Source organism: Zychaea mexicana (assembly GCF_025766255.1).
Source record: "Zychaea mexicana strain RSA 1403 chromosome Unknown BDB00scaffold_33, whole genome shotgun sequence".
Taxonomy (NCBI): domain Eukaryota; kingdom Fungi; phylum Mucoromycota; class Mucoromycetes; order Mucorales; family Lichtheimiaceae; genus Zychaea; species Zychaea mexicana.
In genome coordinates this window covers 1-60,073 of record NW_026516696.1, presented here as the reverse complement: position 1 = coordinate 60,073, position 60,073 = coordinate 1, and the positions used below count along the sequence as shown (strand labels likewise).

General features: G+C 42.3%; 18 protein-coding genes across 18 annotated transcripts; 11 read left to right on the top strand and 7 right to left on the bottom strand.

The window, feature by feature from the left end:
* Positions 1–2,544: 2,544 nt before the first annotated feature.
* On the top strand, positions 2,545–4,638 carry BDB00DRAFT_871993 (uncharacterized protein; the record flags this gene model as incomplete). The annotated part of the gene is made up of 6 exons (XM_053126898.1): positions 2,545–2,766; positions 2,849–2,888; positions 2,967–3,297; positions 3,415–3,807; positions 3,910–4,025; positions 4,097–4,638. The coding sequence occupies 6 exons, from the start codon at positions 2,545–2,547 to the stop codon at positions 4,636–4,638; spliced, it is 1,644 nt and encodes a 547-aa protein (XP_052980011.1).
* A 1,287-nt stretch (positions 4,639–5,925) lies between these two features.
* BDB00DRAFT_905965 (4-coumarate-CoA ligase 2) lies at positions 5,926–8,164 on the top strand (the record flags this gene model as incomplete). The annotated part of the gene is made up of 7 exons (XM_053128594.1): positions 5,926–6,147; positions 6,248–6,287; positions 6,389–6,719; positions 6,809–6,904; positions 7,000–7,295; positions 7,365–7,481; positions 7,588–8,164. The coding sequence occupies 7 exons, from the start codon at positions 5,926–5,928 to the stop codon at positions 8,142–8,144; spliced, it is 1,659 nt and encodes a 552-aa protein (XP_052980010.1). The 3' UTR covers positions 8,145–8,164.
* A 120-nt stretch (positions 8,165–8,284) lies between these two features.
* BDB00DRAFT_821506 (uncharacterized protein) lies at positions 8,285–12,990 on the bottom strand. The gene is made up of 11 exons (XM_053123394.1): positions 12,890–12,990; positions 12,735–12,821; positions 12,570–12,589; positions 12,208–12,384; positions 11,972–12,110; positions 11,683–11,787; positions 10,764–11,536; positions 10,627–10,669; positions 10,082–10,491; positions 9,859–9,940; positions 8,285–9,756 (listed from the first exon to the last, which is right to left on the bottom strand). The coding sequence occupies exons 1-11, from the start codon at positions 12,910–12,912 to the stop codon at positions 8,589–8,591; spliced, it is 3,027 nt and encodes a 1,008-aa protein (XP_052980009.1). The 5' UTR covers positions 12,913–12,990; the 3' UTR covers positions 8,285–8,588.
* A 4,500-nt stretch (positions 12,991–17,490) lies between these two features.
* BDB00DRAFT_353444 (WD40-repeat-containing domain protein) lies at positions 17,491–19,224 on the top strand. The gene is made up of 3 exons (XM_053117051.1): positions 17,491–17,815; positions 17,925–18,240; positions 18,309–19,224. Exons 1-3 carry the CDS (start codon positions 17,640–17,642, stop codon positions 19,005–19,007), a joined length of 1,191 nt encoding a protein of 396 aa, XP_052980008.1. The 5' UTR covers positions 17,491–17,639; the 3' UTR covers positions 19,008–19,224.
* Positions 19,225–20,694: 1,470 nt separating this feature from the next.
* On the top strand, positions 20,695–22,660 carry BDB00DRAFT_821487 (uncharacterized protein; the record flags this gene model as incomplete). The annotated part of the gene is made up of 2 exons (XM_053123393.1): positions 20,695–21,743; positions 21,834–22,660. 2 exons carry the CDS (start codon positions 20,695–20,697, stop codon positions 22,498–22,500), a joined length of 1,716 nt encoding a protein of 571 aa, XP_052980007.1. The 3' UTR covers positions 22,501–22,660.
* Positions 22,661–24,559: 1,899 nt separating this feature from the next.
* BDB00DRAFT_353376 (mono-functional DNA-alkylating methyl methanesulfonate N-term-domain-containing protein) lies at positions 24,560–29,621 on the top strand. Its single transcript, XM_053117050.1, has 14 exons — positions 24,560–24,720; positions 24,797–24,905; positions 25,012–25,295; positions 25,403–25,729; positions 25,813–25,942; positions 26,018–26,209; positions 26,308–26,438; positions 26,520–26,867; positions 26,962–27,191; positions 27,294–27,490; positions 27,617–27,890; positions 28,008–28,270; positions 28,343–28,736; positions 28,827–29,621. Exons 1-14 carry the CDS (start codon positions 24,617–24,619, stop codon positions 29,213–29,215), a joined length of 3,372 nt encoding a protein of 1,123 aa, XP_052980006.1. The 5' UTR covers positions 24,560–24,616; the 3' UTR covers positions 29,216–29,621.
* Positions 29,622–30,339: 718 nt separating this feature from the next.
* On the top strand, positions 30,340–34,274 carry BDB00DRAFT_928688 (uncharacterized protein). Its single transcript, XM_053128934.1, has 12 exons — positions 30,340–30,648; positions 30,754–30,837; positions 31,098–31,271; positions 31,372–31,470; positions 31,572–31,610; positions 31,806–31,841; positions 31,918–32,418; positions 32,526–32,591; positions 32,703–32,790; positions 32,882–33,000; positions 33,091–33,297; positions 33,419–34,274. Exons 1-12 carry the CDS (start codon positions 30,553–30,555, stop codon positions 34,097–34,099), a joined length of 2,190 nt encoding a protein of 729 aa, XP_052980005.1. The 5' UTR covers positions 30,340–30,552; the 3' UTR covers positions 34,100–34,274.
* A 136-nt stretch (positions 34,275–34,410) lies between these two features.
* On the top strand, positions 34,411–36,795 carry BDB00DRAFT_871985 (Sec1-like protein; the record flags this gene model as incomplete). The annotated part of the gene is made up of 9 exons (XM_053126897.1): positions 34,411–34,500; positions 34,602–34,797; positions 34,856–34,935; positions 35,036–35,458; positions 35,544–35,864; positions 35,949–36,107; positions 36,189–36,424; positions 36,509–36,640; positions 36,717–36,795. 9 exons carry the CDS (start codon positions 34,411–34,413, stop codon positions 36,793–36,795), a joined length of 1,716 nt encoding a protein of 571 aa, XP_052980004.1.
* Positions 36,796–37,073: 278 nt separating this feature from the next.
* On the bottom strand, positions 37,074–37,988 carry BDB00DRAFT_871984 (eukaryotic translation initiation factor 6; the record flags this gene model as incomplete). Its single annotated transcript, XM_053126896.1, has 3 exons — positions 37,074–37,704; positions 37,798–37,894; positions 37,979–37,988. 3 exons carry the CDS (start codon positions 37,986–37,988, stop codon positions 37,074–37,076), a joined length of 738 nt encoding a protein of 245 aa, XP_052980003.1.
* Positions 37,989–38,272: 284 nt separating this feature from the next.
* BDB00DRAFT_821471 (ras guanine nucleotide exchange factor domain-containing protein) lies at positions 38,273–43,880 on the bottom strand. Its single transcript, XM_053123392.1, has 10 exons — positions 43,350–43,880; positions 43,072–43,192; positions 42,303–42,938; positions 42,055–42,171; positions 40,445–41,963; positions 40,198–40,363; positions 39,583–40,093; positions 39,379–39,471; positions 38,929–39,299; positions 38,273–38,821 (listed from the first exon to the last, which is right to left on the bottom strand). The coding sequence occupies exons 1-10, from the start codon at positions 43,484–43,486 to the stop codon at positions 38,770–38,772; spliced, it is 3,723 nt and encodes a 1,240-aa protein (XP_052980002.1). The 5' UTR covers positions 43,487–43,880; the 3' UTR covers positions 38,273–38,769.
* Positions 43,881–44,361: 481 nt separating this feature from the next.
* On the bottom strand, positions 44,362–46,274 carry BDB00DRAFT_882967 (phosphatidate cytidylyltransferase; the record flags this gene model as incomplete). The annotated part of the gene is made up of 8 exons (XM_053128193.1): positions 44,362–44,535; positions 44,619–44,849; positions 44,949–45,059; positions 45,157–45,204; positions 45,276–45,432; positions 45,529–45,567; positions 45,785–45,928; positions 46,051–46,274. The coding sequence occupies 8 exons, from the start codon at positions 46,272–46,274 to the stop codon at positions 44,362–44,364; spliced, it is 1,128 nt and encodes a 375-aa protein (XP_052980001.1).
* A 2,019-nt stretch (positions 46,275–48,293) lies between these two features.
* Positions 48,294–50,125, bottom strand: BDB00DRAFT_821465 (uncharacterized protein). The gene is made up of 3 exons (XM_053123391.1): positions 49,539–50,125; positions 49,229–49,438; positions 48,294–49,139 (listed from the first exon to the last, which is right to left on the bottom strand). The coding sequence occupies exons 1-3, from the start codon at positions 50,080–50,082 to the stop codon at positions 48,499–48,501; spliced, it is 1,395 nt and encodes a 464-aa protein (XP_052980000.1). The 5' UTR covers positions 50,083–50,125; the 3' UTR covers positions 48,294–48,498.
* Positions 50,126–50,645: 520 nt separating this feature from the next.
* Positions 50,646–51,392, top strand: BDB00DRAFT_871979 (uncharacterized protein; the record flags this gene model as incomplete). The annotated part of the gene is made up of 5 exons (XM_053126895.1): positions 50,646–50,880; positions 50,953–51,009; positions 51,099–51,110; positions 51,180–51,248; positions 51,316–51,392. The coding sequence occupies 5 exons, from the start codon at positions 50,646–50,648 to the stop codon at positions 51,390–51,392; spliced, it is 450 nt and encodes a 149-aa protein (XP_052979999.1).
* A 781-nt stretch (positions 51,393–52,173) lies between these two features.
* On the top strand, positions 52,174–52,764 carry BDB00DRAFT_938729 (uncharacterized protein; the record flags this gene model as incomplete). Its single annotated transcript, XM_053129298.1, has 2 exons — positions 52,174–52,351; positions 52,418–52,764. The coding sequence occupies 2 exons, from the start codon at positions 52,174–52,176 to the stop codon at positions 52,762–52,764; spliced, it is 525 nt and encodes a 174-aa protein (XP_052979998.1).
* Positions 52,765–53,447: 683 nt separating this feature from the next.
* BDB00DRAFT_787639 (uncharacterized protein) lies at positions 53,448–54,069 on the top strand (the record flags this gene model as incomplete). Its single annotated transcript, XM_053120719.1, has 3 exons — positions 53,448–53,635; positions 53,716–53,815; positions 54,016–54,069. 3 exons carry the CDS (start codon positions 53,448–53,450, stop codon positions 54,067–54,069), a joined length of 342 nt encoding a protein of 113 aa, XP_052979997.1.
* A 410-nt stretch (positions 54,070–54,479) lies between these two features.
* On the top strand, positions 54,480–55,603 carry BDB00DRAFT_353065 (uncharacterized protein). The gene is made up of 3 exons (XM_053117049.1): positions 54,480–54,642; positions 54,706–54,948; positions 55,026–55,603. Exons 1-3 carry the CDS (start codon positions 54,624–54,626, stop codon positions 55,292–55,294), a joined length of 531 nt encoding a protein of 176 aa, XP_052979996.1. The 5' UTR covers positions 54,480–54,623; the 3' UTR covers positions 55,295–55,603.
* A 2,952-nt stretch (positions 55,604–58,555) lies between these two features.
* BDB00DRAFT_737962 (uncharacterized protein) lies at positions 58,556–58,961 on the bottom strand (the record flags this gene model as incomplete). Its single annotated transcript, XM_053118413.1, has 2 exons — positions 58,556–58,680; positions 58,781–58,961. Coding segments are annotated over 2 exons (306 nt in total), but the record flags the coding sequence as incomplete, so codon positions are not given.
* A 4-nt stretch (positions 58,962–58,965) lies between these two features.
* On the bottom strand, positions 58,966–59,976 carry BDB00DRAFT_871976 (uncharacterized protein; the record flags this gene model as incomplete). Its single annotated transcript, XM_053126894.1, has 5 exons — positions 58,966–59,197; positions 59,273–59,379; positions 59,500–59,593; positions 59,655–59,747; positions 59,945–59,976. The coding sequence occupies 5 exons, from the start codon at positions 59,974–59,976 to the stop codon at positions 58,966–58,968; spliced, it is 558 nt and encodes a 185-aa protein (XP_052979994.1).
* Positions 59,977–60,073: the final 97 nt, after the last annotated feature.

The following is a 60,073-nucleotide window of genomic DNA, read 5'->3' as shown; positions in this document are numbered from 1 at the left end:
TGTTGCTCTCTACTCGAAATCGGTCTTTTGCATGATTGCTTAATCAGACCTCAAAATATTAGTGCGCTTGTCACAATGCTAGTTGCTTGCATATTATTTTTCTTCTACGAGAAACAGTGGACAGGTTATACGCTTCGTTCAGAAGCACTATCAAGCGATATTCATGACTTTACCACATCGTGCACCATCTCCCTGCCAGGCTGCAGATGTGTAACTGGTGTGAGCTCATTTTCACTACAATTTTTTAAGGTAATCTACTGTATGATTGAGAAATGACAAGCTTAGATGTGCTGTATAACCTGAAAATCGTATGACTGACGTGCGCTTCTATTCTATTGATAGGGGCATCTGAGACTCATGTTTGTAACTTAATGCTTTTTGAATCTTCAGATGCTCTGGAAAAGCCTTAAGGCTTTTGAAGGCTTCAATTCAGCACATCGAAAGCTGGTTTATGGCTCATGATCGAAGCGCTCCCAGTTGCTTTTGAATACTTCGTAGTAGGTCGCTATAATCATTATACTAGCCAATCTCGACGATTCTTACTCATCGCCATTGCCCTGTATAGCAAATCAAAGTATAAATGTTATCCTTTTGGCAGAAGGTTATGTATCATTTGTTATTGGAATTACATATAAACCCTGTCCTATTGCGCACCAACTATGGAAGTTATCCAAAAGTTTATAGTAGCTTAAAGCTCGAAAGAATGACAATGGCCTTCACATTATAGGGACTGCCACGGCGTAATCAATGCATGTTTTACCCCGTTTCGTGAAATATCTAACCAGCGCGGCAGCTTGCTCCGCAATAGTTATATAAACGCTGAAGATAACGCTGAAGATAACGCTGAAAAAATGTTTTGAAGGTGGACGAATGCTGCCAAGATAAATTCTATCCTTCCTGATAACGTTAAGTTGAGTGACTTCTTGTACTTTTTTACCATCTTCATTGACTATGTCTTTTGCTTATGTAGTTGACCCGATGCATCATCACAGCTATACACAAAATCAATACATTGTCTCCGGACATGCAGCAAATCGTAGCCAAAATTTGAAGCTCGGCTGTACAAAGAGTTGCTTGCGGCTTCATTGATTATGGCTGTTGTAGTGCTGAGCTGCAGAAATGTCAGAATGAAAAGGGTATGTCGAGTTAGGATGACGAGTCAGCGTTGATTAAAGAAGGATATCTACATTCTTTGCCTTCTATTATATCTCGTACCCTGTTGCTGTCATGTATTGCCATTATATGCGTAAGAGATGACCAATATTTGTTCCGCGAGTTCTGCCGATTTCAAAACAAACTCAGTGTCAAACCAAGTATCACTGAATTCATACCACATGAGTGGCTATCTTGTTGCAATAATTCTCACGATCTCCACAATTAGATAAAGTGTGTATATAGCATTGATGCTTATTGATAACGACCTTTTGTTATGTAGCAAAGCATTTGATATAGCATACTAATCACGTCGGCTTAATTCAATAATGACACATATGTTCAAATTAATGTCCTTACGTATAGAACGATGAAGCTTCTTGCGTGAAAATGGAAAGGGAACATGGACGAGTACTGAACGTGAATCACTCGGTATATGAGCTAAACACTATAACTGTAAGAGCCAAGAGACATCTTTTTTCGGCATTTTAAGAACAGTATTGCATGTACGGAAGTCAAGGGCCAAGATAAAAGCATTTTTTCCTGTCTATGTTATTGCCGCTCCCGAAGATGACGATTGTGCCTACCTGTCAATATGACCTCCGCTATTTCCCACCTTATCCAACCAAAGATTTCCCAGGAACTCCCGAGAAATTCTTAGACGCCAGTTTTATGGATTTGCAATGCGCCAAAAGGATGAAATGTATCACTGTTACTGATTGCTAATGGCTGTTGATCACATAAATCTGATTTGATATGCGTTTATTTGATTGGCACACAAACAGTGGTGGGAAATAATGACTGGTGCTATGGGAAGAAGGGACTCTTTTTGCTATATATCTAGACACGATTCCCACTGATACATGTTCAGGAGATGAATTGCTGTATGGTGGGAATAATCTTAATAAGGGTATTTTATATAATAATTTTATGATGGTTAGAGCAGTATACATAAAATATGCAGTCATGGTAGCCTTTCTAGTGTTGCAGGTACTGTAAAATAAGTCTACTGAACGATCAATACAGAGGGTAGGTTTTTCAAGAGTTGTAAAGCTCATCCTGTCTCTCATTTCATCAGTCCGATTACTTCGCAGCTAAGACGCATAGGCACTGTATTTTTCCCCGCATTTTTTTATACAGCTTCAGCGTGTGACAAAGATTACGCAGGGTAATGCCTTTGAGAATCTATCCCCATTTTGGGAAAGAGCGGTTGTACGAGTTTTGACCGCATAGATTATATAAAGCTTGTTGTTCACATCATCCCCACACAAATCGCAAATTTGTTTTTCAAGAAAGCTCCGGAAAAACAGCACTCCGTAGCCAACTTTAACAGCTTAAAAGAACATACAACAGTGTATACAACTCTATAGCAACAACAAAAGCTCTTTTAAAATGGCCCTGCATGATAGACGTTACAAATTCACGAATGTGGTGGATATGATGCTCAGCAACCCCATGGGTCGTCCGGAATCAAAGCCGTTGCAAATCGACGCCCGAACGGGAGAAACCATAACCCTGAACCATCTGCGGCATTTGGTGGGCGCCATCCATGCAGGTCTGCGTCGCTTCGGTTTGAATAAGGGCGACACTGTTTGTCTTTACTCTCCAAACAATGTAAGCATATTATCTAGGGGGCGAAGAGGCAATACTGCAGGAATGTGGTGATAAATAATACTAATTGCAAACCGCGTAATAGATTAACATGGCTCCAATTTATATGGGAACTATGGCTGCTGGTAACTTAAATTTTGTTTTCATGAAGAATGATAGATAGCCGAGTCATGATATTAACAGTATATCTTACTCTATTATAGGCATGACGATCAGCCCAGCAAATACATCGTACGTGTCGGCCGAGCTACAAAGACAACTGACCGTGGGTGAAGCAAAGATTCTTATTGCTCATCCTGTTAACTTGGAAACCGCGCTGGACGCTGCAGCTGCCGTTGGCATGCCTCGATCACATGTTTTCTCCATCGTCCCTGATCCTAAACAACGTGTCCGATACTACCGAGATGTACTTGTGGATCATTTACAACCTGAGCTCCCGCCCATTAAGATGACGCACGAGGAGAGTATAAACACTGTTGCGTACCTGTGTTTCTCCAGTGGTACCACTGGAAGAAGCAAGGGCGTTATGACAAGGTACGAGAAACTTATCTTTTAAAATACAAAAGCGCTGTGAAATAGCAGCTATGGCAGAGCCAGTAGAAAGAATTAGTGGCTCTAAACACCGTCAAATTATATATAACAAATGTATAGCCATTACAATGTCATTGCCATGGTGTTGGAAACCAACAATTATGCGGGTATTTTTGCGGATCCGACAGTCAGCTCTACATCGCTTGCAGTTATTCCGTTGTATCACTTCAGTGGCATTAGCTCCTTCTTCAATATGGGCATCCCAGCTGGCAGCACCACTGTAATTCTCGAGAAATACAGCGTCAGAGCCATGTGTGAAGCAATCCAGACGTTCAAGGTTACTAGTTTGCCCGTCGCTCCACCCATTGTGATTCATCTTGTCAACCGTCCCGAAGTGAAGGAGTATGATTTGTCCAGTTTGGAGCGTGTTGGTACCGGATCAGCACCTATTGCAGCAAGCGTAGTTACGCGATGCCAGGAAAAGTTCAAGGTCTACGTCGGACAGGGTTATGGGTATGTCGAAAGAAAGGCAGCTACTGGCCTTGTAATAGATGTCGCTGGCAAACATCTAATGAGTATCTTAACAATATCTGTTTCACTACATTGCTGCTTTAGTATGACCGAGGTCTCACCTGTCATCACATACCAAATGCCAGAGTGGGCCAAACCCGATTCGATTGGTCGTGTTATTCCCATCATGAACAGTAAGATTATAGATTCCGAAGGCCGAGGTATGATCTAATCATAGTCAATTATATATGAAAAATACTGGCGCTAACGATACTATCACAATTTATAACAGAGGTGGGTCTCGGTGAGCCAGGTGAGCTGTGCGTCCAAGGGCCAAACGTTATGCTTGGATACAAGGGCGATCCTGAAGCCACAGCCAATGCTATTGATAAAGACAACTGGCTGCACACCGGTGATATTGTGAAGAAGGATGCCGATGGCAACCTGTATATCGTGGATCGTATCAAGGAATTAATCAAGTACAAGGGTTTCCAAGTGGCTCCCGTCGAGTTAGAATCCGTTTTGCTACAATGCCCCTATGTCTCAGACGCAGGCGTTATTGGTATCGACGATGAGTCCCAAGGCACTGAAGTTCCAATGGCATTCGTGACGCTTCCAGAGAAACTAAAGGGACAGGGCAACAGTGGTGTGTTGGCAAAGAAGATCGAAGAGTGGGTGGATGAGCGCGTAGCAAACCACAAGCGACTTCGAGGAGGTGTCCGTATTATTGACGAAATTCCCAAGAGCGAAGCTGGAAAGATCTTGAGAAAGGATATGAAGGATATTTATAAAAAGCAGCAGCAACAGCTCGGAGAGCGCGCATCCAGATTGTAATTTAAGAAAACACTCCGTGTAAATCCCCCTCTACACTTGGTAGTATATGTACTGTAATAGTGTGTAAACACTGTATTATATTAAAATATAAGATGGTATTCAATACCAATAAAATATAATAAGTTTGTTATGTATTAGATGCTATGAGCTGAAATCCTTTTATGAAACACCATCAGCATTCAGTAGTAACCTAAGAAAGATTTGTTTAAAAGATGATTTTCGATGAATTGTGTCACATACACATAGAATCGATGGTTTCATTCACTGTGATAACACAAAAACTCCCTGCAATATGTATTTAGAAATGAGATAAGAAAACCGTCTTTCACACACGAGACATAACCAAAAACCTCAGTTTCTCCACGTTATGTAAAAAGTTGATGAATCTTTCCCATGCCTGCGTTGTCCACCTGGAGTCTAAATATTTACGCCTTAAACGGTAAAAGCTTGAACCGCCATTGAAGGATTTATTAATCTTTACAGCAGTTGTGAAAAAGAAATATTGCGTACAGAGCACAGTCGCTGTGGGGGGAATTTATGAGTACACATATCACTTACTATTGACCAAGTTTGTTGCGCTGGTCATTCGATCCTATGTGGAAGACGATGATGCTCGGATTAAAAGAAACCTCCCCCAGGGAGGAAATAAATGATCGTATTGACATGTTATGAAAACCTTGTTCTTTTTTCATTACAGCCAACAGACACAAGAAAAGGCTGCTCTACAAGTGCGCCTCCACCTTTCATAGCAAATAAATGTTGGTGGGAATTTATTAATAATACGAGCGATAGTACGAAGGCGTAAAAGTTATCAGGATGGTAACGATTTTTTTTACATGCTACTTTATTACAGCACATTTAATTTAACTATGAATAAAAGCTAGATCGTATTTGATTAGGAGAGTGTTGAATGTACGGGTGGTGACATGATGGCTTCAGAATATTAATTAACATAGACTTGTGCAGTATGGGGAAGCAGAGCCACGCTATGGAATTTCTTTTTCCAGGAAGGGTAGAAATTGACAAGCACCCGCTTGTTACGCACTACTAAGAAGGTCCTTGCCTGGGAAATTTGCTACCTAGTTTGGTAAGTGTGACCAAACCAAAATTCTCCAGGAATACATAGCAAGTGTGTACACATAATGTGTGGGAGAGAAAAAAAGCAAATCAATCAAGAAAAGTGTCATCGCGTTCATCTCTTTTCTCTTCTTCTCTTTTTATTCTGCACACACGTTCATCTATTCTGATCGATTTTTCTCTCAATATCCACACACGTATACGAACAAAATGAGCATGTATTCAAAGCAATATCCATTTACCAACATCGCTGATATGATGCTTAGTAACCCAATGGGTCGATCTGAGTATCATCCACTGTTCATTGACGCACGTTCGGGCGAATCGATCACGTTATATCATCTCCGTCGGTTGGTGGGCTGTCTTCATGCAGGTCTGAAGCGATTTGGCTTGAAGAAGGGTGATACCGTCTGCTTTTACTCTCCCAATAATGTAATGAATCATCATACTATATTTTATGGTCTGTGGTTTGTATTCTTTCCTAGAGCATATGCTAACAAGTAAATGCTCTTTTTTTTGGGTACCAAAATAGATCAACATGGCACCTATCTATACCGGAGTGATGTCTGCAGGTAAAAGAAGAATTAATTGTCCTCACTATATATTTGTTTAATGAAGGGAGATATCATATTCTTTTAAAGAGTTATTTTGGTTATTAAACTTTCAAATCTAGGCATGACAATCAGCCCTGCCAACACATCATATGTTGCAGGCGAATTGCAGCGGCAGTTGGAGATTGGCGAAGCCAAGATGCTCATTGCCCATCCAAGTAACTTGGATATTGCCCTTGAAGCTGCCGCTGCGGCAGGATTGCCACAATCCAATATCTTTTCTGTCATGCCTGATCCGCAAGGAAGAGTTCCCCTGTGGTCTGACGTTCTCATTGACTTGAATCAGCCTCCGCTTCCTCCGGTCAAAATATCACATGAAGAAAGTGTTAACACGGTCGCATACTTGTGCTTTTCAAGCGGTACTACAGGCAAGAGCAAAGGTGTCATGACAAGGTATGCGTGCTTCTATTGACTGTATACATGTGTGAGAAATCAAAAAGTACTAAAATCCTGATATAACACGACGCTGTAAAATTATACAGCCACTACAACTGCATTGCTATGGTGCAGGAATCCAATAGCTATGCGGGTATTTTTGCCGACCCATCGGTTCAAAAGGTCATTCTCGGTCTTATCCCGTAAGTTCTTCGCTTTCCCTTCTTCTCTCTTTACTCCAAAATAAGAAAATGCCAACGCCACGTCGCTAAATATCAACACAAATGCGAATTTATAGCTTGTACCACTTTAGTGGCATCCATCGCGTGTTCAATGTCGGTATTCCCCAAGGAGCAACTGTCGTTATTGTTGAAAAATATTCGATCCCAGTCATGTGTGAGGCCATTCAACGATTCAAGGTCACTGATTTCCCGACTGCACCTCCCATCATTATCCACTTGGTGAACAATCCTCAAGTTGACAAGTACGATTTGTCCAGTCTCAAGTCATTGACGGTAGGCTCGGCACCCATTGCTCCAAGCGTCGTGGCTCGGTTCCAGGAAAAATTTGGGGCACCATTAATGCAGGGATACGGTATGGAATAAAAGTGTAACATCAGACAAGGAACCGTATTCTCACTATTCTACTTGCTGTATATTTTAGGTATGACCGAGGTATCTCCTGTCATCACGTATCAATTGCCCTCCTTTGCTAAACCTGAATCTATTGGTCGCCTAGCACCCATGATGAAGGCCAAAATTGTCGATCTGGACGGCAACGGTAACTATAGAAATGCTATTATTATATAGAAGTGAAAAGGGAACTCGAATTGTATGGGAGAAGTGTATCGATATAATACTTAATGATATGTCGTTTTCTGTAATAGCTCTTGGCATCAATGAACCTGGTGAATTATGCGTCAAGGGTCCCAATGTCATGCTTGGATACAAGGGAAATGCTGAAGCAACAGCCAACGCTATCGATGAAGACGGATGGCTACACACCGGCGACGTGGTTCGCGTGGATGAACAAGGCGATTATTATATTGTGGACCGCATCAAGGAATTGATCAAATACAAAGGTTTTCAGGTGGCCCCCGTTGAATTGGAATCTGTTCTTATGCAATGCCCATACGTTGTAGATGCAGGTGTGGTGGGTATCTACGACGAAACACAAGGTACTGAAATCCCTTTGGCCTATGTGAAATTACCCGACAATCTCAAGAGTCAAGCCAATGTTTTGGCATCAAAGATACGAGATTGGGTCAATGAACGCGTAGCAAATCATAAACGACTTCGTGGCGGTGTTCGCGTCATTGATGAAATCCCAAAAAACCCATCCGGAAAAATCCTACGCCGGGAGATGAAGGCAATCTACAACAAGCAACAAGCAGCTGCTGCTGCTGCTTCTGCTGCTAATGTGGAACGCTCTGCCAAGCTGTAAGAGATCATAGGGTATTAAATGTAGTAGACTGTTTTTGTTTCGATATGCATTATCATCTTTAAAGAAAAAGAATTTTACACCTATAAACATGAACAAATAAAGCATTGTTATGTGTACCTTAACTGTACATAGTATACGTATTTTTGTATGATATTTTAGACGGGTATACTTGTAGTTTATTGATATAGAAAAATCAAAAAGAAAGAAACTGCAATATAATGTACATTGGTTTTGTCAAAAATAAAAGAGGGAGATTATATGGATTCTGAGCTAGATAAAACTTGTCTGTGTAAGATAGAAGAAATATGAGAAAGAGAAAGAGAGAGAGAGAGAGTGTGTGTGTGTGTGTGTGTGTTTTTTGGGAAGATATTAATGCTAATACAGCTACTATTCAGTAGTAATGCGTAGGATGATGATTAACGAGGGAAAAGAAGAGTAAAAATTTTAAAATTGCGGAGAGCTCCATGCTTTCGGCCAATCGACCGAAATTTCAGGAACGCCTGTGGGACTTGTTTGAGCAGATGTCTTCTTCAATATCGAAGCTGAGCTCAAGGACATCCTACGAGTTGCTGCGGAGGATGCTGCTGCAGTTGCTGATGAGGATGGTAAACTGCTGTTCATAATCAAATCCATTTCTGCAACTGCCTTGGCTGCATACGTGTGTGCAGTAGGAGCATATCGCCAGCCATTTGCTGCTGATACGTTCTCAGGTATAGAGGCCATCATAGCTGCCGCTGACATCATCATCCACGACGACGAAGAGGACGACTTTCTACCACTGTAAAAGATGGATGGCAATCCAGTGGGTGTTGTTCGGCCACTTGCGTATGCAGAATCCTCGCATGTGCTACTGTCGGTGCTGCTACTGCTACCGCTAGTGCTACCACCACTTTCTTGATGATCCAAAGTATTGAAATAACCTTGATTATTGCTACTAGCAGTGTTGACGTTCTCGTCTCCAATCGTAGTTTGCGGCTGGTGGTGATTAATTGAAGAGGCTGTCTTGCTTTGACGCCGACACATGTAAGTAGAAGGAACAGTATAGTATTGTTTTGGGGAGGATGACTTATTGGTGTTCACCCTCACTTCGGATAAGGTAGGTGCGCTAGCAAATGCAGTTGTGGTACTATGACGACGTGGTGGCGTGGAAGAGCAGGATTCGCTGCTGTCGTCGTCGTCATCATCATATATGTTGATATCTGTTTTAAGGAATGTACGAGACAATCGACGTGTTGCTACCTTTAAGTTGTTACTAAAAACTCGTGAGCGGCGTCTATGTTCTTGTTGCTGTTGTGAGGATGGTGATTGCAAATATGGTGTACCGTGTGGTGGAGGTGTTGGTGGTAATGTTGTGTAAGGACTAGTGGTGGCGGTGCTGGTAGTGGTGATGGAAGCGATGCTTCTCTTTTTCGGTGGAGGCGGCGGTGACGGCAAAGTGAGCTGTGATGTGAATGAAGGAAGGAAAAGGATCGGAGTTACTGTATTGGTCTGTAGTCTAGATATGGCGGCATGGCGATCTCGACGGTCGCCTATATCTTTTAACAGCAAGTCAAGTCGGGTATATTGCTGCAAGAATGATGCTAACAGTGTTTCAAGTGTTATATGTATCTCACTAAATAAAAAAGGATAAAAATAACACAATTAGCTATTTTGCAACTAAAAATAAAACAGCAACAACATAATGGAATAAACACAAACAAAAAATATTGCTTACAGAGTACACTTTCTATGTTCAGTGATTGAATCACTGCCAGTTGTTGTTGTTTGACGGTATTGGTAACCTGACATGGATGAGTCTAATGATGCATACCATAATAAGGTTATTGAGGGATTTATATTTTAGATGAGATCTCTGAGTTAGCGTGTAGTATCATACACTTGCCAGTACATGATTTTCATGCAGCAGAACAAGAGAAGAAAGAAAAAAAGCTACTTACCATCTTCATCAATAGAATTCATATTGTGTTCCTCGTGCCATGCGCTCCAACACCGCGATCCATCACAAGCACTGGTCTTGAGCGCAGTGTCCCTAAAGCCCCATTGAACTGTGGAGGATGACCAAAGCGGGCGGATCCTCCAAAACAGGCATTGCAAGAAGAATATGCGCACACCACTATTCCAGTGCACGATAAACCGTTCAAAAAGATAGGGGTGAAGCAAAATTCGGTTACACAACATATCGAGTAACTCTGCGCGTTGTGTCAAGAATCCAAAGTTTGTAAAAACAAAGGCCAGTGTGCGCATATGGACGATCGTATTGTCGGCTTGTGCTAATAGGAGGTGGATTGTATGAAGAATAAAGGGGATATCGACGAGTAGGGATCCGCTATCATGAGTGTGATGTTTCCTATACTCGTGGTAAGACAAGAATCGGAAAATAAAATTGTTAGTTCGGCTGTATCAGTCTTTTTTTCGTCAAAGGAGATGGTATTCGGAAAACGCAGAACAAGTAGCAAGTCCTGGCTTCTTTTTTTAAACATACTTTTTCAGTTCGGTGATCACACTTTCCAGGAAATCGATGAGACCTTGTAGGAGGTAGATAAAGGTTTTTAAATAGCATGAGTATCGTATACACACATAAGAATGTTATGCTGATTCGATAAGTTCACTACTACTTACAAAAAACACTTTCGGGTGAAGTCCAACTAATGCTTTTAGTGATTGCTCTAAGCCAAACATTGATCATATCATGATAAACAGTGATATCAGATCTACTGCTGTTTTGGTGTTGATGATGACTTGCACTACGGCTATCGTTCGAAGGGCTGGTTCCCGCAGGGTCAATTGCACAAGATGTTAAACAGTATGCATATCGGCGCGTCGCCGATTCAAGCGTTCTGGGTTTTCCTGCATATCCTGGATCTGTAGCCATGGTGCTAACAGCGACAACATTGATCGCAGGCACAGCTGTTGAGACGGATGAAGTGGGGCGTGATTCAGTAAGCGATGATGATGGAGGCGATTTGTTACTGGAAACATCGGAAGGTGCCACTACTTTTGCTGCTGTCGGGGCTGGTGTTACCATCGGAGCAACAGCTGGAGAATCCGGTCGAGGAAGCGCAGCAATGGTCTTGGCAGATGAAGGCGTTTGTTGTTGCGTTGATGTTGCACTGGTGGCTGCAGTTGCAGTATACTCGTTACACCATGACATTTCTTCCATTACAGACGATCGTAAAAGAGAACTGACTTTCTCCGTCATATAAGCTGCAAAATGCACATAACCTGGCGATACGGCCAAGTACGCGTTTCTTGTCTGCACAGATGGCAAGTGGTGGTGGCTTTTTGCCTGCGTACCACTATCTCCTTGCATTGCAGCATGGATATATGCGCTCAAATGTATATGATATCGTTGATAAAACATAATGAACAGGGACCGGTCGCTTGTCTTCCATCTGTATTAGTGCATTACCCAATTTATTTTTAGCGTATATCCACAACATTGTTATTAGGCAGTGTGTATAATGTAATATGTATATATTAAGAGAAAGAGAGGAAAATAAATAAAGAGCTAAAATGAATTGTATAAATCAAAACGCACCTTGAGATCCAATGCCCTTTGGATTTGAGTGGAACACGTAGTAAATGGCGATCGTCGCTGCGGCTTGTCAGGTGGGCAGGCATGGTTTTGCATAACTGAGCTCGACTGATATAAAGGAAAGATACGATTGTGTAACAATCAACGCCGCCACCATTACATTGCCAAACAACAACATACAAAAAAGTTTAGTACATGCGTATCTTCTTTTAAGTTCTTGTTTCACAATAAAAAGAGAATATCTTAATATGTGATATATAAATATAGAAAACAGAAATGTCTCAATACGAACTAGGAAGTTTCTTTGGGGAAAACGTCATCGTCTTCGTGGCCTACAAGTTCTCTCCTTATGCTCGAAATAGTATCTTGTTGCACAGGTAATGTTTGCAGCAAAGCAGATGCGAGGCCTGGTACTTTAAAGAAACATTGTGCTATATATTATATGCATGTATAGAAATAGTGTAAAATAAACGTTAATGCTGTTGTAAATGGTATCAAATGTTTTCAAGTTCCTTTGCAAGTACTTACCAAGAATATGGGCGCAAAAGATGATGGTACCGGGATGAACAGCAGAGACATCTGCAGTGTCGATAGCATAGCTTAATGTTTTGTTCAACAATTCGTGATATTCGGACAAATACGCCCATTCAGAGCCAGATTTGACATCATGATGTCTCCCTAGTATTGCTACTACGGGTGCTTGATCTGTTTTTTTTTTAAAAAAAAAGAGAAATTGGGGGATAGGGATGCGCCAAAAAAAAGGCAGGGATGAGCGGAAATCCCGTAGTGTATATAGGCGTAGATATACACACACACACACACGCATCCAGAGGTGGTCCCGCATGGTTAGTTTCCAGCTTATCAATTGGCTTAAAATCCTTCACCCTTACCATAGTAAAGAAACTCGTTCCTGTTATTTTCGAATACATAAAAAGAAACAAAGTAGACAGTCAGTTAAAATAGGAATAGCTTATTACGGATGTGGCTTAATCGAGTAGGCGGATTTGCTGCTGTGCAATGATCACAAATGCTACTATTCTCTATTTTGACATTACCGAGATACGATTTCAACAAGAGATTCAAAGTAAGATGTTCTTTCGGTATGTTGAAGGAATTGTACACTCTCGACCAGTGCTTTCCACCTGTGATTGAGATATCAGTACGACCATGAGTGTATCGAACAAAAATAAGAGTGCCAAGACTATTTTACCATTGAAGCAATATCAGGATCATTGGAGATGCTGCCGCTGCTGCTGCTGAAGCTGATGTATTATCTCCTGTCTGATGTTGAAGCTGCTGCTGCTGCTGCTGTTGCTGTTGAGGATGGTGTGACACAGACTTCTTGGAGCCGCTGCGTAGACCCAGGATCCCCTTAAGGGTTTTCTTCTTTTTAAACGACTCGGCGGCAGTGCTTCTATCATGACTATTCTGTTTGACAGGGTGCCGAGCTGTTGTGATGCTCCGGATACTCTCGCTTTTGCTCGTTTTCGGTGTTTGTCGTTTGGTGTCATCTTGATGATGATTGGAGCTGTTGTCACGAAGCCAGGGCAGTAAAGTTTGCTCGACTATTTGGGATCGTCGTCGCTGGTTTTTCCTGAATCTATTACGGTTGTTATGTACGCATGAATTTTCGACTCTTGCTTTTTATTTATTTCGTGGAAATACGGCGTGTTTTTATGTGATGGGATAGGTTCGTCATTTACTTTTCTAGCGTTTTCGTCAGGAACCGAATATCCTCTTCTGTGCTGCTCATCACTTGGTTATTAGAGGGCAATGGAAGAAAAAGTGTCAAAGGAAGATGAGGATAGAGTGAGGAAGAAAAGTAGCTATTAGAAAAGAGAAAAAAGAACACACGATTTCACGATATGCAGGAAACAAAAAAAGAAGAGAAAAAAAAAAGAGACCAGGCACAGGCTCACAAGAGGACACATCTAGCCTCAGCTAATAAATAACAAAATTTATATTTACCGCCGCTTTTGGGACAGCTCCATCCCAAATGCCCCGAATGCATGTTTGCGATCGACGGGATAGATAACGAAACCATGAGCAGCCGGAGTTGATGATCATACAAGGCGATTGGCACAGGCACAGGGACATTTATTTTCCCTTGTTACATACGTTAGCTCTCTTTTGGGGGTGTGTGGGAGGGGGGTGGAGGAGCATCTCTTTCACTTTCACTACTACTCACTGCTATACTTCTTGTGCCTCGAAACGCGTTGTTTTTTTCTGTTCTGTGCAACGTAACAACCACATGGTGCGTGCGATAGTAATATTCTTTTAGCGCCGTATTGTTCTCTCTCTCTCTCTCTCTTCACTCTGTCCAATCGTGTTCTTTTTTACCGATCCAATTTTCTCTTCTCTCTCGGACCTTGACGTCGTACCTTGTTTTCTATTTCTTTTGTAGGAAATAGTGTGGATGCTTGAACGTGGCCGCGGGGGAGAGCATACTGTCTTTAGTTTCTTTTAAGAAGGACCAGAAGTAAGCACGACTTTATGCATTTTGTCGTCATGACATTGCCATGACGACTGACCATGTCCACCATGGCAATGAAGAAATGGGACTTTCGTACGTGCTCTTTCTTTATTTGACAACAGATCCTTCTTCGATGCCTCATTTTAAACATGTGGTCACGGGTGCGTACGGAATTGATAACGCAAAAGTGGATATGTGCCTTATATTGATTGAATTATTTATGATGACGCCAAATCACCGATTAGGCTTGTTTCTCTGTGTCTAGATGTGTGCTAAGGTTACCTATTATTATGGCGAGTAAAGTATAATAAAAATCGCACAGCGCCCCAAAACTAGTAGGAAAGCGACGGAGCGATTTCGGCCTAAGACCAGCAACATGTATTGATACTTTTAAATCCTTCTCAAAACACTGCGCCACGACGTTTGAGATGGCGAATGGATAGGCTTTGCTTTGGTCGTTCTCGGGAACCTTAACAGTACTCTATTACCTTTCTGTTACGCAAAAGTCGTACTTTTAGAGGTAAAAAGTTATTTTATTCCTTCATTTTTTTTACTGGTCATATCGGTACTAGTTTTTGCTTGTGTTCCTGTTCCTGTGTATACACGATACGCATAAACAAACAGCGATAAGGAAGCAAACAATGTCTATGTATCATCATCCAGCCGCGATACTCGCATTTATCTTAGTTCGACCTGTTATTAACGCATGCTGGTAATTAATTTGGATTTTTTACTGCATTACCGTAGATGAGAATGGATTCTATGACAACGTTAACAAAATGCCTACCTTATTTGTAATGAGATACTTAGCTTGGCTTTGTTACGTCACGGTAAACAAAACACAAGCCTATCACTATCCAAATATCATTCTGCGCTACCCGCATATATTTAAGGAGGGAGGATTAGTATTTCGCCTCTTCTATATATTTTTTTCTTGTGCTGATAGGGGCAAGTAGGGTGATAAACAACCTTCTCGATCCCGATGTCGTACTTTTTTGTCCTGGAAAATCGATTTTGATATGCTCGTATATGCTGAAAACCGACTGAAAGACTTCTTTGGCAGCAAGACAAATAAAAATGAAACCGTCAAGCTAGTCCACAAATGATATGGGGATCAGCGGCTTTGTATATGTCATTTTATTTCGGAATCAAGCCGAGTTTATAAATAAGAAGCCAAAATTATTATGTGTCCTACATGAGTAGGAATGGATAACACAAGGAGATCGTCGCTTCCGCGCTCTGCTTGGACTGACTGTGTATACCATGCGTATGCGGCGCTTTTTATTTTCATGTTTTCCTGAGCTTCAGCGGTTCACTTGATCGCGAAATCATCACAACGCCTTCCTTGTCGCTGTTTTAGTAGCATCTGCTGACGATAAAAGAGGCGAAGCATCTAATTTTTCTTTTATCGCCCTCTTTAATAACAGCTACCAAATCTGACATTCTTCCTACCAAGTTGCCAATTCTAGAGTACTGTGCAAAAATGGGTCTAATGCCAGCTTTCTTATCAAGATTTACACAGAAGAACATTGCACTGCAACATATATTCTAATCGTTCTTTATCGTAAACATTCTGTTAAGGATGATGGCTATCTTAATTTTCATATTACACATCAGTTGACACACAAGCAAGAAGAAAATAATGCTACATCATCCTCATTCTGCGGCACCAACAGTAGCATTTACGGTTCCGATTGCATCATTTCGTTAATAGCTAGTAGGAAAGAAAGCTGCTGCCAGCTTTAGCGAAATGGTGCCACAAAGTATTTTGGCTAGCTGATATATGTCATGGTGGCGACGGCGGCGATAAGCTTAGAAGCAGGGGAAGGTTGCTCATGGAAAAGCAGGGATTTGCCACCATATACAGCACCAATGCACAGCACCACTCGACCTTTGTCCCGTTGTTCCTTTAGCACTGTCCGGATTAATGGATTAATAATTACCGAAGCAGAGGATGGTTGTAACAAGTACCACCTAACAATGAGCTAGTTAGTACGGCTATGAATTGCACCCATGACTAAGCTATATGTATTATTAATGTAAAGTACCCATCGAAATGGAATTGAATGAATTTATCTTTATAATAAATGCTCACACTAGGGCCGCCACATGATGCTGTGATAGATCAGTGTGACTAATAGGCATATGTCAATAACAACAGTATCTATTATGCAGTAAGCCCCTATTACATACACAGAGAGAGTATTTGATGCCAACGATGATGCGATGATTTGATAAATTGATACCTTGATAAATCACTGTATGCTCACTTTTGCTTCGAGTAAAAAAATGCCAGGGTAGTATAGCTGAATCGCAATTTTCTGGTTAGACAGAGAGATATGAAAACGAAGCTTGTGCTAAGCTATTTCTGCAGTGAGACTTCCACTGATGAGCTTTTTGTTTTTACTGGACCCTTTGTTTTCTCAACCTAATGTAAACGTTGATTGTTTTAAATATTAATCAAAATGGAAGATATATACTAAATCGAAATCCAGCATAATTGCGTCCCTCGAGGCCTAAGTACAGGTGCCTTTTTTAACCAGTATGATACCTTTTTGACAGTATCTATCGACCCATTTTTTTTTGGGGGGGGGGGGAATGTAGATATGAACCGTAAATCGAAAAGAAGCAAAGATTTAGAAAAGAGCATACAAATAAAGTGTTGTATAATGTATATAATGATCATCGACTGATCAGTAGCGTATATGCATTTGCATATAGAAAGCTCTCAAAGAAGATGACGCGCATGATACTAAAACAATATATGTGCTTTCGCTTTTCTTTTCGTAATGATGCATTCGTTGCCGGCAGCTATACGAGTTTTCTTTTTTTTTTCTATCCAGTAGCAGCAACGAGAGCAGATATATCTACTCAAGCCAAAAAGATTAGTTTATAGACAAGGCTTATATCTTGAGATGTTTAGTTTCCCCATAAAAAAGCAAAAACAAGGGGTTTGGAATTTAGCGGGCATTTTGTATTTGACGACATTGCAATTTACGCGTTTTCTGTTCGACTCACTTTGCGAAACCAAGAATAACGAACATGCCACTTTCCGAATACGAAAAGAAACGATTAGAAAACATTGAGTAATTGAGTACCTTTTGGTCTCCTCTATCTAGGGCTTTGCTTGAAAATTTGTCATTTTCCTCTCCGTTACCTCTTGTTAACACACGAAAAAACCACAACATATAACGTTAATATATATAGACGCAACAATGAACTGTTGAGACAACTTGATCTTCCTCGATTAAGCTCTGATCGCAAACGATCAGCCTCACCGTCGACCACCGCCATCAAAAAACACGTACCGAAAAAACAACACAAGGAACCACAAGTGCCTACGCGTGTCTCTGCACGACTTCGTGGCATTGCTGCGGAAAATGCACCCCATCGCACCGATTCAGAGCCTCTGAGCGAAGCCGATGCAAAGAAAAAGGAAGAATCCAAACGCGTCGATAAACTCGAGGATGCAAAGCAAAAAGAATTCATGCAAATACTCGACGACATGCGTCGGTTTCCCAACTTGGAGCCTCAAGATAAAAAGCCGGTCAAGAAAGAGGATCAGGATGCACAAGAACGGTTGCGTGACCAGGTTGGAAAGTTGGAGGTTAAGCATACATGGGCTACCGTCAAGGTCACGCCTGAACGGATCAATGGTTGTTTGTAAGTCTATAAAAACAAACTCCCCTTTCTCTCTCTCTCTCTCTCTTTATGTGAATATGTTGCGGGATGTTTAAATTGAAAAAAAATGATCTCACGCTCAATTTTATAGATTTCATCCATCCAGTGGCAAGATTTTGGCGTGTGCAGCAGACGTTTCTGGTTCGCTTGGTTTCTGGGATGTGAACAGTAGCAAAAAGGATGAGGATGATGAAGACGAGGAACCGGTTGTGTATACGTATCGTCCCCACACGCGTGGTATCACCAATATGTTATTCAATCCAACGGATAGCAACAAGCTGTACACATCCTCGTATGACGGTACATTGCGGTATTTTGATATGAAAAGCGCTAGTTTTGGACTTGTGAATATGGGTGGCGAGAAAATCCCTTTCACAAGTTTCGATATGACTCAAGATGGCCACAATGTAAGGAAACCGAGAGAGGGAGTGGTGGCTATCACTCAAAACTGATACTCATTTTGTTATTACATTAGGTCTGGTATTCTACATCTGAAGGTCAAGTTGCATTCCGCGATCTCAGAGCCAAGGATGGCCCAACAGACTTGGATTTTCATCAATTACGCGACAAAAAGGTTGGCTGCGTTCACCTGAACCCTGAAATCCAGAACCTGTTGGCTGTTGCAAGCAATGATCGCACCATGACCGTGTGGGACATCCGGTCGCTCTCCGAACCCATGCATGAATTTGGACACGGTTATTCAGTAACAAGCGCATTCTGGTCTCCACGTGGTGATAAACTGGTCACTGCATCCTACGATGACTATATCCGAGTGTTCGACTTTGATACTAAAAAGAGTGACATGAAGTTACAATCGGCTATACGGCACAACAACCATACTGGAAGGTACAACTTTTTTTTGTCGTCACTGAAACCACAACAAACAAACGAATGGACAACGACAGACTTATTCTTGGCACACGCACACTTTAGATGGGTGACCAACTTTCGAGCCCGATGGAATCAAGGAGCAAAGGAACATCAACATTTCTTGATCGGCAACATGAAGCATCCGGTCGATATCTTTTCGGGCGAGACCGGTGGTGAAATTGGCGAACTGTATGACGCTGATCGAATTACGGCTATCCAGGCTGTAGCTCAATTCCATCCCACAGCCGAGAATATGACTGTTGTGACAGGAAATGGTAGTGGAAGAATGGTGTGCTACTCTTGATTGCTATTCAAACGAGAGCGAACAAACCAAATCTAGAGCTATTCCATATCTATGTGCATACAAACAACCTTCATTTGCCTTAACTGTTGTTGGGTTGCATAATAATAACAATAATACCGCCACCCTCGACTACCGGTATCCAGCAACAACAACAAGGAGTATCATGACAATTTAATTTAATATACTGCATTACAACATTATATCATTCAATACCTGCTTTAACACACGAATTGGTGTGCATACAACAATGGTCTTGAATGTGGGTCAAAGCAAAAAGAATGTCAAAAGTGAGGGATATGTACATATGCTTAATGCCCGTGTATGGCACAGAAAGCTTGTTTTCCCTTGCTGATCTGTGTATGTAATCCATTAACGACTATGTAGTGGTCACACCAACACTGCATACATACAGGCCCTGCCATCATCGAGACATCCAGCAACGACGGATACTTGGTAGCATGGACTGATGACGCCATGCACGACCTATTCCAATATCATGGTTGCTGGCTCATCCACGAATAAGAGAGGCTGATTCTTATATAAGACCTTCATGTCATGTTGGTGCATTTGCTCTGAGCTAGAATAGGACTTTCTTACTGCACTAGACAGGACAGTTTTGGCTTCAAAAAGCGCAAAGGCATGTCTGATGGGGAAGAACAAAGTAGGCAGGTACCATCGTCACTCCCCCTCCCCCCAACAACCCGAACAGTCATTGTATGGTGGCATTGATTACATAATGTCCGTCCAAGAAGGACCTTGGGGGAATAGGGAATCCCTGGGGGTGGGTGTTTTGCCACAACAGAGTTACAGAAAGCCAAAAAGTGAAGAGGTTGAAGAACCCCAAAGAGCAAGCTTATGTTTTGTGGAACCACAGGGCTACGTCATCGAAACGAGACTTGACCAATCACGTTGCATGAGGTAAAGTTTTTTTTTCACTCTGGTCGCTTCAGGCAGAACCGTTGGTAGCCCGCACCCCCAAGTTTTTTTTTTTTTTTTTTACTTTCATACCGCTCTCTACTTTCTCTACTCCTTTCGAGATCTTGCAATAGGGGCAAAGCAAAAGTGATAATAATATCGATTTCCTCTTTCTTTCTATCACCCTCCCCATCCCACAGAATCCATCGTTCTTCCAATGTCTCATGGCGGTCGTGCGTTTCAGACGCATGGGTACTCGGCCATTTCGCCCGATGCTATGCGGGCCCATCGCCAATCCATGCTTAATCAACAACATCAGCAGTTTGTTCAACAGCAGCAACAAGCCGTCATGACAAGTGTGTCCACCCCCAGCAGCACGTACGCATATAGCAGCAACCATCCTCATGCTGCCGCTGCCGCTGTGGCTGCTGCTGCCGCCGCCAGTGGAGGTCCTAGTGGTCCTGGTGGTCCTCCCAGTCACCATCACTCTACCAGCACATCAAGCAACCATCACCACCATATCACAAGTCCTGCGAACTCTCACCAGCAGTTGCAGCAGCAACAACATCAACAAGCACAACAACAACAGCAGCAACAGCAACAGCAACAACGGCAACGACAGGTACCACCGCCGCCTCCGTTGGAGTCAATGTATTGCGATTCTTGCCAAGTGTTTCGCCACGCAACGTATTTCACAGACGAACGTGGTATAAAGTACAACGTGTGTATCCTGTGTCGAGCGCCAACGCAACAGCTGCAGAAACGCAAGCAAATGAACGAAGAGCAAGAGCGGGCATTTAAACACGCACGCTATTCGCATCAACAACAACAACAACAATATCAGCAACACCAACAGCAGCAACAGTCCCAGCAGCAACAGTCCCAACAACAACAACAACAACAACAACAACAGCAGCAGCTGTCGTCCAGGTTCTTGCACACACCACCCACTGCTGGCTCACCGTCGATACAAGTCAAGTCTTCCCCGCCCAACTTCTCGGCATCGCCCCTGCGTACCCAGTCTCAATTGCAATCTCACGTGCAAGCTCAAGTAATGCAGCCTTCGTTGCCGTCGTTGCCGATGCCTTCACACCATCAACAACAGCAGCAGCAACAACAACAACAACCTCAGCATCTTCATTTACCGCCTTATCAATCCACACCCCCGCAACAACATCAACAGCCTCCGCCGCCACAACAGCCACAGCAGCAGCAGGCGCCACCATTACCACCTCCGCAGTCTGTAACCCATCGTCCGTCGCAATCACCCATACCACCGCCGTCCATACCTCCAGGTGCAACGACCATTGCTCCTGTCTCTTCCAGCGTGGCATCAAGTATGGCAGCAGCCGCCGCCGCCGCTGCTGCTGCTGCTGCAGTTTCGCAAAGTCTTCCTGCCCTACCGCCAACATTGGCACAATCACCCCACACTACGGCGGCCACGGCCATGTTGAATGGAAACGGCATCCCTACTACTAGCTCGGCTCATAGTTCGGCTCCTACAAGTGTGACAGCTACAAGTCAGGCTACGACCACGCCTCCTGTTGCTGCTGTTGCTGGTAGTACAACTACGACGACGACGACGACAACCACTGCTCCCAACGGACGGGTATCTCCAAAACAACAGCAACAAGCCAAACAAGAGGTGCTGACATTGGAAGAATTTGTGCATGCGTTGCAGCAAGAGACAGAATTCGACCGGAAACATTACAATGTGGAGATCACGCCGTTGATATTACGGATGGGTGAAGGCGCTGGGTTCTCGCAATTGGGCCGTGGGGTGTGCGAACGTGTGCTGTCAGGAACCAAGTTCAACTTTAGGTAATGTGTGTCCTTGTTATTCTCTCGTTTCTGCTGCTTTTTTTTTGGCTAGTGCTTATGAAAATACCAACCTGTCGCGTGATTTTCCAGCTTAAAAGATCAACGACGGTCCATCAAGACCCCTGATACCTTATCGACCCTACGATACTATTGCTCCCAGCGAGCAGATACAGCCAAACCAAGAAAAGCCAGTGATCATCCCAAAGCTACGAACCGATACGACTGCGCAGGCGCATTGACGATTATCATCGACTTGACGAAAAAGACAGCACATGTGACGTTAATACACAAGCATTCCCATCCACCGTTTGTTCCACATCATCACCATCATTATCACAACAACAACAACAACAACAACTCTTCATCATCTCAACAAGCATCCTCATCACAAACTGCTCAGCAACAGCAAGCACAGGCTGCCGCTGCAGCCGCTCAGCAAGCGGCTCAACAGCAACACCAGAAACGATTAGCGCAACAACGGAAGGCTGCCAAACAAATTGACCAACAATTCGAGACACTCAAACAGAAGGTGGCAGGGTTTGGCAGGTTACTGGAATCGCAGCAGCCATTCAAGAACAAGGATTTTGTCCAAACGGCTGGTGAGGCTTTTGCGGGTGCAGAAGAAATGCTGGCGGCTTGTCTAGCGGCAGATCAGGCTGCTGCGGCTGGCATCATGGTGCCGCAACAACAGCACACGAATGCCACCACCGCCGAATCCAAGTATACCATGCATTACAATAAGAAAGGAAACGTGTAATCAATCCCCTCTATTCTTTTTCTCTAGGTTGTGTGTATATATTAAAAAAACAATGGGAAACTCTTTTTTTTCTCTCTCTCTCTCTTTTAAAAACATTCATCCAACAAACATTGCTGAAAGGAGATACTTTGTTGCTGTGGGTTGTCAATGCGTGATACACTGTTACAAGTGCCATCCCAAACACATTTACTGGGTGTAGCACCAAATCAAATGATTGCATAAGCTAATCAATTTTACTATTTTGGGCAAATTATAAGTTGGGTCCGCACGGTCATTGATAATGATCCTTCCCCACCCCCCATTGTTGTTAATGATCTGAAACAATGGCTACGCATGGTCCGAATATCGCGATGACGAACGACGATGCTTTCCATGACAACTGTACACAACGTGCTCGTCACTACATATAATTCTGTAACATAGAAAGTCTTCTCCGGTCTATTAGTGAGATATTTTTCACGCTATCGATAGTTGGGTTAGTTGTAAATTTGGGGAACTTGTGCACCTGATAAGTAAGTAATTTCTAAAGTTGGGCGTAATGCAAACGAAAAACATGAGTACTCCTCGATATGTCTTGGTCGCAACGATTTGTTCAGCATCGTTACCCACTCTCGTTTTTTTTTTTTGTTCTGTGTACGTATATGTGCCCGCCCAAGAGAAAGGACTCTGCCAGTAGCCTGGGTTAGAGTGCTGCTGAATATGTATATGCACTCTGTACTGCTTAGAACCTAATACTCGTCAAGTTGTGTCGACTATCACCATGTCATGCAGCTGTGAAGCTGAAATTATCCATCGACGCAACCGAATGCTTCCCAAATCGGTGCATTTCATTGATCGTGTTTGTTTGCGAGGACATGGTCTCCCTACAGCTAGTCCAATCAATGTCGAGGTGAGGTATGTAACTGGTTCGTTAGCTGTAAATTTCTGTGACACGTTCCCTCTAACTGGATCATGCTTCCCATTTTCCAATTGAACGGCCAAGCCGCCGTTACACCCTGTTGTTACATGTCTATTATTATGAGAGCAGATGTAATGTGAATTTGAGGGACTACATTTTATTGCTAGAGTAGCTCTAATTCAGTGATAGCTGGTGCTCACTCTACTTTGATAGCAAACTTACCAAGATGTTTTCAAGTGTCAGAGGCTTATCTCTAGCTAAATAAGGGTTTGCATGATCTACTGTCATATAGTATCACTGAGCAGGTTGTTGACGCTATACACCGTGCCAAGAACGTTTCCCTTGCCTTGAGCACGGGGTGGTCCTATTTAAGGACCTCTTGATGGAAAGCAAACATGCCTCTGTCACCTCCATTTGATCTGTATATAATTCTGTCGATGATCGATGAAAGGTTGCCGATAGTGTCGGTATAGTAAATGTCGCATCATTAATCCAGTTGCAAAAAAGCTCGAATAGAACCCTCAATGGGGCTCTGGCGAGAGTTTTGATATTGTAGAATTGCGTCGTTGAGAGGGAGCATCGGCAATATTGTTGAGGGGCATAAAGTTGGAGCTGAAAAAAACCCCCCTTACCCTTGCCGGACGGTCCTGTCAAGGAATAGCTTGGGAAACAAGACACCAAGCGATGATGAAAGTATCATCTGAACGTATGTGTAGCAGTAAGTGCGACTTTTGCCGTTGACGGTGACACCAGTTCCAAAGTAAATTCCTGCTTTGCGCAGTTTCTCTGTGACACTGTGTTTTGCAAATATAAAGCTATAACGATGCTGGCGTCGCCAACTGTACCTGCTTTCACAATCATGATGAGTGATCAACTGTTATTCTATTAACATAGCCAACAATAATAATGAATGCGTGTTGGCTCTATTCTGATAGGCAGCAATAGATCAAGATGTAAGATGTACATTGCATCAGTTTTTCAAGAGCTCGAGCGCTTGTTCGAGCAACGGTAATAGTAGCCACTTTAGATATTATGCCATCAGCAAAACGAGTTGAATTTTGATTGTATCAACCATGCATGCAGAATGCGTGATTTGGAAGGGCACCGCAAGAAAAAACGCGTGCACGAACGGGAAATCAACTTCCGCAGAAAGTGAAACTGCTTGCTGGTCCGCGTTTTCTTTTTCCTTTCTTTGTCTGTCTCTTTATATATGGAAGAATGAGCGAATATAACTATGTGTCAACTACGCAGCCACCAACCGCGATCCATGGTACAGCAAGAGGCAATTTCCTCGTTCCCAATGAAGAATGTTTGATTGTCAGGTACGCTTACCTTGCTTTGATCGGAACATTTTGCGTTTTATATTTTCACTCTCACTGACACGGTCCAAAAAACAAGCAAGAGCACACGAATAGAATTCTATAAAATTACCAGTACTGGATTATCACTCGAACTTGAATTTGGAGTCTTTGGTCGCGTTGAATCCCTTGCTGTTTGCAATGCCTCTGTAAATGAACGCCTATTCAACATGAAAAAAAAGGAGGAGGTGGGGAAACCAAGTTTTATGCGTCTCCTTCTTTCCCGCTAACTCCTTCTGTCATACATTTTTATAGTCTCGAGAACGTTGCTCATTATTCATTCTTACGGATCAAGATCAATATTGTGTCTTGAGCTATGACCCAGTGAATTCGTCTGTGGTCACTGACAGTTCCGGAAAACTCGAACCCGAGATCACACGGCCGGTGGAAGACCCTATCATCATTACAGCGAGACCAAGGAAAGATGTGGTGATTGCCAGTATTCACGGTGGATTCCTTCATGTGTTTCCTATCCAATCACCCAAATCGTCAAAAGGAAAAGGCAAGGCTGTGGGGAATAGCCAGCCGTTCTCAGTGAGGTAATTCAGATCAAAAGTGTAAATCTTATAGGTAGTGTGCTGTTGGATAAGGGGGGGGGGGCGGTCATGTTGTCTAAACTAAAAAAGAACGGCCGTATGATACACAGGGTAACGGAAAGCCATATTTTGTCAATGGTGGTGTTGGAGAATCCAGAGCGGCCTGTGGTTGCGGTACTCTATGTGGATGAAAGGGAAGTGCGACGCATAAAGACATACGAAATCAACCTGCAAGGGCGAGATCTGTTTGATCGACGAAGCAATGGTATTGTAGCAGAAATCGAGGTGGATTCGAGTGATCACTTTTTGGCCGCTGTTCCTGCACCTCATGGTGGATTGCTCGTCATTGGAGAGCTCATGATTACTTATCATAATATGCGTGAGGATACACGCAACACAAGCAAATCAACCAGTATCAACTCAATGGTACCCACAGCGTATGTATACTATGAGATATGTATACTATGAAAAGGAAAAAAATGAGCGATATCTAATACATCATTCTTGTAATTCGATTCAGGTACGAGTTCCTTGGGCCGAATACTACAGAATGCTTAATAGGCGATTCTTTTGGCAATCTGCTTCATTTGAACCTTACCATGAATTACAGCAACAATATATCTGACTTGACAGTAAACTTATTGGGAAAGGTAAATAAGAGAAATTAGGGGGAGCGTGCTATGTAGGATGGTTTTTGGCTTTCTAAAACCCGCATCTCTCATTAGACTTCTGTCGCCTCTTCCATCACCTATCTCGGCGACGACATGGTATTCATCGGATCTGCGTTGGGTGATTCATCCATGATCCAACTAAAAGAGAGGGTGGGCGATACTACTTTATTGGATGTGATATACGAAATGCCAAGTTTATCCCCAATTGTGGATTTTTGTGTCTTTGACCTTGACAAGCGTGGACGCGTAAGTGTTATCCCATTCAGTGAAGCCAAATTGGATCTAGCACATCTAACAACACCATCATTTCCCGCTGGTTTTTTTTTGGCTCCTCGTACTATTAGCAAACCTTGGTATGCTGTTCAGGAGGACCGAATAATGGATCACTACGTGTTGTACAAGAAGGCGTCGGGTTTATCGAACAAGCTGCACTTCCAATCCCGGGGATCAAGAAATTATGGTCACTGAAGTCAAAGTAAGCTTTTCTCTCGATCATTTTTTTTTCTCTCTCATTGTAAATGATGTGTGTGTTTTTTTAACTGAAAAATATATGTAGGGATGTGGACGACGTTTTGATTATATCAACTGTTCACGAAACACGTGTGCTGTACATACCGCCTGGCGAAAAGATGATGGAAGAGATGGAGCTATTTTCGGCAATGCGAATGAACGAGACGACCTTAGCAGTTGGATCGGTTTCGGAAGGAAAGTTTCTCCAGATAACGCCATCCAGTGTCCGTTTGATCAAAAGCAATGTTGCTGGCGAGCTAGTGAGCGAATGGCAGCCACCGTCCGGCGAAGTTATCACTGTTGCAGCAGCCAACGCAACCCAGTGTGTCGTATCGCACGGAAATGGTACCCTGGTATACATCCAAGTTGCTGGCGATGGTTTATCAGAAAAAAGGTATAGCCATATGGATTAATTAGGAGAGCGATGACACATTCTGTTTCAGAAAAAAAAACTAATCAAATCGTACGTGTGTGTTTACAATCTATAGCTCAAAGAAATTCGAGAGCGAAATTTCGTGTCTGGATATAAGCCCAGTGGATGATGGCTCACTTCCGGCTGCTTACGTCGCCATTGGTCTATGGGGTGGCGAAAATTTGCAATTGGCACGGCTACCGGAATTACAAGTAGTTGCAAAAGATGTGCTTCCTGACAAGTTGGTGCCACGGTCCGTGTTACTCGTGGGCTTAGAAAAGATTGATTATCTTATGGTGACATTAGGTAATTTTCCTCTCTTTTCTTTTTCCTCTCTTTTCTTTTTCCCGTTTGCCGATGCATGTGCCAGAATTCTGTATTCACATAGTGTGACTGATCTGTATATAGGCGATGGTCAAATGATTTCATATACACTTGATGAGGGGTCGTTCACGAATCGACAGGAAATTACACTTGGCACGCATTCTGTCAGTCTTCACGTCATATCCCAAGATGCCAAGAAGAGCGTGTTTGCTGCATCAGATCATCCCACTATGATCACAAGTGAGCATGGACAATTGATATATTCTGCTGTCGATCTCAAGGTATGTACATACAGATAGATTTACGAGGATTTTAGACTATCTTTTTCTTGTATGCAAGAGTTTCGATGGCAGGCAAAGGAGTCAAGATGAGATTAATTTACCAATTCCTCAACTTGTACAAATAAGGATGCCCGAGCATGTACGACATTCAATAGTACAATTATGCGAAAATGTCTCTTGCTTAGCACGGGTGATAAGCTTGTGTTTGGAACGGTAGACCCTATGAGAAAGTTACATTACACCAAAGTTCCATTGGATGATCAGATGGGCCAACGTCTGGCATACCACGATCATTCGAAAACAATTGCAGTGGGTACTTCACGAACCGTTCGAAATCAAGACAATGGCTCAGAATACTCAAAAGGATGGTTACGTATATTTGATGCAAGAACTTTTCAAGGTAAAATGAAATGATGCAAACGCACTCTCATTTATTGCTGTTACAATATGCTCCCGAAGAAGGAAAAATTTGCTATTGTGAATATAGATGACGACATTTAACAATATATATATATAGTGCTGGACTCCCATGCTCTTCTCGAGCAAGAGCTGGTCGAAAGCATAACTACCGCATACATTGACGATCTTGAACAGGAATTTGTGTTTGTGGGAACGGCTATTACACACAACGAGGAAGAAACACAACTTACGGGTAGAATCCTTGCTTACCAAGTCGCACCTACGGGCGAATACAAGCTAGTGGATGCATTTAATGTACCTGGCGTAGTATACTGTATAAAACCATTCATGGGCTCCATAATTGCTGCAGTAGAAGGCTCCGTGAGTTTTTCTTCTTTTCTTTGGCTTTCATCAGTATCACCTTACATGCTAACATAATATATGTATATGCAGCTATATTACCTTGAAAAACTCAAACTTGACGAAGAATCCGGCAGCAGATTGAGCCTCGATATGAAGCTGCATGCCAATGTCGAAGCATTGAGCATTGACACTCGAGGCGAATTTATTCTTGTGGGTGATATGATCCGCTCCATGTCATTAGTCAAACTACAAGACCCCTCCAATGCTACTTTCCAAAAGGTCGCTGCTGATTATAGTCCATGTTGGATGACGTGCGTCAAAATATTACAAGATGATATCTTCCTTGGTGCAGAGACATATTACAACCTCTTCACGGCAAAGCGAACAGCGGAAATTGACAGTGAAGATGATTCTGCGCATTCGATGCATTTAGATATAGTAGGCGAATATCATCTTGGTGATCAAGTCAACTGCTTCCGTGAAGGTAAATCTATGTCTTTACCAAACCGAAAAGATTTTTAATTTATCAAAAGAGAGAGAAAAAGTGTGATTGATTTCATTCTGGGCCATGTAGGATCATTATCACAATGGGCGACAAAAGCAGGGGCTGAGCGTCGGCCGCCTGTAACCAACGTGCTATACGCGACTGCCAATGGTGCCATTGGTGCAATTCGATCACTTACCGAGGAGGAGTACAAGTTCTTGTCTCTGGTGCAAACAAACCTCTTATCAGTGGTGCAGAGTATTGGCAACTTTGATCATCACAGCTGGCGCATGTTCAAAAATTCAACAAAGACAAGTGAGATGCGCAACTTTATTGACGGTGATCTGATTGAAAACTATCTCAAGCTGACGCCAGAGGAAAAGCAAAAAGTTATTCAAGGAGAAGGTCGCGGAGAACCTCTTTCATGTACTGCCCGAGAGCTTGACGTGACGATAAGCAATATGAATCGTGGCGTCTAACTAGGATCAAGTTATGTGTTTCTCCCTTTCGCTTCTCCTCCTTCATCTCTTGATATTATTATGACGGTTGTTTTCACCGTCTCAGTTCCTCATCGTGTCGTGGTGTGTTCCTCCAATGTAAATACTCTTTATACCGTCATTCTTTAAACCAAAAAAAAGTGTCTCTGGAATAAAAAGAAATTCCCATTCTTACCAGATATACAATGCTGTTGCGCAGGCAGTTCCGCTCCCTTCCGCGAACAATCAATCACATTTATACCTGTCACCACGATGATTTTGATGTTGTTGTTTTTTGTCGATTTTGGCAAGTTTGGATTATATGCTTATGATTGACAACGATCACGCTTGAATTTATGTTACATAGCGGCCAGCAATAAGATGTCTATCGTTGCTTTTCTGGGAAAACCAGTCAATAATATATACAAATGATCGACACCTCAGTTAATAATGCATATATTCTAAGGTGTCACACTTACCGAAACTATAAAGTGTGCTACGTCGATGGCATAATAGATATCCACTTTTGTGACAACGAATATCACAAGTAATTTATCATCATGAATAGTTTTACTACTTTAATTTAAATGGCTTTTATGAGCATGAATGACCGTCGTTGAATAGCGACAAGAATTGGTCGATCAGGTGGGTTAAATGAAGATTGGGAGACCTCAAATGTATGCTGTTATTTCCTTAACAAATCATTGTTGTTCAATTTCCGGATTTGTTAAATTGTTACTGCTCCAACAAGTGAATTTGTAACCAGGGCAACTGCCCACTTTTTGTTTTAACTAGGTGACCGATAAGTAGGCAACATGAAATGATAAAATTCAAGTTGGGGGAGGGGCAGCAGAACAGCAGTGGGGGTGCAATCAATCGCGTGGTGACCATACACAGAGAGAGAGAGAGGGTGTGTGTGTGTGTGACAGAATAGCATTGGATGTCAAATGGTAATAATAAAATTACATCCGCATGGTTCAAAGTCTGTGTCACACTATTGAGCACTTGGACCTATCCCTAAAAAGTCACAGCAAATGAAATGAATTTTAGATACACACAGTGCAGGTGCAGCCAGCAGTAATATAATAATATTTGTCCGCAGGCACCAAATCAGTCCCACACAGCATCTTAAACACGCAGCTTTCTCTCTTGCTCTTTTTTTTTTCTTACTCTTTCCGTTTTTTTTCTTCCAACAACCACCTTGTTTTATTTTTGCGAGGAGACTCATTAACAACCACCTTCAGCAACAACGACTGCAGCTTATTCAAACCTCCTTCGCTCGTCGTCGTTCTTCTCGCCGTCGTCGTCTTACTCCTCCTCCTCCTCCGGAAACGAATTCAATGGAGTGCCTTCATGCCAAAATTGACAAACTTAATTACCTTTGGACATCCCTCGGATCCCCTCTTGATTCCACGACAGTGTCTCTAAAGCTACAGGTAAGCAAGTCTATACACACAGACGCTCTCCTTTTTCTTTTTTACGCCTTTGAGACTACTGCCCAGCAACGGAAACAACAACACTGATTTGTAACATATTTTCAGTACGTCTATTATGAGCTGGATCGATTGATTGAATATGAAGAACTTCAACGACGGCTACTTGGTGCAGATATTGAGGACATAATGGTAATAATTTATCTATTACTGTCTAGGAAGGGGAATTGTGCTATAGTACTAGGTAGTGAGATACACACACAGAGAGAGAGAAAGAGAGTAGAGGGGCTGTGTATACCCTCACGGTTGGGATGCATAACAAAGATACCATAGTTCCAAGCCTCCACTATATTAGACTATGCTAACGATAAATATCTCTGTATCTACGATATTAACACGAACTTTATCATATCATGTACTACTACTACTACTACAACAACATTAACCATTAGGCAAACATCGAATACTCTTGCAGCATTTTAGGAGTGTCCATTGAAAATATCTTGACATCCGACTTGTGCAAAGAGGGATTATTCGACGATGTCATGATACCAATGTCCTCTTTGTCACACCCGACGTTTGCCCGGCAAAAAACATTACTCGAATTAGACTCCAGACTGACTCATGTATGCATAAGAGATGATAATCTTTCCGTTTGGAATGTTCACAAAGAAAAACAAAAAGCACTTGTTTCTTCTCTCTTACAGTACACGCAACTTCATATAGGAGATTTACAGACGACGTTCACATGTAAAAGGCTGGCTGGAACGAATTGTTGTGTTATCAGCCCAACTGGAAGCACATAATCCTTTCAAACCATATCAGGTAACCCATTCGTTCCAGCTTCTTCACTTTATGCTTTTGCATAAAAATAAGAAAGAAGCCCACTGACTTTTGATGTTTGTGCCATCTTTTATATTTTGCAGGAATACGAAGAAGAACTAAGTTGGGGAACAGTGCAATCGGTATGTTAGCAGATAGCAACAGCAACAAAAAAGAGCTTGGTGTTCTAGTGGGGTATGACGATAGATGTGTGAGTGTGTGTATGTGTACAAAGTCCTAATCCTTACATCTTATGCTCCCTCAACTCCTTGTCTTTCCCCTTATTTTTTTTTAAACCTGAAACTCCTAAAATATTCGGGGGAAAAACGATATTGCAGATCAGTTGCGCCTTGCGTGATTTACTTCAAAAACAAGTAACGTGCTATTTACGATTTCTCAGTACACGTACACAAAACAAAAACAAAAACTCAAACTACTTCTTTCTATCAGGCCACGCGTCGATACGATTTCGAAGAATCCGCACGAAAAATTCATTATTATTGGACTGTGCTAGACATCACTCCAGATACAAACGATCTTATCGATCATGGTTTAGAACATCTGTTTTCAACTGTTCCTGTGGACACAGATATCTTTCAAATCGACGAGGTACCCATCCTCGCCGACCTCATTAACTCCCACAAGAAGACATCCGGCCAAAGAGGAGAAGGGGATCGACAAATAGTAGAAGCAGTAGATGATGGCAATGACGATGGTTATTGCTGGATCTACTACAATCATGTCAAAGATGACAATAATCATTTACGGTCGGCAGAATCAATTGAGGTGCTCAAAGCGAAAGTCATCGAACTTCATGACATTTATAAGCTTCGACTAGAACGATACAACAGATATGTAAAAAGTATCAATACGATTTATGACGAAATCAAAACGCCAACCAACAAACGATTGATCCTACGCCCATCCCTGAGCGGCGCGTATTTGCAAGAGGTAAACAATAACAATGATAATTATAGTAACAAACAAAACACTCTTCGACATCTTTACGTCTTCATACTGTACACATGTATGCAATTGGTACTAACTGTTGTGACTAGTTACGTGGTGAATTCGATGAGCTCAAAGATGTAGTACGCAAAATGGCAGAAGAATATATTGACAAGGTAAAACTCCATTACTTGCCCAATTTTTCTTTTTCACTCTCCTTTACTATTCGAGCTACTGATGATGTACTAAAACCTGCCCCCTTTCTATCTTCCTGTTCCGATTTTCAGTTCAGGGAGAAGCTCGAGGATCTGTGGGATAAAGCGCTATTAACGCAAAAAGAACGTGTTGAATTTATCGCCAAGTTGCATGAAAAAGGTAAAGCTCGTGGGGCACATTTTACGATGAAAGAAAGTGACATATTGTCTGCGGTCTTCTAACAATGTTTCGTACATGTACATGATGTTAGCCGACACGATGGATGAGGTTCACTTACTGGTTGACGAACACATCAAATATCTACAACGTGTACAGCCCAAAGCAATAACCGTAGCACGGTTAATGAAGCAACGAAGAGAACTTATACAGGTAAAAAGGAATAGCTGCGACACAATTAGCATATCTGCTTACACAAACACATGCTGGGGGTGTTCCATTCCCCCTGGTTTCTTTTCTTAGAAAATGATCGATTTTGAAAAGACAGCCTCAGACCCAAAAAGATTGTTCCAATCATCGTTCCAGCTCGTTGAAGAGGAGCGATGGAGGAAAACATGTTTCCCTACACTTCTGATGCTCGATGATGCCCTCCTAAAAGCCGTACAAGAGTTTGAGCGTGTCTCTGGAAAGCCATTTATTTACGATCACTGTAGATACTTGGATACTCTCGTAAGTAATAGCAATCATAGAAACGAGTTTGAAAAAAACAAATCAAAAGAAGCGAGTCTTCTGTAGATATTTTCACGGTTAATTTTCTCACCATCCTTTATATCTAACCCATACAAATTAGCGTGACGAAATTGCCGATCGTACTGCCAACCAAACCTTCTTTGGCTTTTTAAATACGGATCCAAAACCATCTTCATCCGCTATCACGCGAAAAGATTCTCGATCAAAACTACGCGCTGCAACTCTCAACGTAGCACCAAACTCACCCATAAAAAATAACATGAGTAGCAATGCATCCAGTAGAACTAATAGCACCGGAAACTACAGCAACAACAAATGTCCTCCTTCGCCCACGTCAATACCTCCTCCTCCCGCTAAACGTAGATCACTTATTCGCCACTCGAGCAAAAGCGAACTGGCAACACCCCGTAGCTCTAAATCAACGTTTACTCAGTTACTATCTAATGCAAAATATATGCCACCCACGCCACCCGCTGAGCCAGCTTCAAAGCACGAGTATGTGAACAACAACAAAAGAAGTCGTATACCGTGTCCAGTAAAAGCAAACAACATGGAACATGGTACCACTGCTTCTACTACTACTACTACTACTACTACTACTACTACTACAGCTGGCCTTAACAATGTAGCTAGCAATCAACAACAGCATTCATCACCAAGCAACAGTCAATGGAGTAATATTGGTAGTTCGGATCAAGGCAACAGTGATGGCGAAGAATTGGAATCATCCATGGCATCTCACATAGAAGCATCATCCATATCTGCCGTATCAACGTGCTGAAAACAAAAAACATTCTCCCTTTTTATTCTTTTTCTTTATACCCTAGCGCACATACTCGCACTTGCACTCACACTTACTCACGCACCTACAATTTCTCACTCACCTATCAAAACCTTCCAACAACTTGTCTTTTTTTTTTTGCATCTGTCATACTCATGTATAAAATAAAGCGCAGCAAATTCAAATGTAAAATTGATATGGGCACGTGGCAACCTAGCTGAATTCTGAGAGATATGAAGCTCAGCGAATGAATGCAAGGTACCATCACCTCGAACACTTTCTGTCGTCTTTATTTAAACAATTAATATAGAATGGATTTAGTGAAGGCTGTCCAGCATTATGTGGACAAAATGGTCAATGAAGTCCCCGGCATGAAGGCATTATTACTTGATACAGACACGGTAAATATATTTCCTCTCCTTTCTTCCCTTGCGAGTACGATTATGCAAAAATAAAAAAAAAGCTCAATGATTACACGCTTACTCTGTTTCGCTACAAATAGACGCCAGTTGTATCACTCGCTACAACACAATCTACATTGCTTACAAAAGAATGTTATCTTATTGATCGCATCGACAACCGTAATCGCGACAAGATGCGACATCTCAAGTGTATATGCTTTTTACGTCCAACACCCGAATCGTTACGATATTTGATTGACGAACTACGCGAACCAGCTTATGGCGACTATTATATCTGTATGCTTTTTAAACATCACATACGTTTTATGTGTATCTAACGAAGAAGGGTACATAGATTTTAGCAATACTTTAAATAAATCGGATATCGAACGGCTGGCCGAGATTGATGAGCATGAAGTAGTACGAGAAGTTCAGGTAAAAGGACAGGGTTTTGATTATGCGCGTGTGTAGAAGCGCGTATTTTGTAAATGATGGATGTATACTTTACTACGGATATTAACTTTTGGTTGTGCAGGAATACTTTGGCGACTACCTCGCCATTAATTCCGACCTATTTTCTTTGGGCATGGACGGACGTAACCTTTTTGGCGAATCTATAACTACTTGGAGCACAGACGCATTCCAGCAATCCGTACGCGGCATATGCTCTGTATTATTGAGCTTGAAAAAGAAACCAGTTATCCGCTACGAAACTGCTAGCCCGATGGCCAGACAGCTTGCGCAGGAAGTCCAGAAAAACATTCAGCGCGAGGGCCAGTTATTCGATTTTAGAAGACCCGATACCCCACCTGTTTTACTTATCCTCGACCGTCGCAATGATCCTGTTACTCCCCTCTTGTCTCAATGGACCTACCAAGCCATGGTACACGACTTGATTGGCATTCACCATGGTCGAGTGGATCTTTCGGACGTTCCTGATGTCCGAAACGAGCTAAAGGTACTTGATCAGGATATTTCTGGTAGAAAAAAAAAAGTCATTCAAGAAAGTTGAGATGAATACACTTACACATGTTGGATATCAGGAAATTGTTTTGTCCGCCGATCAAGATCCATTCTTTAAGAAATCCATGTACCTCAACCTCGGCGACTTGGGTGCCAACATCAAGCAATACGTAGATGAATACCAATCCAAGACGAAATCCAATATGAACATTGAATCGATTGCGGATATGAAACGATTCGTCGAAGAATATCCAGAGTTTCGTAAGCTATCCGGCAATGTATCCAAGCACGTTGCTCTCGTCAGTGAGTTGAGTAGACGAGTCTCTCAAGAACATCTGCTGGAGATTAGTGAACTGGAACAAGGCTTGGCATGTAACGAGAATCATAATAGCGATCTCAAGGTAAAAGAAAAAAATATTGGGGGAACGTCTGCTTTGCTTTATTTCCAACAGAGAATAGCTACTGATCATGTTCATTACAAACAGAACGTACAAAAGATGTTGGAGAGTGATCAGATAGCGGAGGATGCAAAGGTGCGGTTGGTGTTACTTTATGCTTTACGCTACGAACGGACGCCAAACAATGCGATCAAATCGCTAATCGATTTGCTGGATCGAGTTGGCGTGAGCGAAAAGAAGAGTGCAGTAAGTTGTTGTTGTTACCTCTGGATATCAAAATAACGACGCAAGAAGGGAGATAGAGAGAGGCTTAAGAACTGTTTATAGCTGGTCGCATCTGTACTGATGTACGCCGGTTCAGAGCAACGTCAAGATGATCTGTTTTCGAATCAAACTTTCCTATCTCGTGGACGAAACGTGTTGAAAGGATTAAAGGGTGTTGAAAATGTGTACACGCAGCATACTCCATTGTTAGGAGAGACATTGGATATGTTGATTAATGCACGTTTGAAGGAAACCAGCTATCCGTTTGTGAGTGGGCAATCACAGGCAATTCGTGAAAGGTATAAACTATACTGTTTTTTTTCAAATGTGGTACAAACACCAGGTAATCCAAACAATAATATTCTAATTTCTTTTCCTTCTAGAGCACAAGACATCTTTGTGTTCATTGTTGGAGGTGCGACATTTGAAGAAGCGCGCTATGTGGCACAATTAAATGCAGCAACGCCAGGTGTTCGAGTTGTGCTAGGAGGAACGTGCATTCATAATTCATCAAGGTAAGGTTGGATGCTATTTAAAAGCTTGCGATAAGGTAACAGCACAACTAACTAAAAACATCTCTTTCCAAATCAGTTTTATGCAACAGTTAGATGCTGTTGGTCAAAAGGGCATGAGTTTATCTTCAGCTGCACGGCGACTAGGCCATTCTTGAGATAAAAAAAAATGTATTTGCTTGACAAAAAAAATCATTGTGAAATGATCTAGTGTATGATACAGAGGAGAAGAAAAAGACAAAGAGAGTAAAACACAGAAGACAAATTACGAAATGCGTGTGGGTTTGTTTTTTTGTAGTTGGAGTGTGGGTAGTGTTCGTATGTATGGTGTGTGCGTGTGCGTTGTTGAGTTCGAGGTGGTTTGCGTGTGAAAAAGCTAGGATGGCGATAAATGTGTAATAACAATTATTAAATCAAAGAGGCAAGTATAAAACATTTATGAGTACGTATCGACCAAGGTATCGCGGAGTTCGTTCACAATAGCAGTAGGCTGAGCGTCCTGCAACTTGAAGATGCTTTCCATGACGCTGAGCTCGGTCGAGGTTGTATCCATGCCAGTAAAGGCAGACCAATCGTTGACGACACAGCCAGCACCAATCACATCCGAACCACGGTTGACGGTACCAGCGACCAAGGGGATCTGGAGCAAAGAAGACAATTCGTCTTGATCCTGGATAGAAGTGCGAGGATGCACCAAACCGCCCTGGTTGCTCAAGGCACAGTAAGATCCGACCAAAACGTTGTCGGCAACGGTCTGGCGGAACACTTCGACTTGCAGGGTGTCTGCAATAATTTCTTCTGTTTCTCGATCAATGTCTGGGTGGCAGAGAGCGACATAGTCGTTGCAGGCAATCACGTTGCCAAGGGCCGAAAGACGTTCTTCCACGCGCTGTACGGCGACCTTTTCGGGCAGCGAGTTGCGCAAGTGTTGCAGTTCCTGGTCAGTGGTCGTGCTGGGCACCAACAAGCCGTTCTTGTTACCAGCGGTAAGACGTCCGACAATTCGTGTACCAGCAATCGATGTATGAACAACAGGAATAACATCACCCAACTCTCCTTCAAATACACTATATAGAGAGAGGAGGAAAGATCGTCGTAGATTAGTACGTTATTCCACGATAGATTGTTATTTTTACCACAATTATTATCACAATTTATACCTGTAAAAATTTTCTGATCCTCCTAAAGCGACAAGGCAGTAAGAGTTGGTAAGGCGAGAGAATACGCCAATTTCGTTGCTGTTTTCGAATTGTGCACCTGAAAAGCAATCATGCTGTTAAAATCACAATACAAAATGTAGGATATACGTGTGTGTGGTTTATTATGGGTGAGATTACTTACGGACTGCCATTGAGATAAAAGTAGCTTTGAAGTGAGGAAAAAAATGTCGCTGAGACTTTTCGCCGAGTTTATAAATGATTTTTTTTTTTCCAATGTTCCGCAGCCACAGCCGGCCTTAATAAGTGCTGCGGTCAAGCGGAGGTTGTGGGAACCCACATTGCTTGTTAGTGTAAATTGATACGTTTCTGTTGCTGCGAAACAAATTTCGGGCGGGCTTGTTGCCCCAAATTCAATCATATCAGCTGCTGCGACACATCTTTAGGGGGCACTTATTGCTAACTCACTTGCGACATGCTACATACTAAAAAAAACAATAATCGGAAGATCAACATCTTCCCACTTTTCTGTATGGATTCTCGGTGCTGCATACCCTGTGTAGCTCGGTGGACTTTTATTTTATGGATAAAATGGTATCAGGAAACAACGAATATATACGAAGCTTCTTGGAATCTTTCACACTAAAGTGACTAAAAGGTAGAGAGGTGAAATGATGCAATTATTGAACATTTTAATAATAATAAGAATGAAAGGACCAGCGCGTAATGTAATATATTTCGCAAGGGAAAAGAGAGATAGAGAGCAAAAAGTTGTAGTTGAGAGAAAGGTGTTGTTGTGTAGGGAGAGGTGGAGTATGATAGTAGCGATAGTAAAGACACTCTTCAATGGTCGACTAAATGCATAAAAAAGTATATAAAGAAAGGAAGGAAAGTGATATCGTGTGTGAGTGTGTGGAAGGGGTGTTTGAAGATGGCAAAATGATGTGTGGGGGGGCAATTTCCATTTCACGTATTTTACAAGCCAGATTCCTTTAATCGTCGTGCGATTGTGTCTTCTCCACGTTCACTATTCGAGTGGTCCAACGTAAGTTAAAAAAAGCATCGTTGATAGCAGAGTTACAACAGAGATATGGTTAACAACTGAAAGAGAGTGACGTCTTCCATAATACTTACCGAGGTTCTAATGTTAAGCTCAGGTTGTACAGCGTTTCTTCATCTCTACTTGATTGTAAATGCGTCTTGATGAATTCTTGTATGTCAGGAACAGCCTGTAAAAGATACGGTGTCGACTGATATTGCTGTAGTTCACGAATGACTTCAGCCGTCTTCATTCGTTTTCCAAAATTGATCAAATGATTGGACTTTTTCAAATAGTTGCTGTTGCCGTCTTCAATAAATGTAAGATCTTGGAGGTAAATGCCGAGGAAAGGGATACAAGGTGGATTAACCTTGTGGATTATATCTCGATATTCGTTAAAGTTTTTGTTGGCACCCATCAATCGTCGGATACCGGTGAGTGTTTGTGTAGTACGTGCATTCATGAGCTAAATTATAGGGATTTGTGAGTTACAGGTTTCTGGAATGACTAGCTAGTTTTCTTGTCACAAAAGAACTCTTAATTACCTCCCAAGTCCGCTTCATTCGACCGATGGAGCTGTTGTCAAATGCAGAAAGGATGGCCATGCAAGTATTGTAGTTGTTGAGTAACCGACATTTCTAGGTTATGTCCATGTACCAATGAAAACGAGTTAGGAGGACTGATCTCTCAAGGATAAAACTCATAAATGCTTTGAAGTGATCTGAAAGGCATAAAATGCTAGTCTTTACCTCAGCAACGGTAATCCAATGCTTCACCACAGCAGCTCTCTTTTTCACTTCATCTTTGCTTAAAATTGAGTCGGTAACCCAAGCAGTCACTTGATTTGAATATTCAATGGATGCCTTGACATTGGCAGCAACATTATCAGCGTCGCCTTTACCCCAATTCTTGTCCAAACATTCGACGGGCTTGATACGACTGTAGAGCTTGGAGTCCATGATCGTCAGTTGTCGCGCTAATTCAAGCGGATCGATATCCAAGAACCGTAATCGCTTCATGTTTTTTGGAAGGATGGGTTGTGGCATATCCGAAGCACGCACGTTCAATGTCATTTTCTTGATTTGGCCCGCATCATCTGTATCCATACGCTTTCGGATAAGTTTGATGAGCTGTTCGGCGCCGAATTGCATTGATTCGCGAACAATGTTGTCGTTGAATTCGTATAGCAATGGTAGCATGGGTCTATCTTCCTCTTCGTTGTAATAGTGTTCTAGCCATGATTTAAGCACGTTGAACACCCTAGTGAAATTCCAGCAATAACAAGAAGATAATATGTTTTAGTTGAGTCCGATAACTCTGCTTTAATCGAAAAGATTTTTTCCTGCTGATAACAAAGAACTTACCGGAGTCGAACAAGCTTAAGCTTTTTCTCTTGCCAATTTTCAAGTTCTTCTTGTGTCAAATCCATCGGTGGTGGTAGAGTATATCGTTTAAAAAGCGCATCAAATAGTTCTGGGGTGGTACAAAACGAGCGGTAGGTGAGAAGGAAAGTAGTAATAAATTTAGAATCTATATAGTAGATGCAATGGCGAAAAAGCGTTAGTCATATTGCTGTTACGGAATTACCGAGTAAAGAAGAAAGTTCTTTACCAAGCTGGTCGTGTTGAGTAAGTCTTTGGACAAGTGCAGTAACTGTGCCACCTTTGACATTGCCTTCCATGTTAAATATGATTTCATTTGGATTATATTCCGAGCCGAGATAATCCGATCGCTCAGAAGGCGGCATGTAGGCGCTCGTTGATGTGGATGGCAAACTCCCAGGACTGGATATGCCTGGTGTGCTGATGATTGTATCTCGGCGACGTGATGCGGCAAGGGTATCTTCCCCAAAAAATTTGGCGAGTTTGTCCTTTGGTTGTTGGCGTGATTCTACAAAATCGTCGATTGCTGAATCATTGCGATCAAATGTGGTTTCTGCAGTCGTTGGGTTTCCACCAGCCGTGTTGGCCAATCGTCGTTCTTCATCAATACCGTCCAAGCGACTGATCCTGCTGGGAGGACCAGCAGCAATGTTATTACCGGTAATAAAATTGGGGCGTGTTGCATAGTCATGGGATGGCCGACGGCCAGCGCCGGGTTGTTCCATGGTAAGTGATGTTGGGGGTGATGGCACTGGTCCTGTTGCTTTGGTTGAAGCTTCCATAGCAGCTTGATGACTGACACTGCAAATATCTTGAACGCTCGCTTCAATCGTTTTGACGCTCGTTTCTATTCGATCAAAAATGACCAGAATTTTTTCAGCAGCAATGTCTTGATTAGTGATGCTTTGAGATGCAATAAATAAGGACCCCATGGCATTATGAATGGACTGTTTGGAGGCGTTGAATCGTGACGTGCGGCCTGCCAGATGGCCATTGCTGATATCTTCGACCGAATTTAAGAACTGGCTCGTTGTATTGCTGAGGTTACGGAATTGTGCGACTAACAGCGGTGTGGATGACTGGATTTTGGCCAAAACAGTAGCGTCATCTGCGACCGTGAATGCTTCTCGAGCACTGTCCATAAATGACGCTATCGCACCGTGAACATTGTCGGCAAGTACAAGGAGCGTCGTCATGGCATCGGGTTTGTTGCCATTCATACCAGACGTCGTTCGCCATCGCGAGGTTGACGTTCCTTCTCGTAAAAGCTTAGGTTTGCTGTCATGTACTTCAATCCGCATTTCCTGTGCTATCGTCAAAAAGTTGCGCACGGCCATCAGTACTTCGTCGGCATCTAGCTGCAGTTTTCCAATCGCTTCAGACGGTGGCCAAGCACCTGAGGCTACTCTGGCGGACAGAACAAGTTTGGCGAGTGCTGCGAGTAGTGCTCGGTGGTAGGTTTTCAATTGCTTGTTAATTTTGAGATACGGTGAGCTTTCCTTATCCACCGAGTTGGAGACATAGAGGAGGAGTCGGATATGTTGGACTACGAGTAATGCGTCTTCGCGGAAAAGGCCGATCTGGCCTTGTTTGACTGAGCCTTTTAAATTACGGATAGCGTGAGCGATCAATGCAGACAGCTGACCCCATGACTGGGGTAACTCGGCCCTATTGCCATGACCGCCCATTGTTGCTAAACTAAGTCGCATATCGTCTGCGCTCCGTGTTTGAGGTGAAGCAGGCGTAAGCTAGCGATGTATGTCATGCCTAATGAGTCTTTTGTTTGGATTGCTAAAGTGTTGCCCTTCTCCACTTTTCAGCCCAGTCGATAATACTTACCAGGGTACCGGATTGAGGATCAACATGATCTAGAGTCCAGGTTGTTTCATCGGTAATTAGGTTACAATAGTATTCTCGACCCTTGGGAGTTGATTTTCGTACCCAATTCGGTGGGAGCTGTAGTTATACGAGTTTCCAATTATTAATTACTGAGGAAAAAGGGGTGGGTGATAGGCCAAAGTTCTTTTCTTTCGTCGAGGATATAATAATATTAATAACCAATAAGAGAAATTTGGGTAAATGCTTGCCTGGTCATCATTGCCCGACCGGTTAGTACGGACACTTGGCAATGAATTAGAGCTCGATGTTGTTGTGCCCGCACTAATAAAGCTCTGACTATCAAAGGTCGTATTGGTAATACCACGCAAAGATCGCATCGGCCGCGTCTCGTCAAACTCGTCGTGATCACTGTTGAAGTCCCCACCAATACCACTGCCATAGTCGATCGATCGATAATTCTCGGATGCTGGAGGAGACATGGTAGGATCGTAACCATTAGTCGCTGTTGTCGGTGGTAGTTTGTACGTGGGATCATCTGTAGGAACAGAGTACCGCATTTCCTTGGTCACTACATTGTAGTAGTAGACTTCGGAGCCATCTTCTGTCGTTTGCAATATCCAATCGGATCGTTCCACTGGAAGTGGTTGCGGTATTTGCTGACTCTGATCAGTAGCGGGTGTCAGGACATCAGATGTTGCCAGGCTTAGCCTTAGATGGCGTTGTTGTTGTTGTTGTTGTTCGGTTTCAAGTGGTTGCTGTCTGCTTTGACGATGCGCACGTTTCTGTGTCCATTGGTCTTGTGTATGTGTTTGATGATGATGCTGATGATGATGTTGTGGTGGTGGTGCTTGTTGAAGGTTATTGTTGTTCCAAAATTGTGCGTCCTAGGATGACAATAGTTGGGAGACGAGGAGTAATAATGTGAATATTGCATTCAAGGAGTCAATGTTGTTGTTAATTGATTTGTTACTGTTGCCCGGGTCCATGTTATCAACTCAAAACAAGATCTTCCTTTACCTTGATATTTGATGCGTCGTCAGTTATGTCGTTGTTACTGTGGAGCGACTCGATGTTGCTGGTGTCTTCTGGGATAACTTGAACATAATTGCTTGGAAACCAGCCACGCTTCCCGTTGCACCTAATAAAACAGTTGTCTCCAAAATTAAATTGCACAACTCCAGCTAAAATAAACCCGAACAAAGCATATTCCACACACGAAAAGAAGGCTTCTTTCCTTCTATGGCTTCTGTGCTGTACTCGGGGCAGTAGTTACAGAGACAAAATATTATATTTACCAGCCGTCCCACCAGCCAGAGTCGAGTTGTGCCAGAACATCAATGACTGCTCCTTGTTCAAATGACAAAGACGAAGCGTCGGTCGAAACATATGGGTACAGTGCGCATACTCGGCAAATCACGTCGTTTGAACTCATGTTGCGTTTTCATATATTGGCAAATATTTAAAAAAAAGGACGACGTCTTTCTCTTGTTTCTTTTCAAAAAGTATCTTTTGTTCTTTGCCTCACGCAAAAAACAAAAAGAAGAAAAAGAAAAAGAAGCTGTACGTGTGTATGTATGTTTTGTGTGGTAGCTAGTGTAATGAAGAAAAGAAATGGCGGAAAAGAGGTTTTAGAAAACGAGAAGGGCCGTCTCTCTCTCGTTCAATTGCAAATGTCGGTAAACACGTTAGAATGGAAAGGTCGATCGGAGTAAACGAGGGGTGGGTGTGAGGTTTTGTTGGGAAGGTAAGTCCTTGTATTCCACGGTTGGAAAACAGAGAGAAGAGGGAGTAGAGGTTTTGCACAGAGAGAGAGAGAGAGAGAAAGGCGAGCGGTCAGGAGAAAAAAAGGCACAGGAGGTCGAGAAAGAAAGAAGAGGAAAAAGAGAGCAGCCCGGCTCAAGAGAAGAGCGCGATTACCCAACATGACGAGAGAAGTGCACACACATTGGGAACATATGGAGCCTCACGTAAAATGGCGATGGTTGCACAATGCAATTGTGTTCTTTCCTTTTTTGACATTTTTGTGCAAAGAATTCGATTAAACTGTGTGCAGATAAATATATATAGTGGGAAGCGCTCCAATGCTAATGGTATGCGGGGATGGTGAGGGGGGAAGAGATATATGTCGTGTGGATGTAGACAATGTGTGTGTTTGGAGACGGAAGAGAAAGAGGGAAAACACAAGCAATAACCAATGAAATAGGAACTACTAACTACTACTGCTAATAAATATGATCAATAAGTAAACTACCGAGAGAGCCACTAACGCGACCGGCGTGTCAGTTTTTTGTCAAAGGAAAAAAAAGCTTAATTTGCTGCTGTGAGAATTGCACTTGCTCCGCACTTTTCGAGAACCGTCGAATCCAGTACGCCCTGATTGACAAAGAACGTCAACAGCCTCTCCAGCAGTTCGAGTTGGTCGTTCAAGGAGAGGTTCCCAACGACCAAGGCCAGAATCTGCCCCACGGATTGATTGTACGTCTATCGTGAAACATTAAGTACATCTTGTTCCACAAACTGCTACATTACGCTATCCCTCCTGTTCATCGCCCATCTTTTCATACCTTGATAAAGCTCTGATAGTAGATCGATGCAAATAAGCCCATAAGGAACTGACAATCCATGCGATCCGTCATGCCTCCGTGTCCAGGGATGCTCTGACCAAAGTCCTTGATATGGAATGCTCGCTTAAGACCACTTGCAAAAAAGCCACCGAATGGAGCAATCAATGAAGCAAAGCAAGCCATGATCAAAGCGTGGATTTGTATAGGTGCAATCCAAATTTCTGACAAATGCTATTGAGGAAAAAGAGTCAGTTGCCTCCCCATATTGTAAATTTTGTACAAGGATCCTCTACCCCAAGTAAGTATCCCGCTCCCCTTCCTCTTCCGTACCGCATATTCCGTAATTGGGACCAGCGCTTCTGGAATTGCCCAAGGCTTAGCTGTGAACACTGGGTTCTTTGGGTTGCATTGTTCTGCCGCCCAAGCAGATGTTGCCAGATCCTGCAAGTCAACGAAACAGAATTAAGAGTGTGAGATATTCAGGGCGGGGAGGGGCAAATGATTCCCATGTTAATTTTTGTAGAGGAAGGCACACTACCTTGGCTGGACAAACCATGTAGTCAAACTGCATAAGCAAGGTGGCCCACTGCATTTATAACTTTACAATTAGCTTATCTTTTCAAATTCATCCCAGATCATGCCACATATAAGCCTTACCAAAAATCCAAAGACCAATGTACAGAGCCATGCGCCCAAGAATCCTTCAACGGTCTTCTTAGGACTGAGCTTAATAAGCTGTGTTCGGCCCCAAAAGAATCCGCAAACATATGCAAAAATATCGTTGCAGATCACCAAAGAGACTGGCAGCACAAACCTTCCAAATTTGTCTCTCTTTTGTTAGCATATACGCACTTGGACATTCACTAAATTATAGCTCTCTATCCAGCCCATCATCATATACACAACTTACCAGATTAATCCTTCAAGGATATTGTTCACGATAAAATGACTTTGGACAACAATCAGAATGAGTGCCATATGGGTCCAGCCAAACTGTGCAAATTGGCGCTTGTAAAGCCCTTTGCGTAAGTTGGCTACAAAGAATACGAAACCTAATGACAACACAGCCAATTTATCCCTTAACAACCCGTTGCATCCATAGTAATTGTTGCCTAGCAAGTACGACCTTTTTTATTTCCAATAGCAACCCAACAAACAACCGTAACTTACCAATAACGTAAAGTACAAAGCTAATGAATCTGTGATGGGTGGCGAATGGCAACAGAAAAGCGTCGACGAGAATTATTTCTTGGAAATAGTAGATGATCGACTCTCCATAAAAGAAATACATTGCTGTCACGAAAAAGTACCTGTACAGACAAAAAGCATTAGTGACCTTATTCTTCCTCCCACCTATTTGTTTACTCTAATGCCTTCTCCTTCAACTGTTTTTGTGGTTGTATAAACTACCAACCAAGAGCTGTTACGTTACCATGAAAGCGTCTTGTACCAACGCACTTGGCTTTCCTTAGCTGGGGCTTGTGCAATCTGGACAACTTCACCATATACTATAGTTTGAATGGCTGTAACCATCAAGACGATCCACATGTGGCCCGAGGCCAGAATGGTAAAGAAGGAACCAATCATCATGAACGTGGTAATAGTTCGTAGCCACCAGTTTTTCCATTTCTTTGCAGAAGATTCGGCAGCCAACATTACGGGTTCCTTTTCCTGTTCAAGATCGCCACCATGGTGCAAAGCGGCATCGTTATTCTTTTTACTGTTGCTGTTGCTGTTGCTGCTACTACCACCTAAAAAGACAGCTCGTCGTTTACCGCCACGCATAATAAATATTAATAATTAAAAAAGGAAGAAAACAAAAAAAGGTGTGTTGTTGTCTGTTCGCATTTTTTTTTTAACTTCTACTTTTTTTTCTTTGGGGGAGACGGTACGTTACACAGCTTTGCACGTGAAACGCTGTTTTTTAGTATTTCAGTTTTGGCACTCATGCGATGTTTGGGGGATGGGGGGAAGCGTGCAACAGAGATGTCCAGCGGAAGCCATAGAAGCAACAGCGCTCATGTCTAAAGATAATATTATGGATGTTGCGGAAAGTCAGGTAAAGATGTAAAATGCGATGGTGTTTGGCTGGTAGCGTTGAAGTGGGGAAGAGGTGACTTGGTATAGGAGAGAATTATTGGGTAACAGCAACGCGTACCGCAGGGCAATCGGAGAGTACTTTAGCTGTCTTGGTTTTACCGTCACGTGTAGCTCTGGTGGCCGTCGGCATAACCGATGGGCAAAAACAGCAAAACCATCCTGCAATACCATTGGATTAGAGAAGCTATATTCATTGCGCTTCTCGCAGACGTTGAGTCGAGATCGTTTATAGATTATAGCCTCCTCCTGTACCGGCTAGACCAACAGGCATAACAGTGCGCAGGTATTCGGATTCGATTTGTAGATTTTTGTATGTAATGCTTTTGACGTATTGGTAGTCCTTTCCCGCAAGCTCCGTATAGAGACGACTTGTTGCAACTTTACGGTCACGGCGTTCATTGAGGGCAGCGCTCGAATAATAAAACTTGCGTAGGCCGTCCGAATGTCGTTGCCTGACTTTTGCCTCTTCATAGTTTCTACAGGATCACAGATGCTAACGAAGCTGTTTTGCTGTAGGTCGTGGAGGGTATTCCGTACTTCTTCATCCTCAGGCTGTATATTCATGTAGTTCATAAACATTGTAGTAAGTACAGTTGTATACGTAAAGTGTCAAATGTGTATAGAATAATTTTGCATGAGCATACCTTTTCAACCTGTTTTCCTGTAATATTTGGATTTGATCTTTACGATTTATCGCGATGGATCATGTTGTCAACTAGACCCAGTGCAGTGTAGTGCTCCGTTTTTAGAGATCTCCTGTCGCTGATATCATGGAGAAGTTGTTACATCGCTGATCAACCACTGCCGTTTCAAAAGTGGTTGCTTCCACATGTAAAACCCTGTCGCTTGGGGTTGCTGTGCGCTGGTGGGTTTAATATACCACTTCCGGTCAACGTCGACGGTTCCTGGCGCTTCGCTGGAGTGGGTTGTTCTAATCCCACGCCCCCTCTCGCGTCGTATCTGATGGTGTGACATCCTTACGCGTGATTCGAAGCAGGTGAAGAGACGCTGAATCTCAGATCGGCTATTCATGGCTGTTGGCGATTGATTTGCTGTGTGTTGTAGAGTGTATCATCATCGATAATTGTGACTGTAACATCGTATCATAGATTTAATGATACGTCATAAGTGTTGTTGTCATCGCCGTCTCTTCATCTTCAGTGGTGCTGGCTGACCAGCAGCTTGATGCTATAATCGCCAAATGCTATAGAACACGAACTTTCTCTTTGTATTTGTAGTAACATTGTGCAGCAATACCTGCTCATTCGTGTTTGCTCGTCCTCGGAGCCTAAGATCTGAGAGCTTTTGCTGATACTACGGAAGTCGATGCTGCAGCAGCAACCTTTGCTGATCATGGATCCGTTCGTTGTTTGGCTTCTTCAGCATGTTTGGCGCTCGATCCAGCTAACACCTTGGAAAATGACAGCATTGCTGTAAATTAACTTTTCTATTAGCCAATATCTGTTACTTTCGAGAAATATTATCCAGCTTTCATTGACCTTGGCTCGTAGATAAAAGCTAAAGAAGGAAGAGAAAGAAAAAAGAGTAAAATGTAAAAGGAACGGGCATGTGAACACATAAAAAGAGATGGCGCTTTATTGTACAACACACAAACCAGCCCAGCAAGCTGGTGTAATTAGATAAATTCAGGTACTCCATTGGCTAATTACTAATTTTGATTCGCTAAAATACGACCCCAAAGACTGATTTTTTCCTTCACTTTGAAGGTTATCCTCCGTTTTGTTTTCTTCATGTATAATACATTTTATATGGCAGAGATCTATTCGTCGTCATCCTCGGGCTGGTGGGTCACATCGTATCGTTTGCCACGAATACCCCAGATACCCCAGTTGGCATTGATGGTCTGGCGGATGTCCGTAAGGTTCACATCGCGCTTGAGACTGCCAAAGTGGTTTTCTGTTGGCTTGAGAACCCAGTCAAATTCGCCCTGGTAATCTTGTTCAACTGCCTCAACGTCATTGGCAACATCGGCCTTGTCGTAACCGGTAATAAAGATCGGACATTTGGTCTCCAGCGCCTTTTCAATCGATGTCTTCCAACCTTCGCGTGCGGCAGCATGGCCGATGCCGGGAGAGAACAGGAAAAAGAGGTCGGTGTAAGGGTCAAACTTGTCGATTGTTTCGTGGTAGTCATGGTAGAGTCTATTGTCGTAGGTGAACACCAGACGTTCATTTAATGACGTCGTGTGAGGCTCTTTGCCAGGCGGTAATGTATCGGGTCCAACAAAGTGAATGTGGAAGGGCGTGTGGGGGAAAAGATACGCAAGCTGCAGCCAGATGTATTGCGGTAATGATGCTTCGGCACGAGCACCGACCACATATAAATTAATCGTTTCGGAGCGGATTAGTGTCGCGCCATCTTTTGCAACCTCATTTCGTGGATAGAGAACCGTTCGTAGTGCTATTCCATAGACGTGTGTACTCTTTCTTAGTAAAAATCCCCTTTTCCCCCATTGTCTGTTCCCTGCTTGCAAAATCAACCAGACTTACCAGAGATGGAGCGCATGCCTTCCGGTGTAACCTCCTTTCCAAGCTTGTATGGACACGATTCATGGAGAATAGATGCGACCGTGATCGGATATGTTAAGAGCTTCGATACATGTCGCATTGACCGGTCCGAGTCCATGGAGGGAAAGCTGCGGGTATAGAAGAACACATCCCAGTTTGCCATGTTCACCGCTTCATCAAATCCCTGTGAACCTAATATACATGTGTCATTTAGCCTCTTCTTCTTTTCTCTCATCCCTCGACTTTGACATGACTATATAGCTTCATGCTGAAAAGTAAACAAACAACTTACTTGGGAATTCAAACTCGGTCATTGGTCTACCCGAACGAAGATCGTGATCATCCTCGTTTTGCTCTCGCAAAATATGACATATCTCTTGATGTGCCTGTTTTCCTTCATGATAGTGCTCCTCGCTACAATGTGTTGGATAACCACAGTCAGGGCATTCATAGACGGGTGTTCGTTTATGGTCGTGGTCTTCATGAGTGTCACAGACGGCACATACACCGTATTTGTTAATTATGGCTGCACGATCGCGAAGTTCTGGGAGTGGCGAATGGCTCAGTTTATGAAACAAATTGTCAGGTGCGAGCTTGACTTTGGTGCTGTCAGTTAAATCGGTGGCAGTGGATTGTTGTGCATTGTTTCTCGACGACGGTGAGAACAAGCCTTTCCACGAAATAGAGCGCGTTGCCATAACTGCGTGACCAGTATATGCTGTGTATGCTGATTTCACGCCCTTGTGTGAGGCAAGGCCGGAGACATGGTAGTTTCCACCACGAAGCGAGGTTAATGATCGAGCGATCGTTCGTGACGCTGGTTTCCACCCGTGCATGTCGTGTATGTGTGTTGGTAAGTCAGTTGGTCGTGAAAAGTGGAGAAAATACAAAATATTTTTAGTGCCGCCACCCTGGTGAACAAGCACCCCAGACCCAAATTATTTGCCCATATTCGGACGCCGTACGGGCCTCTACAAGCTCTACGGAACATACCCTGTGGCCTCTGCGGTGTCACGCCGTGCACACCGTAGAAATTATAGTATGCTCAGCCTACCATAGCACCAGCTTTCTCCCTTCTTTTTCTCAGAATAATTCTCACTACATTGCGTCCTCCATTTCGACAATAAGCAACCAGGAACCCCAACCAGAGCAGTCAAATGCTTCCAGCAACAAATATTACCGCCCTAAGGGAACCAAAAAGTGGTCCACTTGGAACGCGTTAACTCACTTCCTTTCTCAAAATAGCACTGACGAAGAGCGAGAAGGTTTGCTATTTTGTATATAGGTAAAATGAGAATTTTTACTTATCTAGTATATAGAATGGGAAGATATTATCAGACAGTATAACGATGGAGAGTTGACAACGACAACTGCTCAACTGGCTGCGATCTGTGCTCGCATGAACGAGGAGCACCAGAAAAAGCTTGAAGAGAAGGTCAAGCGCATGAACCATATGATGGAGCAACCGGCTCCTATGGATCTAGATGTTCGTCAGCAGCTTGGGAGAGCTTTCAGACGCGAGATCATGTCGGTTAACCACCGTGCTAGCGTGGCCATGGGATGGAATGTCGGCACGCTCATGTCTCCCCAGTTTGAGACCGATTGGATGCTTACTACACCTATAGTCTCATCTAGTATGTAAAGTAGTAAATATGTTTTTAGAAATGCTCATATTCAAGGTTCTAATACCAACTATTAAGAGAAAGCTCAGAACGCATTGAATAAGATTGGAGGGCGTCCAAACTTCCATCGACATTGTCAAGGTTAATACTACACTGTGATAGTAACATCTGATTGAGAAAAAGGATTATTTATTTATTGACTTTTTCTTAACAACAATCTGTCACTATAGGAACAACAGGCGGTAACTATCGCTAACACATCATAGCATTGTTAAAAGGAGCTACTAATGTATATTATTCGTTTTCGCCAGGCCCTCGTTTGACCAGAAAGCCTACCAAAAAGAAAAGCACGGTTAAGGACCTCATGATTGAACTCTGTAGTATGTTACAAGCAGTGCCTGCATTGCAGTTATCAATGTATTAATACTTGTAAATGAATGTATGTAGACAACGAAGTCGACAAAGTTTCCGTGGAAAAGTTTCAAGAGGGTGTCAAACGGTGGGATAATTCGCTACAGAAATGAAACATTGGGGTGCGAATTCACGGGTTTTGATTGTGGCGAAAAGGCAGATACTGCTTTGTGCCCGAGTGACATGCCGTATAAGAGATGGTCAGAGCTGTATGATGCCCTTATCAATGGCCAAATTAGTTTTGAAAAGCTTTAAATTAAATGGTTTAGCACATTTTAAAAAGTTGCTATTGATAAAAGCGACATATTAGCATCCAATAGGTATATTAGTTCATTTATTAAATTACAGATCTTGATTTTACTGTGGAAGACAGAGTGATCTGCGCTAGGGGACATGTGGTCGTTCCTTGACATGGACAAGGATACTATACATATACAAAGAATATGAGGCCATAACTGAATAAAAACCGCATAGAACAAAAAGAGTTAGACGGTGTGGTGGTAGATGGGTAGAGGTGGAGCGAGAATGATGAAATTATTAGGAGGATTCTTCATGCAATTTGGAAATGACCACAGTAATACTCTTAGAAAGCAAGGAAATTTGAAACAGTTCCTAGCATCCGAGCATTTTTACCCTATTACATAACGTACTTCTGTGTACAAAATAAATTGTGGATTAGGGGATCGTCATAAAAAATTACAGGAAAAGAAGCTTTCCTCAAGCGCGTGGTACTTTTTTGTCAAGTTGCACGTTTACTGAGCAATAAACAGAAGTGATCAACTTAATATGTGTTGCAATATAAATATAGAGAACTGAAATGAAAAATTATCTTTTGAAGGTTCTTAGCTACAACGTAACAAACAACAGACCGCACCATCTTATTAGCACTAGATCATGAGTTTTAACGATCGGTTCAACGAAGACGACGCCATGGACCTAGTGGAATCCACGATGTTGAGCGATGGGAGAACGAGAACGAAAAGCCGCAAAGTGTATGCTGGTGACGATGCAGTTGTAGCTTCTGCTCCCACTATAGGAGATACGCGTCAAAATTCACAGCATGATCAATTAGGTAACTGATTCGCATATAAGCACACTAAATCTTTGCTTATTATAACATATACTTTGTAACGCGAAGATCACGGAGAAACCGATGATCTCGACTATGGTGACGGTCCTGGTAGCGCTTTTAATGAAGGCTTGACAGTGTTTCGTCTGAATGACCATGACATCGAAAAACATAAAAGGAGATTGGAAGCTCTTGATGAAAACTGGTCCGAGGTCTTTAAGGTGCTACCGAAAGACTATGTAAAGTGCAGGGGAAGTAGCGACTATAGTCTGGCCGATACGACTCCGTTTTTCGACGCGCGCTGCACTACATGCGATAAAACAAAGGAACGGGAGATCCTTTGCGTTTTCATTACCGGTAACGCATTACGTTGCATTAATAATTACCAAACATACTGTGATATGGACAACTGCTAAAACATTCCTATAAATGCCGTCCAAAACATACGAAACAGGCATTAAAAGTTATAAATTACCATTCTGTGAATGTAAATCAGACGCCTCAACCCTGCTTTACCATCACTTGTTTCCGTCATCTCCCGCCTCGCCGAGGACAGCATTTCATCTCCCATTGCTTGATTTCTATTCTGCGCTTTTGGCTGAAGGTCATTTAGCAGCACAAGCCTTTGGAAATGCTTGCTCTTATGTGCACAAGTTTGAGGTACTGTTACTGCTAATAGAATAATCAGATGATAACACAATGGAGCGAAATCACTTATCATAACAGTTATTCTAATGTATTATATATACATTTGAATTTTATGGAATAAAGAATCCTGATAGAATTCGAAAGACTTTAGGAAATGCACATACAGCATACATGGAGCTGAAAGAAAATGTGACGGATGAAATGGTTAACGAGTTCAGCAATATTACTCCAATGGAGCGAGATGCGTGTCCGGCTTGTCCCAAGGTCTCCTTCTCGTTTTATAATTCAGTGCTGTCATGATATTTTGATGAGCTAATGACTCAATATACAATTTACACAGGAAGGAAAACTGTTCGTCGCAGTCGATGGCAACATGCAATTGCGACGACGCAAAGCACATGCAAATGACACAAAAAAAGCTGAAGCAGCGACGTTTTTCTCGGCTGATAACATGCATGACGTTTACGAAAAGCATGAAGTCACCAATGCCGTCAATAAGCGTTGCGAGAGTGAGCTCAAAGCTGTTACGTCCGTTTCTGCTGCTGTCGAGAAGTTCTATGAAAGTGGAATAGTAGGCTGTGTATGCGGCAGACACAATGTTCCACTTCAGTTTACGAATATCTTTGCTTCTGGTGAAAAGTAATTTTAATGCTTTTTACATGCATGCAGTCTATAATCCCTAGCGTATAATATGCACTTACATGTTGAGCTTTGTATAGGTACAAATATGCTCTATCTGTGCTTGCTGTTGCCACTAAGGGATACAAAGATGTCAATATTTTGTATGATCTTGGTTGTCGCTTTGAACCATCATTTAAGGTATTTTGCCGTGTCTAAGAATATCATCGCATCCGGTAAACAAATTGATCTTTAATTACTTATGCACCATTAGCAAGCATTTCCCAATTTTGCTCAAGCTGGATCACAGATGGCCGTCTCCGTTTTCCATGCATACGCCCATTCAATGTCTTGCCAGGTCGATTATCATCCACGATTCATAAGCGGCTTTGGACTGACAGATGGAGAAGGACTTGAGCGTCTTTGGTCCTACCTTGGAGGATTTGTCTCAATGACTAGACAAATGAGCGCCAAGAGACGTCTGTTCGTTTTACAGCATGCGATTGGTCATTCGAAAGCCAAGACTATAATCAATATGTGTATGCATGATTTTAAATGAAGTTATAAATGATTGCGTGATACTCATAATAGTACCGATAGGTTACGCGCTTAAAAAACGGACGAAAAGGGCAAAGGCAATCATCGAACAAGCGTCTGCATACTTGCGACACAGAGCTACCCTTGTAGCTTCCGGCGGTACGCCATGCTGGTGGTGAAACGAGGACGGGAAGATAGATGAGCTCAGATTCGAAGAAGAATGGAAGACGTACAAAGATACCGTCCATAAAAAATCGAAAGATCGTACTATATTCACTGGTGTCAAACCTCTATCAGTAAAAATACAGTATTATGAAGAACTAGAGCATTTTTACGCGGTTGAGTGAGTTTACAAAGTGTTTTTGTAGAGTACTGTAAAATACTTAGACAACTAATCCATTCGGAAAACATCATTAGAGCGGAGCGCATTACTTTATCGAGGGAGCTTGAAGATCCAGATAAATGTGCCAATATGACTATGGCGGAAGCAGGTATGTATAACGATTTCTACTCCCTTTCGTTTATGCGTATTAAGCTATTGTTATCATCAATAGATGAGAAATTTGGATTGCTTCGAAAGCTCTCAAGAAAGCTCGAGATCGCTGAAGACAATGTTACCAGAATTGAAAGGGTGCTAAAGCCTGAACGAAGATGGCAGATAAATAGCACAGAATACGCAAGCGCAAAAGAAGCAAAAGCAAAGCGAGAAAAGGAAGATAGCCTGTATAAACTAAAATCACATATAATCTCGCGTAAGATGATGTATGATCAGCTGCGTAATCGAGAGGGCAAAATAGGTATTGTATATCTGTTTTTTGAAGTGTAAAAATGAGAAAGCGCTGCTGATGGATATAATTAATTAATTATGAAACAGGCGAAAGAGTAAGCACGAAAGTTAGAAGCGCAATCAAGAAACAAAGCACTGCAGCTGAAAAGCAATTGAAGCTATACAATGCTGCTTGCCATCTGTTGTTGGAGCCTGAAGTCCAGTGGGAGGATGTCTGTCATCTGGAGACACGATTTTGGGAACAGCACCATATAGCAGAAAGCAACGACGTCGACGTTCTCAGAGAGATTATGAACATTAAGCGCGCCGAGGAAGAGCTGATAATGATCGAGGTTAGTGCTATGGTACTTCATTGAAACTCCATACTGTGATCTCAACTTTCCACTTAGGACGAAGAAAAGAATCTGGAAGCATACGCTGCAGCACGTTATAGCGCCATTCAAGATGCCATAGAGGCGACGCATGACGATGGGTGGCAAGCTATTCTTGGTGATCTTTTGGAACAAGCTGAACGTCTCCAATGTAATATCAGAAGCAGCAAACCGCGTACTGTTGGTGAAATTTCACAGATCGACAACGACGAACAATACGGTGACGATGCGGACGATGAATATGACGAAGACGTTTACTTTGTCCATGCTGAGACATATGAGGATATTGAGAAGGAACATGACGAGCTGATGTATGAGTATATGCCGCCAGTAGATTATACTATGCCTGACGAAGATATTTCTCTGCCAGATGCAGTACTTTCAGAAGAAACACTATAGAGCCAGCAATGTATATACGCCGTTGTAAATCAAGAGCTCTTTTATAATCCTTATTATGCTTACTTATACATTGTATGTTATTAGACCTTTTATGCGGATATGATTTTTTATTATGTGTAATAAGCACCTATTCTGTTACTTATTTTCTCAATACTGCGTTGAGCGTTAATCCTCATAATTTAAATCAGATACATATATATAATACTGTATGCTACCGGAAAAAGATGCTCTGGTTGGGGTTCCTGGTTGCTTATTGTCGAAATGGAGGACGCAATGTAGTGAGAATTATTCTGAGAAAAAGAAGGGAGAAAGCTGGTGCTATGGTAGGCTGAGCATACTATAATTTCTACGGTGTGCACGGCGTGACACCGCAGAGGCCACAGGGTATGTTCCGTAGAGCTTGTAGAGGCCCGTACGGCGTCCGAATATGGGCAAATAATTTGGGTCTGGGGTGTGAACAAGAATAACACTTTCTGGGCGCCATTGGTTGGTTGAATCGCGGGTTGGGCCTACCGCATAGGAGCTTTGAAATTCTGACAGTTATTTCCCCTACAAGACGCGTACTATCGCTCTCTCCCCTTTTCCCCATAATTTCAATTATAATATGCCATGCAAACGCGCACCAGGTTTTGGGCAAACTCTCAAAGGTATCTTCGTCAGCTACAGCAAAAATAACGGGAAAAAGAATACTAAAACTACGCAACCTTTGTTTCTTAGATGCACGTCAAAAGTCTCACCGGTGAAATAAACCATCGTCCCAATTATCTATCACGACCGACAAGAAGACCATTACTGAAAGCAAATACTATGAGGAGGTAACCGATTTTGGAAACTGGCCAAGTGTTTTCTTACATCATACATACGCACGGTATGGTTGAAGCACACGGGCCTTAATGTTTGACACCTGTTAGCCTTGCATTGAGACGAAACAAAGGAAAGAAAGGAGAGGCTAGGACTGTTGCATAACAAGTGCGGTAGGTATACAAAAATTAGCTCTTGTCCTAAATAGAGACATAAATTCACTTGATAAAGTTAACATATGCTTTAGACATCCGTGTTTTCAGAAAATAATTGAGACGCCATCATACGGATCCAACATTCGCTTTGTGTATTTGCTAAATTAGAAAAATATGTGTATATTAGTGTCATTACGCCAAAATATTCACTCTAAGTAAATATGAATTTACTACAATCTACTAACCCGTACCATCGACTCTGCGTGCTGTACATAATCAGCACCATACAGTATTCCCTCAAACATGGATCACAATCGAGAATAGCTCAGAACCAGCCATTGTATGCGCATTGTTCTATTCTCGTAGTTAGTCGACACTTCTTCTCGATCCACATATTTGAGCTGACCAAGTAGTCGTCTGTTAAAGAGCGTTGATTAGACTGCATCAAGAAACCCACTGATGAAGGCAAAGATAACTCTTTACACTCGGAAGACAACACCCACCATCATGGCATCCAAGTTCCACCTCCTTCCTCATCTTGAAAAGATTCAATATCTGGCATGTTCACGAGTCGTCCATCAAATCATCCAAACGAAAGTCTAGACAGTATCTCAAACAGTATATAAAGGGTTGAGAATTCTTTCAATTAATATTTGACTCTCATTGTATTTCATATTGCCTTATTTTCTCTCTGATTTGATCTTTTGAACTGATGTCCTTCTCCTGAGTCCAACTAGGTAAGATTACTTCCCAATCCACAATGTAGAATGATAATAAAATATCTAGCGGAAAAAACAAAAAATAAATGAAGTTGTCATTAAATAGACCTCGACCTCTGCTGTTATCATTCTTCAATATCGCCGTGATCATACAGTAACAAGATTTTCCTACATCAACATCATTAACTAATCTCACTTCTTAATGCCCAACTTTCTGTTCATTTACATCATGAAGTTCCATAGTGTAAGATATATACATGTATATGAGACATAGTCTTGATTTTTATTTCTTCCCTCATCATCTGGTCTCCTTTATTCCGGTTTCCTTCTTGTCTCGTGCTGTTCTTGCTGGAAAGTTTTTAATATTTTTGACCGGTCTTTCTGTCATTGTCTTGTCCTGATCTCGTGTCCTTTCACTGTCTTGCCTTGCCTCGTTCTTAAAAGTACCTTACAGCAGTCTAGCTACAATTTTAGGGTTCTGACATTGCTACTATATAAACTTTTGCTCCTGTGACCTTTTACTATTTCTCATGAACTAAATTACGAAACACATATTTCCGTTTTGCTCTGGATCTTTATTCAGCAACATGATCCTTCTGTATAACAGTAGAAGCATGACACCCACTTTTTCAGATGCCGAAAAATGTTAACTTTAGAAAGACGTGGAGAAACCAGAAAAGTGTGAAGGGGAGAAGGACAAATTGAATCAATGGAGATTTCTGAGAACCGCAAAGTAATCGACTTTAAAATTATAGCTGTACTTAGAGGCATTTTGCAAATTGATGATTCAGCAGGTCAGTTTTTATTCATCATTAGAAGCTTCATACGGTGCACTCTTAGCTCCATCCTTGATCACTATCGTTGCGTGCTTACGCTCACTCATCTTTTTGATGGTTGGGTCTACTACAGTTTTTAGCGACATCACTTGTTGGTTCTTTCGAACATTTTTGAGGTTTTCCTTGTGTGACTTTTCGAATTGGTCCAGGGCAAAAATAGTATCTGTCAATAATGACTTACAAGGAACGTGGAAGCGGTGACTGATCAAAAATTAGTATCAGTCTTTCTAGATCTTTTTGGCCAGCCTGTCACGGCAACAGAAGTAACCAAAAACCAGATATAGCGTTTCGATACGGTGTAAATGTTGTACTTACTACTAGCTTCCACGGGCCCTCCATGAACTTCTCCATTTGATCAGCTTTTTTGTTAAAATCTTGGGGCGAAGGCATTTTGATCTCTTTGATCATTATATATACACCGGGTTCAGTGGTGCTTAACGACCAGATTCTGATGATATCGCCTAAAATTTAATAAGTTAATACTGTTGCAGACGTAATATACAGAATACTTTGTATAAATATACATATGTGCATATGTGTGTATCTTTATTTTATACTTACTGTGAGTATGGATGAACAGAAACTTGATCTTTTTGAGCCAGTCACATGTTGCATACTGAAATTTATGCGCCGTGTTCTTGAGCATGGCAAGAAGGGCGAACATCGCTTTGTGCTGGTCGAAACTAACTTTTGCCCGTCCCGCCTTGTTGTATGCACTCGAGGTTTCAAGTAGGCATATTTCTGCGTTATTGAGATTTTAAAGACGGAGAATTCCGTCTGTAAGGTGTTGCTGTGGTTGCCACTCCAATGTTGGCCATTGCTTGCAGCGGTGCTTCTCCTGGTACGAACGTGATAGTTCGACCATTCGCCAAACGGATGTAGCGAGCACATGCTTGCATCATCGGGAACAAGACCCCCACGTTCCACGACGATTGTGATTCACCAACATCCGTCACATCTGTAAAAACAGCTTTGGTGCTGCATCAAATCGACAGCATAAGCATAGCATGTCCTATGTAAACAGCCGTCATACAACCAGGTACCATTACTTACAGCGGTGAAAAAAGGTCTTTAATGAAATACGCTTTGTAGCGCAATTCCGGAGCCATATTCGTAACTGGAAAAGCTTCTACTGCCATTTCAGTGTCTTCGATCGAATCCTTTTAGGAGAGCGAAAGAGGTCTGTTAGAATCAAAAAGCTGGAATCCTTAAATTAAATACATACAGCATCGAGAACAGCATCGATTGCTTCTTAAAAATCGTTATAAATTCGAGATGACCACTTGTTCCTGGATGCCCTGATAGAGATCAAGTGGCATGTCTTCCCGTTTTTCGAAACCCTGTCCACACCAGCAAACCCCGTATAGTTCAGGCCTAGTTATATAACACGTTAGTTAACTTTCAAACAATATGCTATTATTAAAGCAGATATTACTTGTAGACGTTGCGTAAATCGTCATTTTTGTCGCCAGCTACAAACTCTTGCCACGCTTGCCACAACGACACCACTGAAAGGTTTAAAAATGAGCTAATGTTAGATTTTTATAAATGTTCTTAATTTATATTCTATGATGCCCACCTTTCACGGTTTCTTCTTCTACTGCTGTCGAGATTTTTTGGTGCTTCCACCTGCTACGTCATGGGTTTCTGGCTGCTCTCTCTTTTATAGCTTAGATAATTAAGATAGTTAGTGTCATTCTTGCAATGCGTCGGTATTGAATATACCTTATTCGATGTCGTCGCTTCTTGGGTAACATTGCTAAATCGAAAATAGCTCAGTTATTTCACAACAGAATCAAGCACTCATAAATGTGAATATGATATACTTTTAGGAAAACTCGTACCCATAATAAT

Bases quoted from the DNA above. Each gene is read 5' to 3' on its own strand.
- BDB00DRAFT_821506 (XM_053123394.1), bottom strand. From the start codon at position 12,912: ATGATCCTGATATTGCTTCAATG. The intron at 10,670-10,763 runs GTAAGTAGTAGT...ACCTCCTACAAG, and splicing joins TTCACCCGAAAGTGTTTTTT to GTCTCATCGATTTCCTGGAA. The intron at 9,757-9,858 runs GTAAGCAATATT...TTTTTTATTTAG, and splicing joins GAACATAGAAAGTGTACTCT to TGAGATACATATAACACTTG.
- BDB00DRAFT_353444 (XM_053117051.1), top strand. From the start codon at position 17,640: ATGCAAATACTCGACGACATGCGTCGGTTTCCCAACTTGGAGCCTCAA. The intron at 17,816-17,924 runs GTAAGTCTATAA...TCAATTTTATAG, and splicing joins GAACGGATCAATGGTTGTTT to ATTTCATCCATCCAGTGGCA. The intron at 18,241-18,308 runs GTAAGGAAACCG...TTATTACATTAG, and splicing joins TGACTCAAGATGGCCACAAT to GTCTGGTATTCTACATCTGA.
- BDB00DRAFT_353376 (XM_053117050.1), top strand. From the start codon at position 24,617: ATGAGCGAATATAACTATGTGTCAACTACGCAGCCACCAACCGCGATC. The intron at 26,439-26,519 runs GTAAGCTTTTCT...AAATATATGTAG, and splicing joins TTATGGTCACTGAAGTCAAA to GGATGTGGACGACGTTTTGA. The intron at 26,868-26,961 runs GTATAGCCATAT...TACAATCTATAG, and splicing joins GATGGTTTATCAGAAAAAAG to CTCAAAGAAATTCGAGAGCG.
- BDB00DRAFT_928688 (XM_053128934.1), top strand. From the start codon at position 30,553: ATGGAGTGCCTTCATGCCAAAATTGACAAACTTAATTACCTTTGGACA. The intron at 31,471-31,571 runs GTAACCCATTCG...TATATTTTGCAG, and splicing joins ATCCTTTCAAACCATATCAG to GAATACGAAGAAGAACTAAG. The intron at 33,298-33,418 runs GTAAGTAATAGC...CATACAAATTAG, and splicing joins GTAGATACTTGGATACTCTC to CGTGACGAAATTGCCGATCG.
- BDB00DRAFT_821471 (XM_053123392.1), bottom strand. From the start codon at position 43,486: ATGAGTTCAAACGACGTGATTTGCCGAGTATGCGCACTGTACCCATAT. The intron at 40,364-40,444 runs GTAAAGAACTTT...TCTACTATATAG, and splicing joins TACTCAACACGACCAGCTTG to ATTCTAAATTTATTACTACT. The intron at 38,822-38,928 runs GTAAGTATTATG...CCACTCGAATAG, and splicing joins AGCTTAACATTAGAACCTCG to TGAACGTGGAGAAGACACAA.
- BDB00DRAFT_821465 (XM_053123391.1), bottom strand. From the start codon at position 50,082: ATGCACGGGTGGAAACCAGCGTCACGAACGATCGCTCGATCATTAACC. The intron at 49,439-49,538 runs GTAAGTTGTTTG...CATGTATATTAG, and splicing joins GACCGAGTTTGAATTCCCAA to GTTCACAGGGATTTGATGAA. The intron at 49,140-49,228 runs GTAAGTCTGGTT...TCTATGGAATAG, and splicing joins AGGCATGCGCTCCATCTCTG to CACTACGAACGGTTCTCTAT.
- BDB00DRAFT_353065 (XM_053117049.1), top strand. The intron at 54,949-55,025 runs GTATTGTATATC...ATTATGAAACAG, and splicing joins TAATCGAGAGGGCAAAATAG to GCGAAAGAGTAAGCACGAAA.